Genomic DNA, 53330 nt, shown 5'->3' with positions numbered 1-53330 from the left:
TTTAGAAAAGAGAAGTAATGATAGATTGAATATTAGTTTCAAGAGAAGTAATGATAGATTGAATATTAGTTTCATAGGAAATTGAAAAGATTTTGAAAGAGGAAAAGTGGAAATATCATTAAATATTAGTTTCAATACATTCATTGAGGAAATTGAAAAGATTTTGAAAGAGGAAAAGTGGAAAGGCTTTGCAAAGAGGAAAAGTGGAAAGGCTTTACAAAATGGTGTAGTATATTTTTAAACTTATAAATGTTACTTATTTTTTAGTTTCACATAAAAATGGTATTTGATTTATATCGCTTTGGTACCTAAAAATCACATTTTCAATTGATGTTAATTTTTACTCCAAAATATCCCCTATAAATCACATTTTAATATTTTTGCCATGAAAGACATTTTTAAGCCTACACAAAAAGAGGACCTAAAATGAATTTACTTTTATACCCTCATATGTTCCCACTATGGAAGGTTTATTTCACTTCTGCAATATCGAGCCTTTTAGTCCACAGATTAGAGCATCCACAATGGCGGCGAGCGGACCGGCTAGCCGATCCCTGGCGCTCGCCGAACCATTGCAGCAGGCGAGCGTCAAATCGGCGAGAAAAACGGCGTGCGCACGCCGATTCCCGAGCGCTGGCCGATGCGCTCGCCGATCGACTGGCCGCCATTGCAGGCTCCCGATCGGCGAGCGATCGACCATCGAATTTTTTTTATTTATTTAATTTTCGAAACACTATACATACGCGATTTGCACGTCATTTTCATTTGCACCACTTGTTTTAACGAGTATTCTCTCTATCTTAATTTTTATACAAGAGCAACAACGCGAAATGGAGCACAACAACGAGCCTACTCCAGGGACGAGAGGGTCTCAAACTCCCACGGTACTCGTGGGAGGTGGATGGGGTCCGATGGCCGAATACTACAACATGTACCCTTGGCAGCAGATGATGCCCGGGATGGCATCCGAGGGTGGTATGCTGGGATGCCGGGGGGCCGGCGATGCCGGGCGGGCAGGGGGTACCGGGGATGCAGATGATGCCGGGGTGGGCACCCGGGATGCAGATGATGTCGGGGTACCCGGGAATGCAGGGGACGCCCGGGGGGGGACAACGTCTATCGCCCCAGTTTTGATTTTGTGACTGCTTCTTCGCACACATCAACCCCATTGGAGACGCAATTCACTGGGTGTAATACTTTCTCCTTAGAGGAGTTAGGGATAGATCTCGGGGATGCGGACACCCCCGTTCAAACGGGGGGAGTAGACGGGGTCGGGGCTCGCCAAAGAAGAAGAAGGGGAAGGGCAAGAGGGTGGTCGGCGAGTCGTCGCAGCTGGCTGATGACGACAGCCAGGCACAGAGGAAGTGGGCGGACGCGGAGACGTCGCGCTGTCCAAGGTGTGGGTGAGTGTTTGCGATGATCCCCTCGCCTCGAACAATCAAAGGATCGTCAACTTGTGGGCTAAAATAGCAGTAGCCTACAAGGCATTTTGCCCGGAGGGGAGGCTACGCAGCGAGGAGGAGTGCCGGAAGGGGTGGGACCGAATCAGGGCTGGGGTCTCCCGATTTTCGGGCTTGTACACCAACGCCTTCCGCATGCAGACCAGTGGCCAAACTGAGGACGACTGCAGGAGGATAGCGGAGAAAGCCTTCCCCGTGCCCGGGCTTTATAAGGAGTTCACCGACTGGAACTGCTATGAGGTGCTGATGGACTCCGAGAAGTTTCGGGCAGGTGTCGATGCTGGCTGGCTGAAGAAGCAGCGCCTGAACTATACCACCAGCAGCAGCAGCGGCGGTTCCCACGAACTCCCCGAGGATGTACAGGAGTTCTCGTCCCCTCCCGCGTTTGCTCGCCGCACTCGCCCGGTTGGTCAAAGGCGGGCGCAACGGGCTCGCCAGGCCTCCCAGGAGGTCCAGTCGGCATCCCCCTGTTGGCGGGTCGACAGCCGAGCTCCTCTTCTTCGCTCGTCAACAAACTCGAGCGCAGATGTACAAGATCTTAGCTGAATGGAGGGCGGCAACTGACCCCGAGGAGAAGAGTTTTCTTCACGCAATGCTCGTGAGTATGCAGGCCGATTTGAATCCCGCCGCGGCACAGGTGGAGGGCTCAGACGCAGGCTCAGATGCCTCAGATTTGGGGGGTCCCGGATAGCGGCGGCGACGGCGACGGCGACGGCGACGACGGCGAGGAGTGAGGCGGAGGCGGGGGGCTCGTGTGTGGCGGAGAAGTTTTTTTTTAGATTAATGTAATTTTTTTAATTAATGTACTTTTTTAATTTCAATATTATTATTGAGTTTTCCCGTATCTGTGTCGTAAATTTAATTCCGTATTTTGTGTGATTGTTAATTATTTGTTTTTAGAGCATCTCCAATAGCGGCGAGCGCACCGGCTAGCCGGTTCTTGGCGTTCGCCGGTCCGCTCGCCGAACCATTGCAGACGGCGAGCGCCAAATCGGTGAGAAAAACGACGTGTGCACGCCGATTCCCGAGCGCTCGGCGATCTCCTGGCCGCCATTGCAGGCTCCAGATCAGCGAGCGATCGGCGAGCTGGATTTTTTTTATTATTATTTAATTTTCAAAACACTATATATACGCGATCTGCATGTCATTTTCATTTGCACCACTTGTTTTAACGAGTTTTCCTCTATCTTAATTTTTGTACAAGATCAACAACGCGAAATGAGTAACGCGGGTGGTAGTAGTGGTGGTAGTGGTGGTAGTGGTGGTAGTGGTGAGGATGCTGAGGAGTTCGAACGACGTTTGAACGAACAGTTGGAGGCCTATACGTCCCGAGAGATCGACCAGCTGATACAACGGGCCTTGTAGCCACAGTACCTCGACCTCGACCCGTTGTCCACCGCCGAGCAGTGATTGATCGGGATCACGTAGCTGCACATCAGCGGCTATTTGACGACTACTTAGCACCGGAGTCGCGGTTTAACGCCAACATTTTCAGGCGGCGTTTTAGGATGAGCATGGCCCTGTTTATGCGTATTATTGACGCTTTGGAGCGTCGATATCTGTGTTTCCACTTCAGGCACGATGCGGCTGGCAGACCCGGCCACACACCTATTCAAAAGTGCACTGCGGCAATCAGGCAGTTGGCCTACGGAGGCGCGGCAAACATGTGGGACGAGTACCTCCACATCGGCCAGTCGACTGCCCTTGAATGTATGAAGTATTTCTGTCAGGGCGTGGTTGAAATATTAGGTGATCAGTACCTTCGAAGCCCTACCCCCGAAGGCTGCCAGGAGCTGATGCAGATGCACGGGGCGAAGCATGGGTTCCCGGGTATGTTAGGCAGCATAGATTGCATGCATTGGAAGTGGAAGAACTGCCCCGCTGCCTGGAAAGGGTTCTACACGACCGGCTACAAGGGAATTAATCCCACGATGATCCTCGAGGCCGTAGCTGATTACCGGCTGTGGATTTAGCATGCATATTTTGGGGTAGCCAGGTCGAACAACGACCTCAACGTCCTCAACTCGTCGCCCCTTTTCAACGAGCAGTGCCAGGGCGTCGGTCCGACCATCAGTTTTGTCGCCAACGGGAACCAGCATGATATGGGCTACTACTTGGCGAATGAGATATATCTTAGTTGGCCTGTCTTTGTGAATACGATCAGATGCGCATCAAATGAGAGGAAGGCCTACTTTGCGGAACGGCATGAGTCGGTGCGCAAGGACGTGGAGCGCGCATTTGGTGTGCTCAGTCTCGATGGGAGGCAATTAGGGGTCCAACGCGTTTGTGGCATGTCGACTGCATTGCTGATATAATATACGCCTGTATTATCATGCACAACATGATTGTCGAAGATGAAGGTGTACAACTGACTAGTTGGGCCAACGACGATAATGAAGCCGGTCCAAGCCACGGCGTGGCCACCCCCAGCGTACGAAGTGGGGTACCCCACGATAAAGTCGGCCGCCTCCAAGCACATGCTGACATGCGCCAAGTGGAAGCTCATATTCGACTCCAAAAGGATTTAATTGACGAGTTGTGGGCGCGGATGACTGCACGGCGTTAGTTTTTTTTTGTAATTTTGTAATTTTGTAATTTTTTAATGTACCTTTTTTTAATTTAAATGAAATTATTGGATTTTCCCGTATCTGTGTCGTAAGTTGAATCTCGTATTTTGTGTAATTGTTATTTTTATAATTTTGTTTATTATGACTGGCTATGGCTGGGCTATTGCTTGTCCAGTAGCTTGTCCTGATGATGTGTCAGGAGGAGTTTTAGTGGTGATGATGTGGCGGCAGGAGTTTGTGGCTGGGCTATGGCTGGGCTATTGCTATTGGAGATGCTCTTATAATTTTGTTGATTGTGGCTAGGCTATGGCTGACCTATTGCTTGTCCAGTTGCTTGTCCTGATGATGTGGCAAGAGAGTTTTTAGTCTGCTGACGTGGCAGGAGGAGTTTGTGGCTAGGCTATGGCTGAGCTATTTCTATTGGAGATGCTCTTACCAACAAAGAATTTGGAACCATAGTGGCTGCAAATCGAGCACAGTTGGTCGACGCCTGCGGAGATTGGTGCTTGCGTTTCGAATTTGGTTCAAGGTTCGTTCTTTGTACACAACAACCGAATGGATCTTGAAATATGTTATTACTTGCTGTCTTCGTAGTAATTCGCATTTTTTGGGCTTAATTTGTATGTGAAATTTATTGTGGTTGCCTACTGTTATGGGGTGTGGGAAATTGATACGAAATTGCAATTCTGAAACACCTTAACACTTAAATCGAATTTATTCACCCCAGTCGCTGCAAATCTAGCACATGGGGTGAAATTCATTACTTACTGATTTATTGCAATTCTGAAATTCATTACTTACTGATTTCGTTGTCTTCGTCATCCTTTGCATTTTTTGGGCTTAATTTGTATGTGAAATTCATTGTGGTTGTCCACTGTTATGTAGTGTGGGTAATTCATACGAAAAAAAAGAACACTTGGAATTGAATTTTGTGTAATGCATTCGTCTTTTGTTTATGTACTAGACTATGTTTTGCAGAGACACTTTCGTTTCTGTGTTATGTTGATTTGGCTGCAGTGACAGTTTCGTTTCCGTGTTGTGTTGTGTTGATTTGGGTGTGTGCGCTATTGGAAATGTAATTTTGGGAGGATAAGTTTATTATTCCAATTTATTACATTCTCAACACACATCCAAAACATTCAAGCTTCAACCATAATAACATGTCACATATTGTACAACCCATACAAATGACATAACATCAACAAGTTCACTAAGACTGTCTTTTTGAAATTCAAAATACCTTCCAAAGAAACGACAACAAAGAATACTCGCAATCTCATCACTAACTAGTGGTTAATTGACACCCGTAGAGTGGTCTCTTGTACATGAATCAACTCGAACTTGCATAAATCACCCACCCCAAGATTTTTTGATATGGCGGACCTCTTCCATCCCCTGCACACTGATGAAGCGGCGAATTTTCGATGGTAATTAATGCACGTAAAAATAAATTACGACACAGAGGTTTTACGTGGTTCGATTTACTGAGGTAAATCTACGTCCACGGGGAGAAATGGGGGCAGGTTTGTATTGCTTGATCTGCGAATTACAGCTTACAACACTGGCCTGCTTTATGATATTCTCTCTAGAGAGCTTTTTTAGAGTTTAAAAGAAGAAGCAGAAGACCTTATCTATCTGACCTAGGTTCTATTTATACAGTGAACTAAGATCGTGGCATGCAGCATTTATTAGGTAGTGGATGTCGTGGAGATCGTGGCGACCTTGCATGGGTCCACTATCCTGCATGAGTTAATGACTGCTTGACACCACTAAATAGATCGTCGGTGTAGTGGAGGTGGAAATCTTGTATGAGTCCACTATCTCCTAGTTCGGTCGAATACTGAGACCGAACTGCTGAATTATTGCCGAGCAGCTTTTGCCGATCTGAGAGTAGAGCTTGATGCCGACCTGAGAGCAGAGCTTGATGAGTTGGCTTTCACCGAGCTGTAGGCTGGGGCCGAACTCTTTGGTTGTACCGAACTGAACTCTTTAGTCACGCCGGACTGATACTCTTTAGTCATGCCGAACTGATACTCTGTCTTGGGCTTTACTGCTGTTGGGCTTGTTTAGTACGTACTCCATCACTACCCCCCCCCCGAAAAGCGAAGTGAATCACTTCGGCATTCTGGAAAAAAGTATGGGGTAAGTTGATGTTTGTCCACGGTCTCATGAAGTGAACTCTTTTTTGACCGGACTTGGTTTGTGTCCTAATTTGGCGAGTTTTATCGCTCGGATCGGACTTTCCGTTGTCCTAATTTGGGGATCGGACTTTCCCTTGTCCTAATTTGGGGATCGGACTTTCCCTTGTCCTAATTCGGCGAGTTTTATCGCGTGGATCGGACTTTCCCTAGTCGGCGTGATGTCGTCCGAGAATGGAGTCTTTAATGCTCCGTACATGGCGAACCCGACATCTCTTCGGTACGGAGGAGATGGAGTTCTCCTGTGGTTCCGGTACCGAGGAGGAACATGTCGGGGTTGAGGATTCTTTCTCCTGGAAGACACGTCACTACTGCGGTAGTGACTTTCATGTCTGGATGAGGAGGGAGAATCCGCCGTTGTCTTCTCCGACTGTTGGCTCTTCTGCAGGAAGGTTAAGAACTCCTCCTGCTTCTCGGCCAAGAACAGCTTGACAGCCTCGTTCAAATCAGGCTGCTGGGAAGACTCGGTGTGTGGACCTTTTGAGCGGCTTGCTCCTTCTCCGTGAGAACTGGAAGTAGATTTTTCACGAGGCTGCTTTCCAGGCCTATGGGCTGCTGGATTAGCTTCCTCATGGTTATCACGGACGGAGGCACGGGTGTTATGTGATCTGGTATGCATTTTTTTTTTTTTTTTTTTGGTAGAAGAGGATCAAAAACTCGCTTTATCACAAATTTGGTTCTCTGTTTCCCACAGACGGCGCCAGTGATGAAGCGGCGAATTTTCGATGGTAATTAATGCACGTAAAAATAAATTACGACACAGAGGTTTTACGTGGTTCGATTTACTGAGGTAAATCTACGTCCACGGGGAGAAATGGGGGCAGGTTTGTATTGCTTGATCTGCGAATTACAGCTTACAACACTGGCCTGCTTTATGATATTCTCTCTAGAGAGCTTTTTTAGAGTTTAAAAGAAGAAGCAGAAGACCTTATCTATCTGACCTAGGTTCTATTTATACAGTGAACTAAGATCGTGGCATGCAGCATTTATTAGGTAGTGGATGTCGTGGAGATCGTGGCGACCTTGCATGGGTCCACTATCCTGCATGAGTTAATGACTGCTTGACACCACTAAATAGATCGTCGGTGTAGTGGAGGTGGAAATCTTGTATGAGTCCACTATCTCCTAGTTCGGTCGAATACTGAGACCGAACTGCTGAATTATTGCCGAGCAGCTTTTGCCGATCTGAGAGTAGAGCTTGATGCCGACCTGAGAGCAGAGCTTGATGAGTTGGCTTTCACCGAGCTGTAGGCTGGGGCCGAACTCTTTGGTTGTACCGAACTGAACTCTTTAGTCACGCCGGACTGATACTCTTTAGTCATGCCGAACTGATACTCTGTCTTGGGCTTTACTGCTGTTGGGCTTGTTTAGTACGTACTCCATCACACACCTTCAGCCATTACGTACACATAAGTAGGGTCGGAGCCGGTGGAAATTAGTTTGACAGGTTGAATGAGATTCTCATCACGGAAGTTTGTTTTCCACCATATGACAGATAGCATCTACAAATTTTTTTGCTAAGCAAATGATGAATCGATGCAATTCTAAAAAAAAAATTACCAAGCAACTTTTTAATTATGCAATTCTTAAAAACGGAATAAGATTGTACTATGGTCCACACTCAAGGTCGGAGGCAATTAGAACAATAGTAAATGATGGTAGAGCTGAGATAGGCCTATCGTTATCGTTCGAGTAATCGAAGTCACTGTCATCACTTTGAGAGTCGGGGTCCGATAAGCTGGCTCGGCGAACTCTACTTCGACTACAGCCCCAACAAATTAGTTCCTTATGTGAATGATGGTTCTAATTATATGAAATATTCAAATAAAATATTTGAAAGTTTGGATATACGATGTATATCAGTCATGGGCATCAAGCCGTTCGTCTCAAAACGCACCACCTTGAATTTGCCTCTTCCGTGATAAGTGAAGACCACGGTATCGCTTCTCTCTACCCATATTCGTTTGAAGTAGCATATTCTTCCGACTATAGTCACTCCGATCTTCCACGAGGTTCCGTGTGGCATTTCCAGCTCGCACTCGAGAGGCAAGTCCGCTGCATGTAGCATAATCCATTCATTTGGTATCAGCTGCATAGGTGATCATGGAAAAATTGTTTAATAGTTTTTTAAAAATCTGGATGAAGAGATTAGGTTGTTCATAAGCATTGGAGAGGAAAACTAAACAAAAAATAAGTAGCTAAGATGGAAAGTACCCAACGTTCGAAAAAATCATCGGGCTTCAGAGATAGGCAAAATGCGGGGATTACATCGCTACCATTGTTTAACCCGCATTAGTACTGGGCAATTTTGCTACATAAATAAAAGTGAACTGGCAATGCCGAAATGGACTTACGAAGGGATGTTCATGAAAGGATATGGGCTAGATTAGATTAATATGGATTAAATAATTATAGTTGGGCTACAATTATAATTAGTCCATAAGCCTAACAATCATGAAACCCTAATGACTCTTTGTCTATATAATGGTTATTTATTCTCCATTGTGGGAGAAGAGAAATAGCGTAACATTAGAGAGAAAATACGTAAAGCTCTGTAGAGAGAATTCCTAGCTTTCTTCTACGGAGCAATTGTACAGGGATAGTTCCTGCGTCGGATTGGAATACACGTGGACCTCGATAGCAGTGGATTCAACTTGCAGGATTCAATCGTAGAAGAAAACAACACAACAAGTAAGATTTAGTTCCGTTGTGTATTACGTGCTCAACTTGCAATATGATTATGAATCTAGATCTGTTATTCTTGTATGCAATTTCCGCTGCGCTCATTAGATGAATACAAGAATGCCTAACAGTGGTATCAGAGCCCAGGGCTCGATTCTTAATTAACTTTGTAATCTAATTACTTGTGGAATAATTTTAGAAATCAGAATTATGTGATTGATCTGATTCGAAATTTGATTTCTAAATTTTCATGAAATTGGTTTCATAATTGCTTAGAAGCTGAAAAATTAGATTTCGATTCCTTTAACAAAATTTTGTAAAAAGTACCGCAAATTGCAAACCGTTTTGGAATTTGACTTCAAATTTACGTTTTGAAAAGGTTAACAAATCATGGTTTGAAAGGATTTATCATTGAAATCTATTTATGGAAATTAGATTTCAAAATTCTTTCATTATCTTCACCGGGAAACAACCGTAGTCTTCGGACAGCGGCAGTTTGCTTTCCGGGCAGCCAAGGTAGAGAGCGAAGGGCTGGACAGCAGCTCCTTCTCAACGTGCTCCAGCAGGCGGCAGCTCCGGCGTTAGGCAACGAACAGCAGCTGCGTCGTCCTCAGGCGGCAGCGGAACTGTCCTCGTCGGACAGCAGCTGTGTTGTCGCCGGGCAGCAGCTGCACAGCAGCCACTGGACAGCAGCGGCGATCAGCTACAGATCTTGGCAGCTGCGACGTTGGCACCACGTCTGACAGCCGTTCTTGCCTCCGGCTTGTGGACAGCGGCAGCTCTGACTTCGGTTGGGGCAGTGGCCACCGCGTGAAGGCAACGCTATGGAGGGGGCGACTGTTCTTTTCGCAGAACCCTAGCTGGTTTTGAAGATCTGGGTCGGATCCGAATCGTGATTTTGATTACTGTAAATCACATTATTAATTTAGATTTAATAATATTAATCAAGCCAATAAATTATTTATTATCATTATTTTGAATAATAATAGTAAGTGTGTTATAATATTGTTTTAGAATTAATATTAAATATCTGTTTATATTAGTTTGGAATTAATATAGATTAGATGATAAATTTATTAATTGGATTAAAGGATTAATGAGCAAGAATTTGTTAATATTATTATTTTGGAATAATAAATAATATATGTGTGCTTGATGATGATTTGGAATTATTACTTGATTTACAAATTTATTAATTTAGAATTAATATAAATTGGATTAATTTCGTTAATTAGATTAACAAACTGGGACATAATTATCATCTGGAAATGATAATATATGCTCCACAGCACAATATTAATTTGGAATTAGTATTAAATATGCATAATTATATTAATTTAGAATTAATATAATGAAATCCACATTTAACTAGTGAATAAAATTTGATTTTATTTGTTGAGCATTATTTGATATCCTATGTGATAAGCATGCTATTTGATTTATGCTTATTTATTTAACTATAGTTGTTAGAGACCATGTTATATTATGTCTGGGTAGGCGGCGCCCAGTATGTGTAGTCCGTGTTATACTATGTCTGGGTAGGCGGCGCCCAGTATTTGTAGTCCGTGTTATACTATGTCTGGGTAGGCGACGCTCAGTAATTGTTTAAGATTTTAATATTAGATATTAAATTGACAATTAGTATCACAAAATTATTCCCCATAAAATATAAGTCTCGTTTTGAAACAAACGCGTCGTCCATCACAATTGTTTGATGCTCCTAGCCTTTTCGACCACGAATTTTACGCCCTCGCGTTTACTCTAAATCTACAAGGTTTAGGCTCATTCATAGATGCATGGTTGGCATCGTGTGACGGGGTTGACTTGCTTAAATTATTTTGAGTAGCCCTCGCAACCAGAATAATTTATGGACGTATATTAATTAGATTAATAAACCAAGAATTGTAAAATTGTTGTTACAATCGGCTTGGAGGCCTACCTGGTGATTTATTGTAGTCATCAGCCCTCGCAGAGGCTGCAATAATATAGACTTGGATCTTGGACCACTAAAATTTATATTAGATATAAATTCGTATTTTATGTTTGGGGGACATAATATATGTTTAAATTAGTGGGAGCTAATCAACACAATAAACCCTTGTTTGATTAGTAATGCGATTGTGATCTTTGTATGCTTTTCTAATTTGCTTTTCGTTTTATTTTCTGTTCAGATAATATGTCAAACTTATGTTATGAGTGTATGATGGAAACAAACAAATTGACTAGGTCAAATTTCACGGAGTGGCGGAGAGACTGCCCAAAACTCAAGGCACAAGGTGCAATGAGTGGGAGCTCAGCTATGTTTGTCATTGAGATAAATATGTCTATGAATAACTCACAATCCTGGGTATTGGATACCGCTTGTGGTTCACACATTTGTAATAATGTGCAAGGTTTAATTGACAGCAGGAAAGTGAGGCCTGGGGAAGTAGACCTACGTGTTGGAAATGGAGCAAAAGTTGCTGCCGAACGCGTGGGAACTTATAGATTAGATCTTCCCTCAGGACATAGACTAGATTTACATAATTGTTATTTCGTTCTAGTTATTTCAAAGAATATTATTTCCATTCCGATGTTGGACATCGAAGGTTTTTCCTTCCATTTTGCAAACAGCAGGTGCTCGTTTTCTAATAATGGATTGTTTTATGGAAATGCCTCTTTAGAGAATTGATTATATATGCTTGAATGCAAACGGGATATTCTCAATGTGCAAATTAAAATACTTAAGCTATGTAATACGGATAATGCTACTTATCTTTGGCATTGTAGACTTGGTCATATCAATGAGAAAATGATAGCGAGATTGTGAAAGTTAGACTATCTAAATTCATTTGATTTTGAATCATATGATGCTTGTGAATTCTGTCTCAAAGGAAAGATGACTAATAAGCCACTTTCTGGGAAAGGGGTGCGTGCTAATGATGTGCTAGAGTTGATCCACACAGATATGTGCGGACCGTTTCCAACTCAAGCAAAAAGTGGTTATTCGTACTTCATTACTTTCACTGATGATTTGACAAGGTATGAATATGTGTATCTTATGAAACACAAATCTGAGGCTTTTGAGAAATTTATAGAGTTTAAGTGTGAAGTTGAGAAACAACTTGGGAAAAGTATAAAAACTCTTCGATCAGATCGAGGAGGGGAATACTTGAGCCGAGAATTTCTTGATTACTTGAAATCGCATGGAATTCAGTCGGACTGGACACCTCCTGGTACACCACAAATGAATAGAGTATCTGAAAGGAGAAACCGAACATTATTAGATATGGTTCGATCCATGATGAGTTTAGCTAGTCTTCCTTTATTTCTCTGGGGTCATGCTTTATTGACTGCTATTTACATTCTGAATAGAGTTCCATCTAAATCAGTTGAGAAAACACCATATGAGTTATGGTATGGCAAAAAGCCTTGTCTTAACTATATGTGGACATGAGGTTGTCCAGTTTTTGTTAAGAAACAAATGTCTGATAAGTTGAAATCTAAAAGTGAGAAGTGTTACTTTGTGGGATATCCTAAACAAACTAGGGGATACGATTTCTACTGTCCTGAAAATCACAAGGTGATAACATCAAGGAATGTGACGTTCCTTGAAGACAGTTATGTCTGCAAGGAACAAGGTCAAAATACAGTAGATCTTGAAGAAATTCAAGAACCACAAGTTAACAATGAGGATGATGTATTGTCAAATGGTTTGAACAATAACTCGGTGGGAGTTTTTGATGATCTATTGGGAGGGGAAAATACTATTAGAGGAGACCTTAGAGGGACTCTCGAAGAACCTCCTCAAGACAATGAGATGCATCAAATACAAGATGATACAATAGTTGCATCACCTCTACCTCAAGAAGATCATAGTGATATTCCTGGGCCTACTCACAATCAGAATTAACAGCCCGAGCCAGAAGAAAACCAACTCAATAGGCCTAGAAGGATTCGTCGTGCACCTGAGAGACTGAATCTAATGGTTGAGAACCAAGATGATGAAGTTGATTTAGATGATGATGAGCCTAAGACCTATACCGTGGCGGTGTCGGACGCCGATCGAGAGAAGTGGCTTGAAGCCTTGATATCTGAAATTGACTCGATGTACTTCAACTTAGTCTGGGAAATAGTTGACTTGCCAGATGGGGTTTACCCCATAGGTTGCAAATGGATCTTCAAAAAGAAGAGAGATGCAGATGGCAAAGTACAAACCTACAAGGCTAGGTTAGTGGCAAAGGGTTATAGTCAGCGCGAAGGCATTGACTATGACGAAACCTTTTCGCCAATTGCTAATATCAAGTCCATTAGGATATTACTTGCAATTGCTGCATACTACAATTTCGACATTTGGCAAATGGATGTCAAAACCGCATTTCTCAATGGAGAATTAGAAGGCGATGTCTATATGACACAGCCAGAAGGTTTTGTATCGAAAGAAAGGCCGAATGCAGTGTGCAAGCTAAAGAAGTCCATCTATGGACTTAAGCAAGCTTCGAGGAGTTGGAATATTTGTTTTGACAGAACAATCAAATCGTTTGGTTTTGTCAGAAGCAAAGAGGACCCATGTGTTTATAGTAAACGCGAGAATGGAAACGTTGTCTTCCTCATCATATATGTTGATGACATCTTGATTATGGGAAGCGATCGTTCCATGATGCAATCCGTGATAGGATGTTGGGATTATCACAATCCACTTACATAGACAAGTTGCTAAGGCGCTTCTCAATGGAGAATTCTAAGAAAGGTTTTCTTCCTATGGGACATGGCATTGTATTGTCAAAGAAGGATTGTCCTTCTAATGACAAAGAAAGAGACAACATGAAAAGGATCCCGTATGCTTCGGCGATAGGATCTATTATGTATGCCATGATTTCTACTAGGCCAGATGTGGCCTATGCGCTTAGCATGACAGGCAGATTTCAGTAAAATCCCGGTGAGGAACATTGAAAAACTGTTAAGACTATTCTTAAGTACCTTAGAAGGACTAAAGAATATTTCTTAGTATATGGTGGACAACCAGAGTTATCAGTTACTGGGTACACTGATGCTAGTTTCCAAACAGACCATGACGACTATAAGTCTCAGTCTGGATATGTTTTTGTCCTCAATGGTGGAGCAGTGAGTTGGAATAGTTCCAAACAAGGTACAACTGCCGATTCCACCACCGAAGCCGAGTATATTGCTGCATCTGAAGCTGCCAAAGAAGCTGTTGCTTTGTTAGAGTTCGTTAAAGAACTGGGTGTCATTCCGAGTGCCAATAGTGCAATACATTTGTATTGTGACAACACTGGTGCTGTTGCGCAAGCAAAAGAACCCAGAGCTACGAACAGGAACAAGCATGTTCCCAGAAGATATCATCTGATTAGAGAAATAATTGAAAGAGGCGACATAAAATTAGAAAGAGTACCCACTGATGATAACTTGGCTGATCCTTTCACCAAACCGTTATGTATAGCAAAACACAACAAGCACTTTGAGAGCTTAGGTGTTAAGCATGTTGGTAGATGGCTTTGAATCAGTGGAAGTTACAGTTTTATATGTCTTAGAAACTTTTTGTGTTGAGACAATATTACTTGATCACATTATATAAAAAATTTATTTTCTATGAGTTTTGTGCACTTATTGGAATAATTGTTTAAAATGTTTGCATTTATTCTAAATATTTGTTCCCTTGAATTATGACTGTCATTAATGGAGTGAGACATTAATGATATAGTATAATTCTAAAATAGCCCTAACCAATGATCATCAAGAATGGGATATTGATGATATGTTATATGTTAGCATGGGGTTTGCATCACATTCTTCGAGAATGTAGTTGTTCTCACAACTATGAGATATTAGATACTCGTGATGGACACATGGTATACTTTGGAGAGTATTGGTATACCCTACTATTAAACTGTTTTGTTGAGTGTCTACAGTTTATTAGTACATGAAGTATGTAATAGTCCTTGGATCTGAGGTCATTACACATTTTGTTTGTTGAGTGGTGTGCTTTGACCTTGTACAACGCTTTGCCTCCCCTCGGAGGATTGAGACACGGACTTGTGTTGGGTACAACATAAGATAAATGGAAATGGTAGTTGGGCCAAGAATGAGATTCATTCCTTGATAAGAATTTCGAGAGAACACTCAAATTCTCTATATTACTTGACCATTAAGTCATTGGTCAATGCAAAGATATATTCAATTAAAGTAATTGAATATGATCGAATGGGTCATTTAATAAAGATGAGATAAAGTGATTGAGCTATTTGGATGACACATGACAAATCTTAGGCTCAATCGGGTGGTTCGTGAATGAAAGAATGTTACTATAAACTTTGTGTAAAGGCTTGTTTACCGAATTCACGTAAACGTCCTTCATATATCGAGCTACGCTGCCAACGCAGTCTAGGAGTTTTGTGCAGACTTCGATTAGATCGTCGTCGATAATGAGGGCCTAAAGGGTCACACTATAAGTGTATTTTGATCCGCTCAAGGGTACAAAGTTGGAACTGCGTATTATATCTAATGCTAGTCCAAGTGGGAGATTGAAAGGATATGGGCTAGATTAGATTAATATGGATTAAATAATTATAGTTGGGCTACAATTATAATTAGTCCATAAGCCCAACAATCATGAAACCCTAATGACTCTTTGTCTATATAATGGTTATTTATTCTCCATTGTGGGAGAAGAGAAATAGCGTAACATTAGAGAGAAAATACGTAAAGCTCTGTAGAGAGAATTCCTAGCTTTCTTCTACGGAGCAATTGTACCGGGATAGTTCCTGCATCGGATTGGAATACACGTGGACCTCGATAGCAGTGGATTCAACTTGCAGGATTCAATCGTAGAAGAAAACAATACAACAAGTAAGATTTAGTTTCGTTGTGTATTACGTGCTCAACTTGCAATATGATTATGAATCTAGATCTGTTATTCTTGTATGCAATTTCCGCTGCGCTCATTAGATGAATACAAGAATGCCTAACAGCTCACGGGTGGGATGAAAGCCATGGAATAGTAACAATCTATGTGAGTGTTGTAGCAGATGTGGGTGCTCAAACCTTGAGTAAATGGTGAGAATATAGAGACAATGGATCACAATATCATGCTTATTCCTATCCAATGTATAAGGATAATTCATCCCCTGAATCGAATTGATTGAGCTATTCGTTCATGTTCTCCTTCAATATTTGTTTCCAATTTTTGTAGCTGTCACATATAGACAATATCTTTGCTTCAAAAAGATGAATTGTTCACTCAAAAAAATCAACATTGTCATATACACAACTAATATGCAAAAGGAGTACAAACTAAACTGCACACCATTGTGGAAATTTCTATCATAGAAATGGTGTGCAAATATGCTACTCCTACAATAAAAAGTTGTAATATTATTATTTTCACAATAAAAAGTAATCAGACGATCTTTAACTGTTGTTGCATTGAGAGGCTTATTTATTTCCATATGTCAAGGAATTATTGGTGAGGTACACCAAGTAGCAGCAGATCAACTTAGTATGGAAGGAGCATGGATTAGTTACTCATGCTAAAGAGGAGTTGTTGTTAAATGAATTAAATCAACAAGCCAATTTAGACAAAAGTTATGCAAAAGAGTAGTGAAAACAATATAATCAACATGCCCGTATAGACATAAGCTATGCAAAAGATGAGTTGTTAAATCAATTAAATCAACATGCCCGCATAGACAAAAGCTATGCAAAAGTTGTGTTAACACAATTAAATTGACATGCATATGTAGACCTAAACAATGCAAAAGATGAGTTGTTCACTCAATTAAATCATTATGCACCTCAAAGTGGTATAAAGTGACGGGCATAGTGCCACATTTGCTTGCCAACAAACCCTAAAACTTAGGTCTTCAATCTAATATTTCATGTACATTGTATTGTACCACAAAGGCAAGGCAATTCACTCTTGTTGCTTTCACGTGAACTGTATGATGATGAAAATCGACGCAATCCAGCTGCCCCTATGGCCATTGTACAATGAAAAAACTAGATGCACTATTGTGTGATATAGGTTTTCATCAATAAATCCTTCCTCCACAATTCCATTCAAAACCAACAAAAATGAGTAGCAACATACCATCTCAAGAAAGTTTTGTTGTACAAAGGAAAATGGACATGAGAGGTGGACTCCACCTGATCTAAGATGAAGGAAAGATGGAGTGGAACCGTCATACCGATACCCATTCTTGAGGAGGCAGTGACTGCTATAGCCTCAGACACCGGTTTGGTGTTCACATGGCGTGAGTTGTATGAACGTTTTCAATTTTTTGAGGTTCGTTTTCGAACATTCAAGCTAGTGGTTGATACTCGTCGGGTTCATTGGAATGCGAATACCAACTTGGTCCATGCGCATGAACAAATTTGGAAGGACATTTACAAGGTAAGTCTACTAATTTGTTTTTGGTGTTACAGAGCCGAAGAAAGAGCCATAAATTCCAACATCGTCGTCATATCCGACACAACGGTGCCAATTATTGATCAAGAGTATCCACCGAGTCCTAGGGGTGGGGAGTATGAGCCATCCGGAGCGGCAAGTGAATCCGTGTGCTCCCCGATTCTTCACAATGTAGTACCCACAAGACGCAAATTGTTTAATTTGGATACTCAGTCCGGCAATGAAAGTGATCATGTTTTTGTTGCTCCTCGAAATGAGGGTGGTTTGAAGAGAAAGCCGTCGTCCTCTTGCCGTTCGAAGTCGCCTTCAATACCACCTTTCAACCCAGTGGCTTCTTCTCGCGACAGCTCTTGTTTGATCCAATAGCCCAAACCAATAGAGGAGACACAACTTCAAGTAGATTGGCTGCATTTATTCTGTAGCTTATGAAGAACCACCATCCTTAGTAGGTTAATTAGATTAAATTATGTCTGTTTTATCATTATGTTTGTTCTGTGTTGTAGCGTCTAAGTATAGTCGACTATTGCTAATGTATGCTTTCGTTCAACACACCTGTCTTTGATTTGTATTTTGTTGCTTATATATGTATGTTTCTAGTTTTACGTGCTATAAATTTTTATTGAACAATATGACTATCTTTCACTCATGAAATTATTCACAGAAATATGGAAGAAACAAAAAATGAAGTTGTTCAATATTTCAAAATAAAGCGCCTTTTATTAATTAATATATAAACCCAATATGTTATTTATTTTGGGATGCTCTCTTCTTGTAAAATAAATTTTCTTTGTCATTCCTGGTATTTGTACTTTGAACTTTCTGTAGAGCACGATTAAAGTTAATTTGAACTTAATCAGTGGCTTTATATTTTTAAATGGAAGAAAAAAAATGAATTTGATGATGCCAATTAAAGATGGCATGTATGAATGCAAAACACACAAATAGAGCAAGGTGAGTTGAACATAAATCCATGTCTACAAACGTAGGTTGTTCAATAATACAAAATAAACCACCTTGTAGAATATTAGTTCAATAATAACCAACATTCCATTAAATAGAGTACAATAATGAATATTTGATGATGCTAGTAAAAACATGGCATGTATGAATGCAAAACAAATAAATAGAGCAAGGTGAGTTGAACATAAACTCAATGTCTACGAACAGAAGTTGTTCAATAGTTTACAAAATAAAGCACCTTCTAGAGGATTAGTTCAATAACTACCAACAATCCACCTAAATTAAACATATCCCATGACTGGTCATACCCAATAACAAATCATAACTACTACTTCAAGTTTGTTTAGACAACAACCTGGTACAGAATAAAACATCGCATAACAGTGTTCAAATAGGTTAAATGACAAAAGGAGGGTAAAAAGCACCCTCCGACGCATGGGATCACTTGCAATTTACCTATCCATACTTTGCAAGTATGCGGATCGCGTAAGCAAACCTGTCCTCCTCCGACATCCCAAGGAAGAAGTAATGCGTTGAACCTTCTCAAGGATGATTTCACAAACATCGAACTTCTGATCTCGAGTCAGAGGAAGACGGCCAAGGACCTCATACACCTCCTTGCGCGCCTTGCTCAAATCAAAGTCATAGCCAATCCAAAGAGAGAGGCAATCGAGCCTAGCATTTGTATCTTCTTGCATCTTGGCAAGCATCCCTACCAAACTGCCAATGTTATCATCGGTCTTACGTTTCTTCCAGTTCCATTCGAAGAACTTGTTCATTGAGTACTAGTGCTAACCGCCACACCTTCATGAGGCACAGACCCAGTGGGAGTCACAATGGGATTCTCATCCTCCAGTCCCATCGAGGAGCCAAATTCCCTGGATGGTGAGGAGCGCACAGTGTTACGACTGGAGAGAGCATTGGCCGCGTCCATCAGCTCCTCAGAAAACATACCATCAGCACGGTCTTTGCTGAAAATTACTTGCCAATACTCGAAATACGGCCAACTCTTTTCCCTCATGAAACGTGCATGAGGATCGGCCTATACATAAACAAACTACACGTCAACGTACATATAGACTTCATCATGTAATATACAACGTTATCAATGAAATATAATCATATCTTAACAATCTGCTCCTACTAGTTGTCATCACAATCTATCTTGTAGTCGTTATTATTGTTGAAGCCCACTCCACTGCAACCTAGAATTTGAACCAACGAAGACTATAACCTCTTCCAAGCGATTATTTTGGAGTTGATGTGCGGAGTACCCTTTATGTTCGTGTTCGGAAACTGCTGCTTCATTGCAATTTCAAGTTGCATGAGATAACCTGCCCGAAATCCAGTCAGATTTCCACCGGGTGACAGAGAGCTCCTTCAACCAGACAACTAGCGTTTCCTCCTCCAGGTCAGTCCAGCTCCGGCGAGTGCAGTCACCTTTGGGTTTGCATTCACCACTGATTCGAGACATACAAAGCATATTACAAACGATAATGCAGTCAACGGATGTTGAGGAAATTTAAGAAACCAAACAACATTGTCTAACAAAGTAGGGTAATGTACAATCCTAACTTTGAGTACCCTGACTGTGGTCGCCCAAAGCTACAGACCGTTGTAAACCAGACATCTTCCTTACACAATGAAGACCGAATATAATCAGATGTATTTGGACAAGAAAATTTCAATGAAGTGCCTACATTTTGCATATACGAAAAGCTAAATTCTTTAATAACTACAAACGACAACAACGACACCATGGAAAATTTTCAATTGGTAGACCTAGAACAAACTTATGAATATTGATCTTGTTATTATAACACATTGATCTACGTACATTTCAAATTGGCTACTGGCAAGGATCAGTATTTCAATGACAGAGAAGCTCCAAACAGAGATCGAATATAATTAAATTTACTTGGACAAATTAATTTCAATGGATTACCTACACTTTGCATATACAAAAAGCTAAATTCTTTAATAACTACAAAAGACAATAACAACACTAGGGAAAATTTTCAATTGGTAGAACGAGAACAAACTGATGAATATGGATCTTGTCATTTTAACACAGCTACATACATTTCAACTCGGCGACTGAAAATAATCGGTATTTCAATGAAAGGGAAGTTACAAACAGAGATATTGGAGATTGTATATGGAACTCACCTAGTAAACGGTTGTGAAGGTGGTGTGTGCAGCGCAGAAAACCCAGTGAAATAAGGGTGCAGTGCAATTCCAAACTGAAATGAATCTGAGTATATCTCCAAATAAGAATTAGGGCAAACGGGGGTATTTATGTCAATATCAGAAATTTGAATGGGTAATTAAGTCATGTTATTAATTTCGCACTGGCAAACCAAACATAAACTTGGCAGCAGCATGAAATGCAGAGTTAGGTGGTTGAAACAGAACACAATTAAAGATTGCAGTCTCTTTATTGTCTATTGAGGCCTTCGCTTTGTCCAAATTCGACTCCTCTTCACCGCGGTATTCTCGCCCGTGAAAGTGCAAATAGCTTCTTCTCATGCTCGATTTTTGTTACTTCACAAGCCAAAAATTGTTACATCTTCACGAGCACTTCATTTTTAGTAGTATTAGTTTTATAATGGAATGTGAGTGTAAAAATTAGTAGAATATGAGGTCCACATATTAAAACATATTAAAAGTGTAAAAAAGTAGATGGTTCTTTAAATCGTAGACAACTAAAAATGGAAAAATGACTCTATATATGGCGGACAAAGGAAATATCATTTTCCTAAAATGACTGCGAAAAAGAAGTGTCAAGTAACATAGGACGGAGAAAGTATATAATATTAAACAATTCCTAAAGATGTATTTAAATCTTAATTCTAAACATAGCAAAGAGAGGCATTGCATTCTTGAATCGGAGTTTTGTAGAGATATGTCCCAACATAAAGCATGTATTTTTGTCAGAGTGATGTTGGTTAATTGCCTTTGTAGATGTAGTGGTCTTCATTTATGCCCTTTGATTTAGAAATCATTAATCATATATACACAAGCACACAACATTGTTTTCAATGCCAAATACAAACGGTTTCTCTTCCCTCCCTTGATTCAGAGTTGGTGTTGTATTTTATTTCAATTTATAGCTTAGAGGGCAATAATTGTACATTTTCCCATTAATAAGTACATCATGCTGTGAGTGATCATATCAAATCAGATTGTAGAAAAATTTCAAGGAGGGGAGCATTACTGTCTAGAGTTGATAGAATTAATATGGCCTCTTATTCTATAGATTCTATACAAGATGAAAGCTTTAAAATAGTTATACAATTGCAGACTCCTAAAGCTTTATCACCCTTAACAGATTCAATATTCTAAAATCCACCGTAGAGAGAAAAGAGGGATCATAGTATATATACAGTACACACATATACAAGCAAATAAAATATTAGGGACTTGACCCAAAAATGAATGAGATGATGACTAAGAAAAAACACACACAAATGCTTGAGTCTGGAGCCGTTGTTAAGGTCTCTGATACACATATTTCGTTCTTGGATCCACAATTACGCCCTTCCCTCCGTTTACCTCTAAGTCGTGCCTGCATTCGCGATTCGTTGATACTTATATTTCTCTATTTTCTTTTAGACAAAATATGAAATAAACACGAGATTTATAATAATATAAACATTTAAAACTTTAAACAATCATGGGAACTGAGATTAAGTGTTCATAACAACATGGATTTGATTATATGAGGTCAATAGGTCATTGGAAAGGATGGAAACTCACTGGAATACGAAGTCTGGAATAGTCAGCTGTTCGCGGGGGACATATTTGAATAGCTGCAGAAGACGATCAACATAGACCACCTTCTTCCAGACCTGAAGACCGGATTAGAATTTCTGATGAGTTTCAGAAAATGAGAAATGGTATCTGAAAATTGGGACCCGTTCTTGTTATGTAACAACGGAGATCACACATACCTCATTATCCACAAGCATCCGTAATCCGAATATTACACTCTTCAGACCAAAGGTTGGATGGAGAACATATATAGCCTACATTATAAAAGCCAACAATGGTGAGAAGAGCTTGTGAAGAGAAAATGTCAGTCAGCTTCATATAGGAACTTTTGAAGAAAATTTCATACGTGGAGATTGCGTCGGTGTTTCCGACCAAGTATTTGCTCTAATCTTTTCATCCACCCCAGATCTGGTTGTCTGTTGATTAGGAATTATGAATTAGATACTGCAGTTTTTCTCATTTTATAATGAAGTTTCCAAGCAAACAATGAAAATGGCAATAAAGAGAAAAATGAGAGGAGAAAATACACACATCTGCAATGATGCAGCCGAGTGGAAATAGACTATCGTGTAAGGCTTCTGTATCAAGGGCTCAAACTCCTGAAAACAAAATAAGAGTATAGTCAGATGCCATTAAATATCATATTTAGGGGCCATGAAGCAGATGGCCCAATTGAATAACTTAAATGTAGTCATTTGCCTTCACTATGTAAAGCACAAAACGCTCCAGATCAAGACATCTTAGGAGAAAGTGTGCTCCAACCACCACCATCACCGGACGACCTTCACTATCAACCCCACCCCGATAACTAAAATTAAGACAAGAGGCTATGTATTAATAAGTATGCACAAAGAGTTAACATCCTACTTCTATACACGAGTGGGATGAAAACAAAGAGATGGCAACAAATTTCTTGATCTGAATACAGTTCACTGATCAATTCGAGTCAAGCTAAACATAAATCATTTGTAGGGCGGAGTCCATCTTATATGCTGAGAAGATCTGCACATGCATAACATAAATTAATATGGAAAATTCAGTGCCTTACACAATTTTCATTTCAGCAATGTCAGAGAGATTAAGTGAATTTGCTCTAGCAAGGTATCTAGAATGGAGTGAGTATTCTTCAGCAGCCGATAAAGGAGGACTCCCAATATCTCCATATCCAAGCATTTTAGCAAAGTTCCAACCCTTTCGTGCCTGAGCGGATTTTTCCCATTGTTCTCTGCGTCTCTGATCTGGATCTTTGATCAAGGACATGAATGCAGGATCCAGATAAGACTCCAAGTACGATGAGTCACTGTTTGAAAAAAAGAAGAAGAAATGTCTTGATAACTTTCGATGCTACAAAGCAGTTCCCAAATCATATGAGCTTTGATCTCATTAAACAGAAAAGCAAACTATATTAACCAGCAATAAAGATGAATATGATCATAGGCAAGTATCAGTTGGAAGATGGTAACAATTACAAGAAAAATGTCTAGTGTTACATATGTATGTTAGCGAAAAACAAGTTTGAACAAGTTTAGAACTAGAATGAAACAACAAACACATGTACAGCTAACCACATAAGAGATCAAACCTTAGCTTTTTCATGACAACATAAAAAGGGATAGGAAAAGTATTAAGAGCCACCAACCGTCTAGCTAATGCTATGTTGCTGACTGCCAGATCGGTAGAGGTCTGGGGAGGTCTTGAAGCAGTCGTTTTCAAATTAGGTAAAGGTTGTATCCTTATTTTGCGTTCATCTATGACCGTCTCACCATTTTCATCTCCAACATCAGCAGGAAGCTTGGAAACAGCTATCTCCTCTTCAATTTTATCACGTGGAAAGTAAAGCGGGAGCAATCTGCAGCAAGAAGTAGCAAAAGGATGAGAAACTAAGTCATGTTTCATATGCACCACTAGATCTAGTATTGGGTGGTTTGGTTTCAGTGAACAAACCTTTTATATATCTCTGTATCAGATGATGTTGTGGTACAGAAAACGACAGCATGTATTTTATGCTTTTGTTTCTCAAGAAACCGCCTCACAGTTCCTAAAGAAAGATATAAGTTGGATTTTAACACAAAATATTCAGAGGGATGAAACAAAATTGTAAAAGCTTTCGTGTATACAAAACGGAGTGGACATGGGTTTCAATTCAGGCATATTGAAATAAATTATAGATAAAATCATAAGGGAACTACTTACTTATGGCCACATGTGCAGCTGGTTCTCGTGGGTAATTTTTGGCTTCTGTGTATATACAGCTCATAGCAATGCTGCAATTGATTTTCAAAAAGAGCTCAGTCCAACTATTTCACATATTAGAGCAATGGCACAATGAAGAATTAAAAGAAAGTAAAGACATCAGGTTACTGAACCCACCTGTGAAGTCCATTATCAATGAGCAGTTCAAGGCAAGATCGATAACAACGACTGAGTGCATTCTCTGCAGCGGTATGATATTTTACAGCATATTTGGGACCAGCAGTATGTATGACCCTCCTGAAAAGTACAAGAAACCCCATTTTTTGCATAAATATTAGGAGAACATAGAGATTCAAAAGTTTGAGCATCTTAATTTTCACTGCTCATTTACAGACTCTGAAGACCAATATTTTAACTGAAGAGCAAATGAATAAGTAAGCAAATTTTAACAAACTGGTCTACCAACTCTGAACATTAGTAAGTTTGGACATATCTTCTGCACAAGCCAAGTGATTAGATGAAAAGGAACAAAACGGAAATGCATAAAATGTAGGGGTTTCCGATTACAACAAATGAACTAAACAACTGCAGAGTAACTATAAGCATATTTTGGAATAACCACCTTGCTGGAAGATCATAAGCATTAGTAACTTTTGCCATTCCTGTTCGACAGCCACCCTACAAAATGATAAGAACACAAATCACTACATTATTACAAGTTTATACATAATCTTAAAAGGCCATTAATACATATTTCTACATAATGATTTTATTCTTACTTAGGACTATCCTATTTAGAATTTGCTAAGGTCAAATTTGTGAAAATTTTCAAGAGCCATAACGTAGCTTAGAAGTTATTACAGTGTGAAATGTCCTATCAAATGTCAATTCATGCAAATCCATCTTCACTTCACTATCCTCACCAAGTTAAGTCCAGCATCTAGTGTTAACACATTGCAACAAAAATGGTAGATCACGGCCTCCCTAGCTATATTTTCTCTATTACCAATCTAGAAGGAATCTTGAATTTGATAAAATTAAGTCCGCAGTACAGATTTGGTCATATATTCAACATCCACAATGACTCACTAATAAAGTGCAAACAAAATTCTCTACGATATTGCACTCTTTAATTTAATAAAATGCTGTTGCAATATACGTGAAGAATATCAAAGACCCAGTTTCAATTTGAATAAAGTTATAGCTCACCAGGGCTGAACATTCTTCTGCAAGGTTCGGTCCTGCTGCAGCATGCAAACCAGGGCTACTATGACCTTCATCCATGTTCTGGCAAACAACCAAAACACATGAGATTCAGAACATGAAGTGATATCAAGGAAACAAGATTGAAATAACAAGGTGCAGGATCCAAAAAAAGCTACGCGAAAAGAATATAAGGGGCCAACTTAAGCTCTAAAGTTGGCTCAACTGGATCAGCTAGAGCTAGTGGAGTTTCTCAAGGCTCTACTTAGTTATGGGTGATTACTGATAAGGCAAAAAAGATATTTTTGTAATTGTATTACAATAGTAAAATCCTGAGACATTTGTGACAGGACACCACAAAAAGGTGTGTAAATACACATGCATTTAAGAACATATACACGAATACACAAAAATGTTACAAGGATATACAGCTCTGGAGCAATTAGAAATTACAGGAATTTAAGAGCTGGGGGATTTGGAATCTCTTATAAGTATAGCAAAGAAAAGTGTGTGATAAGGAAATACGCTTCTTTAGTATTCTCACGCCTAATTCTAGACGAACAAATATGGATAATACAGACAGGCAGTAGAGAGTTGAAACTTGAAAGGTCAGATTAAGCCAGAGCTGTAATAAAAATACATTTCGAGCTAGATGATAAAATTAGCATAACAATGAATGACCTACTGACCTCATTTGTTGAGTTAACTACAGCATCCACCTCAAGATTCCATGGGTTTCCCCTCCAAAGATATATCTTGGAGTTAACTTCGCGATCCACGGGAAATTTAGATACCATTCCATTTCCACTATTCTCCCCTTGAGATGCTGCAGTCAACGGGTCTGGAAAATGCAGATTCTGGAGCACTGAATCTTCATTCGCATACGAGTACCTGAAGTCCGAATCGCTCCAACAAGGGATTTGATCTAGGGTCACAACAGAGTCCCCACTATCAGTTGGAAGCCCACCCCGGTTAGTCGTTGCGGCCCCAGACCGATACATAATTTACTGTCCAAGATCAAATCTTCCCCTCCTCTTCCCTCCCACTGCAACTGGACACATATTCTTCAGTTATTACCAACAGCAGAGGAAATTCTAGTAACATCTCAATCATCAAAATTCAAACCACTTAATTGCATCATTATCAAACTAAGAGCAAGTAAAAATCATCACGAATTAAAAATTCACAGCTACGAAGTAATGGAGCCAAACCGCATTAATAACAAATAAACCCTAGAACGCAAAGGCACTCCATAACTTGCAAGGATGAGCAAAGCTAAGCAAAATTCAGCAGCATTTTCACAGATAAGCAAACTCTATAAACAAGCAAATTAACAAATTACCTCAAATTGCGTGTAATTTGAGCTGGTGTGCGATTTAAGAATAAAAGGAGAAAGCAGCCGATCATGCACTGGTTCCGATTTCCGAATCCGCGGTGGATTTTCTTCTTTTTCTATAATAATACTCTGATTTCACCAAAATTAATTCTATTCACTATTTTTTAAATTAAATATTACTAACATAATATGCTATTAAATCATTCTACTTATATTTTATTACCGTAAAATAATACTCACTCTATCTAAAAAAAATCTATTTTTTTTATCGATTTCTCTTGTCTCATAGTCTATAATTATTTTTAAAAACTTTTCACAACTAAATACTATAACTTGACTCACTATTTACTTCAACCATTTTTATCCTTCTTTCATTTACTTTACAAATTTCGCTTTAAAGCTTGTGCCATCACCAAAATCTGTATTGACAGAGAATAGAGGAAGTATATAAAACTAGGACACATTCTACTGATCTTTATATTTATAAAAGCTCAATGTCGAATGAAAGTGGAATTTTTTTTGATAGAATGATGGAATATATAATAATTATTTCTCATTTTATTTAAATAATATGTTGTCCTTCGTCTTTATTTTATATACTTCATCTATCTACAATGAATAGTCTTAATTTTATTTTAGTCAATCCTATAAAATTAATTTATTTTTATATTTTTTAAAATTTTCACATTACATTATTAATAAATTGAATTTCACTATCCATAAACATTAATACTTCAATTACTCATCTCTTTCTCTCTTATATTTTATCAAATTTCACATTTAAATCCGAAAAATCCCTATTTTAAGGGGATAAAGGGAGGACTACTATCACATTTTACCCATCTGCCTCAAAAAGTCATCAACCTTTTCTATTGCTATTTCTTTGGCGAAAAAAATATTTGTTTACCACAACCTTTCTTTTTCACTTTAAAAGTTTTATTTATTTGTTAGTAGTTTATAACTTTTTTATTATATACTTCAATACAGATAATAAATGGACGATTTACACGAGAATAAGACTATATAAAGAAACACAAAATATGTGTAATTTGGTTGTGACAAGTTGAAGTTATTAGCTTTTTACTCAAATTATTAGTAGGCAGTATAATCAGATCTTAGCTAATGACAACTTGGCATTAACTATACGATTGTTGGAATATCCAAATGCTGGATACCAAACGCTATAAGCGAATATGCGATAGCATAATCATTATTGAATTGAGTGGGTATAACATGAACCAAAATAAACACATTCACTAGCACTATTTTATATACCAAAAACAATGCAATAAGCTCAAAGGCATTCATAGCTTTGGGTAAAACTCGTGACTTTGTCTCCGACCGTAATGGAGTATTCGAAATTAATTTCCAGAACCAGCCAACAGTCAAACTCAAAGCTTCGAAAAAGCACTAAAATAATAGCAAGACATCAAAATGAAAATGCAAGTCCCTAAGGAGTATCATTATGTTGTCACTCTTCGAGCATAGCTTGAGCAGCATCGACTAAACTTGAGCATATATCAGTCGATGCCCGAGCAAGAACGGTGTACCCTTCTTTGTCTTTGGCATCCACGTCAGCCCCATGTCTTATAAGAAGGAGAGCAACCTGCAAATCAGAAGTTATTTAGGGAACATGTGGTAGTTATCCGCCAATAAGATTAGTCATCGAGTTTGTCATTTAAATGGCCTATGAAGTTATCCAGAGAGAGTGTATGTAGAAAATTACATCTTTGTTATCGCATACTACTGCAGTCATGAGTGGAGTTTGCCCTGCTCTATCACTTTCATCAACCTCTGCTCCTTCCTCAATCAAGAATTCACACAACAGTATGTTACCGGTGCTTGCTGCACGATGCAATGGAGTGCATCCGAACTGCATAAAGTTACTATATATCATTGGTCAATGGAATTAGAGGGATATCAATGCTATGAAGTAATAAAGAATAGAATTTTAAGATTCCAAAGAGGCAAAATGAAATAGCTTGTTTTCAAAGAAGTTAGAAACCTTATCCTTGACATTGAGTTTTGAACCATGAGAAACCAAAGTTTGAGCTATTTTCAGAAGACCTTTGCTGGCAGCATAATGGAGAGCTATTCGACCACCGTCATTTTTCATATTCACATCAGCACCTGTTAATTCAAATTTGCTCTGCTCAATCGAAAATTGTTCATACACTCCTCAGCGGCAGCATGAGGTTATATTGGACTCGGAAAACAATAAAAACTTCTAGTTATCTTGACAAACAAACAAAATGCTCAAGTGAAGGTCTAGATACCGACTAAATAATTCTGTTGGGATGATAAGAAAACATTATAAACAATAGATGAATAATATAAACTAGATATGAAAGTTCTGGAAAAATTCAGTAATGACTGGCTTCAGTTTAATTCATCAGTCTAATTCTAGTTTTTGTATTTAACTTGCTTCTCTTCTTTCTCTCTCTCCAAGCAGAGGTGAACAATGTAATCATCCAATCAAATTATGCTACGCAGAATCAAGGAAACCAGATTCATAAAACACCAATATCTGGAAATAAGAAGTCCTAGCACACATTCTATCATAAATATCAAAACAATTACTCAGCCTAAGTTCTCTGAAACTCTCCAATCCATTCAGCTATATGTTCTATAAGAAACTTGTTATCTTCTAATAGAACATAAACACGAGATGTACTGTAATCTTTTACACTAGCTGATGATTATAAAGTCCAACGACGGGTATAAACCACTCAGCAAAATCAGTTTTAAACACTCACCGGCGGTGAGTAGATTTTCCACAATCTTAAGATTGCCACTGCTTGCAGCAGAGTGCAGAGGTGCCCAGCCTTCTTCGTCACAGCTATTTACAATTGAAGGAATTGCAGATGCTAGGACTTCAACCACCTAATTCATCCATAAAAATATTCATAAAAACAACGAAGATGGATCGTATTATGATCGAATACAAGCTATTCGTATGAGTCCGTAGCATATAACTGAAATCAGTGATCTAAGAATCATAGCAATTGCCTTATACCTCAATATTAATAAACAATTTCACGCAAATTCGGTTACGAAATTAAAATAAAATAGCAATTGATGATTTATGCATCTCTTCATTAGGTTTTCAGGGACAACCTAACTACTAAAAATCCTACCTAAATAGCTACTAAAGCAGTAACACATTTTAATTTGGTTGCCGCTTTCATAGCTAAAATCGTCATCTCCAATAAAAATTGAAAGCGAGAATGAACAGCACCTCGGTCTTCGACGAAGAAACGGCTACGTGGAGGATAGAACGACCGTCTTCATTGCGGAGACGGCTGGCTTGGACTAGCTGCTCTTCAGAGAGCGATTTAAAAACCGAGAAATCGCCGGATTCGGCCGCCTTAAATAGGTCGTCCTTCATCTCTTCAGCTGATTTGTGCTCGATTTCCATGTCTACGGCTTGCTTACCAGCTTCGAATCACTGCGTGTGTTTATATGGGTTTTGGCTTTTTGGGGAAGCAATCTAAGTACTTCATATTTCTTGGTATTTTTTTATTTTAGTAAAATATCAGTTCAATAGTAATGCCGATATTCGATATTTTACAATAATAATCTCTTTATTCCTACATAGGCTTGCTTAAAAACCATAATAAATACATAAAGTTAAAAAATAATAAAGTAAGAGAAAATAACACTCATCAATTATCAAAATCGATTAATATCAAATAAGATTCTTTTATTTCTTTTTTCCGAAAATTTTCATTTAATGTTAATAGCACAAAATGAGTTTTTTAATCGACTCACGAACTTGCGACCAATTATATCTTGTTTTTCAATTTGATCATGTGTGACAGATCCAATTTGCAATATTGATTTCCAATAATTTTTTAAGAATACAAATATATTTTGAAATGCTAATTAATCTTCGTGCAAATGATGTGATAATAAAATAAAGTACTTTGGTAAATGATTACACAAAAGCATTCGATCTATATTCTCGGTAAGGTATGTGATGGAGTGTGATAGCTCAAGACATTAACCAAGGCAACTCTAATATGGAGCAGGAAATTCAATAAATGAAGAAGAGTTCGGCTGCAGGCAACACCTCGTTTCAACAGCCGTTGGATGATAAGTAGTTAGATGGATCTTTTCTTGGCCGTTAGATTAGTGTAGACTTTAGTCTTTTGTTTAAAATAGCAGCTGATTAGTTTTTGGGACTTCAATTGTATTTTTACACTTTCTCTTTCAACTTGAGTTCCAGTAGTGAATAAAGAGATTCGACTTCCATCTCATTCCATTCTTCGATTAATTGTTGTTCTTCTTTCAATTCGTTCCTCAATTGCTAACAAATTGGCGCCGTCTGTGGGAAAGAAAAGGTGCGATTGTTTTTTCTGATTCGTTTGGTGGTGAGATTGGAAAGCGTCATGGCTTCTAGGTTTGAGGCCGAGAAATTCACGGGTAGGAATGATTTCGGCTTATGGCGGATGAAGATGCGGGCTATGTTGATTCATCAAGGCCTTGCTTCAGCATTGAAGGCAGAAGGCAAGGAGGATAAGTCGAAAGAAGAGGATAAGGAGAAAGGGGATCTTGATGAGAAAGAGATCTTGAAGCGAGCTGAGATCGAGGCGAAGGCTCATAGCGCGGTTGTGTTGGGTCTTGGGGATAAGCTTATTCGAGAAGTCGCGAAGGAGACAACGGCAGCCGGGGTATTCGCGAAGCTGGAAAGCCTGTACATGGCTAAGTCATTGGCCAATCGGCTGTTCATGAAGCAGCGATTATACTCCTATCGTTTATTGGATGAAAAAGGGTATTGGAGCAGCTGGAAGACTTCAATAAGGCAATCGATGATCTTGAGAACATCGACGTCTCGATAGGGGATGAAGACAAGGCGATATTGCTTCTGAATGCTCTGCCAAAGTCATTCGATCAGCTCCGGGATGCAATTTTGTATAGCCGAGAGGGTACTATTACACTTCTTGAAGTTCAGTCAGCTATAAGAGCCAAGGAACTTCACAAAGTAGGCTCAAGAAATCCAGAAATTGTTGCTGAAAGCCTGAACATTAAGAAGTTTAAGGGGAACAAGAAATTTCAGAAGGGGAACCAAGAAGGTCAGAAAGCTTCATCTAATGATCAAAGGAAAACACGCTCGTGTCACTAGTGTAAAAAGACGGGTCAACTCAAAAAGGACTGCTATGCTTGGAAGAAAAAACAGGTAAATAGTGGTGGAAATCAGGTCCCTTCGACTGATTGTGTTGAAGTAAAAGATACTCCATAAATTCTCAATGTGATGGAGGGTCATTTGGGAGGATCTTGGATTATGGACTCAGGATGTAGTCCTCATATGAGTCCAAATATAAATTGGTTTGAGGAGATCCAAGAACTGACCGGATTAGTGATACTTGGCAACAATCAAGTTTGCACTATTCAAGGGATATGCAAGATCAAACTAAAGATGAATGATGGATCTGTAAAGATCATAAGTGATGTGAGATATATACCAAAAAAAAAGTGATGTGAGATATATACCAGAAATTAAGAGGAATCTCATCTCACTTGGCCTTCTTGAACGCAAAGGATACACATTCAGCTCTACGGGGGGGAAAATGGTGGTCACTAAGGATCAGAGAATCGTAATGGAGGCAGAAAGAAGGGGCAACCTACACTATTTGTTGGCTAGTGTTGAAGTCCCTAATGCGCAGGCCAATTTAGTAAGAGCTGATGATTTCAGAATATGGCACAGAAGGCTTGCTCATGTAGCTGAAGGCAGTATAAAGGAGCTAGCCAAGAAAGGAATCATCCAGAGCAGTGAGCAGACAGATAATGATTCGTGTGAGGAATGCATCCTGGGTAAATCCAAGAAACAGCCTTATCCTAAAGGTAAACACACTTCTACATATGTTCTTGACTATGCCTGATACAGTCAGAGCTTGGAAGGTATACCACCGAGGAAAATGGAGAAGCAGGTGAAACAGAAGCAGATGAGTAGTTCGAAAGGAAGTCTCGGCAGTTCCTATTTTAATGCCTATTTTCTTGTAATTCAATTATTCTACAGTCTATAAATATAGGGACGCTAGGGAGAATATGGTATCTCTGGAGGTGATCACTTATTTGGACGACTGTTGTCGTAGGCCACCGTAGTGAGGATTATTATTCTGTTCTCTCCATTCAAGTAATAAAGTGTGTTCCTTCCTCTGATATTTATAGTTGAGTGTGTGTGAGTGTGGGTTTATATATCTAAGAGAGTACATCTCGTGCTCCACCAAACCATTCAGCCTTTACTCTTTAACAATGCCCATAGTGAATTATGGGGTCCTGCTTCTGTGCTTTCTGTGGGGGGGTGGAAAATATTATATGAGTGTAATTGATGATTACTCCCGGAAAATGTGGATATACATTTTGAAAGAAAAATCAGAGGCCTTTAGCAAGTTCAAACAGTGGTGTCTTGAAGTTGAAAATGAGAAGTCTTGTGTTCTTAAATGCTTAAGAACAGATAATGGCCTAGAGTATCTTTCTAAGGATTTTGATAATTTCTGTAAGGAGAGGGGCATAAAGAGGCACAGAACTGTGCCGCTAAACCCACAACAAAATGGCATTGCAGAGAGGGCAAATAGAACAATGTTGGAGAGGGTTAGATGTATGCTTCTGTCATCTGGGCTTGAAAAGAAATTTTGGGCTGAGGCTGCATCTACTGCTATGAAACTCATCAACAAGTGTCCCTCATCAAGTATAGAAGGTGATACACCTGATTTTAGGTGGTATGGGAGTCATGGTGATTATACCAACCTGAAAGTATTTGGCTGCAAGGCATATGCTCATCACATGCAAGGGAAACTAGATGCTCGGGCACTTAGATGTGTGATGTTGGGATATCAACCTGAGGTGAAGGGATATCGCCTATGGTGTATTGAACCAGGAAATCACAAGATAATAATTAGTAGAGATGTTGTGTTCACTGAGACAGAAATGCCATTCTTGAATAAGGAAAAGATGATTCTGGAAAAATCTGCTCCTTTGAGTGAAGCTGATTTTGAGGTGGAGCATGAGAACTCTGAAAAGTTTGTTGAACCTAAGGATACTCAAGGTGAAACACAAGGGCATGACCAAGATTATTTACAAAATTACCAGTTAGCAAGGGACAGAGTCAGAAGAACATCTAAGTTGCCATCCAAGTTTAGTGATTCTGAAATGCTATTTTATGTCTTATGTGTGGCTGGGGATGTTGAGTATGCAGAGCCATCTTCCTATAAAGAGGCTATGCAGAGCAAGGAATGGAAAATATGGATGAAAGCAATGATAGTTGAGATAGAATCCTTGCTGAAAAATGGCACCTGGATCTTGGTTGAAAAACCTGGTGGTAGGAAGGTAGTCAACTGCAAGTGGATTTTCAAAAAGAAATTGGAAGAAGCTGAGGGTGATTAGATCAAATTTAAAGCTCGTTAGGTGGCTAGAGGTTTCACCCAAGAGCAAGGAGTTGATTTTAATGAGGTCTTCTCACCTGTTGTAAACCATACTTCCATTAGAATGTTGTTGGCCTTGGTAGCCAAGAGGGATCTAGAGCTGGAACAACTTGATGTAAAGACAGCTTTCCTACATGGTGGGTTAGAGGAGACAATCTACATGGCCCAGTCAGTAAATGGAAATAAGGTTTTTCTCCTTAAAATGAGCATATATGGATTAAAGCAGGCTAGCAGGCAGTGGAACAAAATATTTGATGACTATATGCTTAAAATTGGATTTCATAGGTCCAATTATGATTCATGTGTATACATCAGGAAGAGAGGCATACATCCTACATTTCTTCTACTCTACGTAGATGATATGCTTGTTGCTGGAGTAAGTAAGGAAGTGGTTCAGGAAGTGAAGAGGGAACTCAGTGCAGCTTTTGAAATGAAAGACCTCGAGGCTGCAAGGAGAGTTCTAGGTATGAATATTACAGAGACAGGGCTAAGAGACAGTTATGGCTTACACAATCTGATTATGTTTCAAAATTGTTAAGAAGATTTAAGGTGGAGAACATGAAGGTTGTTGCTACTCCATTAGCAATGCACTTCAAACTTACTGCTGATCAGAGGCCCAAGAGTGAGGCTGAAGCTAGGGAAATGCAAAAGATACCTTATGCTAACATAGTAGGCAGCATTATGTATGCTATGATTAGTACAAGAGCAGATATTGCCCAAGCTGTCAGTGTAATTAGCAGATTTATGGCAAATCATGGAAGGGAGCATTGGGCTGCTCTCAAATGGTTGTTGAGGTATTTGAAGGGTGCATGGGATGTAGGCATTCTGTTTGGAGCAAACGATGTGGATGGGGTTGATGCTATTGTGGGATTTTGTGACTCGGACTTCGCTGGAAATCTGGACAACAGGAAGTCTCAATCAACATATATCTTTACAATGTATGGGTATGCAATTAGCTGGAAGTCAAGTCTCCAAAGTGTGGTGGCACTTTCTACAACAAAGGCAGAGGTTATCTCACTCACTGCTGCTATAAATGAGAGTTTTTAGTTGAAGGGGATGCTGTCTGATGTATTGAGCAAGCAGCTGTAGCAGTCGGTTGTGATAATAACTGTGCTATATACCTAGCCAAGCACCAAGTTCATCACGATAGATCTAAGCACATTGATGTGCGCTATCACTTCATCAGATAGGGGATTGAAAAGGACAGTGTGCGGGTATTCAAAGTTCACACATCAGAGAACCCTGCTGATATGTTAACAAAGCCATTGCCAAAGGAAAAGTTCCTGCTATGTGTGAAGTTAGTAGGGTATTCAAAGTTCACACATCAGAGATTCAGTTAGTGATTGAGCAATCAAGGTGGAGTTTGTGATGGAGTGTGATAGCTCAGACACTAACCAAGGCAGCTCTAATATGGAGCAGGAAATTTAATAAATGAAGAAGAGTTTGGCTGCAGGTAACACCTCGTTTCAGCAGCCGTTAGATGATAAGTAGTTAGATGGATCTTTTCTTGGCCGTTAGATTAGTGTAGACTTTAGTCTTTTGTTTAAAATAGCGGCTGATTAGTTTTTGGGACTTCAATTGTATTTTTACACTTTCTCTCTTAGCTTGAGTTCCAGTAGTGAATAAAGAGATTCGACTTCCATCTCATTCCATTCTTCGATTAATTGTTGTTCTTCTTTCAATTCGTTCCCCAATTGCTAACAAGGTAGTTATGAAAAATATTGATAAATATCAAACGAAGGTGTCATGATACTAATATGCATAAAAAGAATTATTTTTATTTACTACGTATTTGATGTACACATATGCCAAGGAGAGTGCGTCTGTGTGTGAAAGAGACTGATGCAAAACATTAATTCAATTGAATAAAATAAAAGGGATGATTTAGCAATTCAAAATAATTTCATGTCATTCATTGTATAATACTACTAAGTTATGAAGTACAAGAATGAAATCAATCATAATGATCATACCTTCAAATTTTGAAATGCATAACGCTAAATATAAATAAAATATGCAAATAAGCAATTCAAAATACAAAAATTCAGAAAAAATATAATTATATAATTGCAAATAAGAACAAACGAATTCTAAAGGGGTGACCTGAGAACACAACTGAATTACTTGTTAATCACATTTATTTGGATGTATTAATCCAATTGTGTTCTCAGCATCACTCATCTAGGGATTTGCCATTGTATTTTTCTTTTTCTAATTTGAGTAATGCAATGCAATTCCCTTTGTCAATTTATACTAGTTGTCCATCAACAAAGTAGTGCCACCATGTTATCATCCTGCCCTTATTGTATACCCATGCTTGTCTTTGACAACAAATAGTGTCACCATTCTTACTCTTCTTAAATCTTAACCTCAATATATAAATGCTAGACTATTAGTACTATTTATTGTTTTAGTGCTGATATAGGATTCTAATATTATTTGGTCTAACTGTTAAATTGGTATAATTCAAGATACATGAATATCACATTTTCAAATAGATTTGGAAAAATAATAATTACTACATACCATCAAATCACAAAATATTTTCATCTTTTTAAATCTGAAACAGTGCAATTGACCCATTCATAACCAAAAAAACTAACTTTGTGAATCCACTATTTCCCTCCCATTTTCACACAAAATCAGCTACACCAATCAAATTCCTTTTTCACATCCATTATCATTCCACTTCTTCCATTCCATTTTCTTCTTTCTTTCAAAAATGAATTTCCTATCAAATTTAACCAAGAATGATGATGCCGCACAACTACACAAAGTTCCCGGTGCCGGCGACGACCAAGCCGGCGAGGCCCAAGCCGGCGAGGCCAGCCAGAAGCCCACCACGAGCGATCTAATACACAGTGCCCAGGTGGTGGCGGGTGCAGCGCAGGCCCACTTCGGCAGCGAGCCGGAGAAGTTCGACAAGGGAGAGGTCGCCGGCGCCTCTGCTGACCTCATCGGCGCCGCCTCTGACTACGCCAAGCTCGACGACAAGCAGGGTATCGGGATGTACGTCGACAAGGCCGAGGACTACCTCCGCCACTACAAGGGCGCCGACGCCCCCGCTGCCAAGCCAGAGGCCGCGGGCGGCGAAGGCGCGGATAAGAAGGCCGACGACGGCGGTCTCATGAAGATGGCCGGAGATTTCTTGAAAAAATAGGCTAATTATTTGCTTATGTTTCATTTTAAGTATTTTTTTCTTTTAATTTTTTTTCTATTTGTCTATTATTATTATTACTGTTGGAAATATTGCAGACTTTACACGGACAACCCCTGCTATTACAAAAGAACAAACTGGAAGGTAAATTACAACGAACGTAAAGAGATGCAAACTATAGTATTCTTCAAGTCGAGTCGAGGTGACCCTCTCTCCGCAAGACGAAATACGTCCCGGCTAGTGCTCACAGATAGGCGTAATGTCCCCAAAGATGAAACGACTTTCCTCCTATCGAGTTGAAGTACCTCAAACTCGTAGGCTCCGGTGAACTTGAATTGGAAGCGAGAACCAAGTAATGCAATGCTCCTAAGATGCACACTAGAATGTAGAGACTAGAGAAAGTAGAGAGAATATTTGTTGTTGGTGTTCTCATCTCCCAAAACTCCATCTATTTATAGGATAGGTGTGCCTACATGAAGAGTCATGGCATTAAGGCATCCCATAATGCATTTGGAGGTTACACAAGATGTAAAGCCAAAGGTTTGGCCACATCAAAAGTTTCCCTCATTTTACACGTTTTTTCAACTATCCCCCACATTGGTTAGAGCACTGCAAGCTCAAACCAACACAAGACGTGTATGCATGCATGCATGCAGACTCTTTTGCTCAGTTCTCAAGAAATGATACTGCATTTAGAGAGGTTACTTGTGATTTTGAACCTTCCATAGTCAACACTATCGGGCATACCGGCGAGCTAGTGGACGCGATGCCTTGAACTATTCCTCTTTAGTGTATGCCTAGTCAATAGCATCAACACAATACTGTCTCAACTCCACCAGTTCTCACGTTTGTGTCCATTTTGGCCTTGGAACACCTTTTTGGAATTCATAAGTGACACACACACGAAGCGGCCCCACTTCTCACTTATATAGGTGATTTTTTCATGAGTATCCTGTCATACTGCATCTCCTTGAGATTTCAAGAATCAATAAATGTCAAAGACTTAACCTCTTACCACATACATGTTATAACACTCAGTGTTTTCTAAAGAATGGGCGAAGATTAAAATCTTCCAAGTGTTATAGCTAGATTTATATAGCTTCGTTTTCCCATTGAACCAAGCCCATGGAATCTCCAATCGTATGGTTGGGTTACCACTATAATCATCTTTTTAAGATGTGGTTTTCAGTCCCATTCCTTTTAGCAATTTATGCATTGATCACGATTTAAACCTTTCGTTAACGGATCCGCTAAGTTATCCACTGACTTTACATAGTCAACTGAGATAATGCCACTTGTGATCAACTACCTTACGGTATTATGTCGCCGACAAATATGTCGAGACTTACCATTATAAAAGCCTCTTTGTGCTCTACCTATAGCTTCTTTGCTATCACAGTGTATCAATACTGCAGGCACTGGCTTCTTCCAACATGGAATACATTCTAGAAAATTTCTGAGCCACTCGGCTTCTTTCCTTGCTTTATCCAATGCGATAAACTCAGATTCCATGGTGGAACGATCAATACACGTCTGTTTCATTGATTTTCACGAGACAGCACCACCCCCCACACTGAACACATACCCACTTGTCGAAAATGAGTCTTTTGAATCAGAGATCCAATTTGCATCACAGTACCCTTCAAGTACTTGGGGATATCTTGTGTAATGCAACCCAAAGTTAATAGTATACTTCAAGTATCTCAAAACTCTACACAGAGCTTTCCAATGTTCCTTGCTTGGGTTGCTCGTATATCGGCTCAACTTGTTTATAGGACAAGCAAGATCAAGTCGAGTACAGTTTGTGATAAACATCAAACTTCCTATGACCTTTGCATACTCTTCTTGAGCAACAGAATCACCCATATTCTTGCTCAGATGGACATTGAGCTCCAAGGAGTCTTTTATGGCTTACAATCAAACGAGTTGAATTTCTTAAGCATTTTCTCAACATAATGAGATTGTGTTAAGACAATTTCCTCAGGATTCCTTTCAATCTTGATTGCGAGAATCACATCAGCTAGACCCATGTCTTTCATGTCAAAGTTCCTTTTCAACATTGATTTTGTCTCATTGATAATTCTGCTATTGCTGCCCATAATCAACATATCGTTTACATAAAGACACACAATAACAAATCCATTATCAGTGTTCTTAATGTAAACACACTTCTCACACTCATTGATAGTGAATCCATTCGCCAACATCACGTTGTCAAATTTCAAATGCCATTGTAACGGTGCTTGCTTCAACTCATATAATGATTTTACCAGTTTACATAGTTTATGCTCTTGCCCAGGCACAACAAACCCTTCGGGTTGTTCCATATATATTTCTTCTTCCAGATCACCTTTCAGAAATGCAGTTTTCACATCCATTTGGTGAATCTCAAGGTTGTGCAAAGCAGCAATCGCAAGAAGCACCCGAATGGAAGTGATTCTCGTAACAGGTGAATAGGTATCAAAAAAGTCATACCCTTCTTTCTGCTTAAAGCCTTGGACAACTATGAGAGCTTTGTACTTATCTATAGTACCATCGGGCTTATATTTCTTTTTCAGAATCCACTTGCACCCTAAAGCCTTACAGCCTTCAGGCAAGTCTACTAATACCCAAGTGTTATTTCTCATGATGGATTCAATTTCACTGTTGATAGCTTCTTGCTACCACGGTGCGTCTGGGCCAGACAAAGCTTCCGCCAATGACTTTGGTTCACCATCCAACATGAAAGTTATGAAGTCTGGACCAAAAGTCTTAGCAACTCTAACTCTTTTACCACGTCTTGGTTCTTCATTCTCAGGACTTGACCTCGTTTCTTTTGAAGAATTAGAACTAGTGGCTTCTTGCAAGGAAATACATTCTCAAAGAATACAACATTCCTAGATTCAATTATCATTCCTTCAGCTACATCAGGTATAGCTAACTTATGAACTAAAAACGACAGGCGTTGCTGTTAAGTGCATATCCAACAAAGATACAATCCACTGTTTTAGGACCAATTGTAACTAGTTTTGGAGGCGGCACTTGTACCTTCGCTAAACACCCCCACACTTTAAGGTATGTATATGAAAGTTTCTTTCCTTTCCACAACTCATAAGGAGTCACATCCCTTTCTTTGAGTGGAATTTTGTTCAGGATATGATTCGCTGTTAACACAGCCTCCCCCCACATGTTTTGGGATAAACCTGAATTAATCAACAGAGCATTCATCATCTCTTTAAGTGTTCGATTTTTTCGTTCAGCAACTCCATTTGACTGGGGAGAATATGCAGCCGTTGTTTGGTGAATTATACCACTTGCATGACATAATTCTGCAAACGGGGCTACATACTTACCACCTCTATCACTTCGAACACACTTAATTCGTCAATTAAGTTGATTTTCGGCTTTATTTTTGAAGTCTGTAAACGCTTTAATTGTCTCATCTTTACTTCTTAATAAGTAAAGGTAACAATACCTTGTGCAATCATCTATAAATGTGATGAAGTACTTTTTACCACCTTTAGTTTGCTCAAATTTTAAATCACATACGTCTGTATGGATTAACTCTAGAGGTTTTATGCTCCGTTCTACCGAGCGAAACGGTAGCTTGGTCATTTTTGCTTTTACACAGACTTCACATTTTTTTGTGAGTTAAACTCGTGAACTTTTAGTAAATCAAGATTCACTAATCTCTTTATTTAGATTTACATGTCCTAATCTAAAATGCCATAAGTCGGAGCACTCAAGCAAGTAAGAAGAAGAAGCATTCTTATTATCATTCACTTGATTCAATACACGACCCTTGGCCATTACATTGAGTTTGAACAAACCATTGGAAAGATAACCTTTTCCAAGGAAAGTACCAAACTTAGATAAAACAAACTTGTTAGAATCAAACACTAGCTTAAAGCCATGACTAACAAGCAAACTACCAGAAACAAGATTTTTACGGATGTCTGGGACATGCAGCACATCCTTCAAATTTAGCTCACGACCAGATGTCATTAGAAGCTTCACTTCTTCCCTTCGACTTGCTTGTAGGTCGAAAATTGGCTACGATAAGAGCACACATGCACAGTAGCTCCGGTGTCAAAAAACCAAGCCTTCGGATTGTCAATGTGGTTCACTTCAGAAACCACAACAGCCAGATCATCATCGTTGAAATCTCTCTCGACCATTTGAGCACTCTTCTTGAATTTCATCTTCTTAGGCTTTCGGTAGTCCTTCGCCATGTGGCCCAGCTTATCACAGTTGAAGCAGTTGCCTTCAGCGTGGACATCGTGGACTATGATTTGCAACTCTTCAGCTTACACCACCACTGAACGAGAGTCCATCATCTCGTAGTCCAAAAACTTTGCGACTACATATTTTATTGTATCGGCATCCTCGACGCGATACTTCTTGTCAAGAGCCTCCCACAATACTTTGGAGGTTTTAGCCCCGGCAAAGATAGAATATAGACTATCCTCTAAGCCGTTCAAGATATAGTTCTTGCACAAGAAATCTCCTTGATGCCAAACATCATAGGCAGCTCGAACATTAAAGTCCGTCTCTTCCTCAGGTATAGTTGGAGCATCCTCCTTGAGAAAGTTGGCAACACCCAACGTAGTTAGGTAGAACAACATCTTTTGTTGCCAACGTTTGAATTATGAGCCCTTAAATTTTTCAGGCTTCCCAGCTTGAGCCATGACCCTTGAGGTCGAAACAGGTGCCAACATTGAGGTGTTAGCGGCAGCAGAAGATGACCCAGTAGTGTTTTCGTTCCCTCCAGCTTCGGTCGACATGATTTCAGCAAGAGTACAATATTTCGTCTTGCGATTGTTGGAAATATTGCAGCCTTTACACGGACAACTCTTGCTATTACAAAAGAACAAAACTGGAAGGCAAATGTAACAATGTAAATTACAACGAACGTAAAGAGATGCAAACTATAGTATTCTTCAAGTCGAGTAGAGGCGACCCTCTCTCCGCAAGACGAAATACGCCCCAGCTAATGCTCACGGATTGGCGTAATGTCCCCAAAGATGAAACGACTTTCCTCCTATCGAGTTGAAGCACCTCAAACTCGTAGGCTCCGGCGAACTTGAATTGGAAGCGAGAACCGAGCAATCCAATGCTCCTAAGAAGCACACTAGAATGTATAGACTAGAGAGAATATTTGTTGTTGGTGTTCTCATCTCCCAAAACTCCATCTATTTATAGGATGGGTGTGCCTACATTAAGAGTCATGGCATTAAGGCATCCCATAATTCATTTGGAGGTTAGACAAGATGAAAAGCCAAAGGTTTGGCCACATCAAAAGTTTCCCTCATTTTACATGTTTTATTATTATGTACAGTAATAGTCCCTACATCCAATTAAATATGAAATGTTTGCTTTTATGCACAAATTTTATGTAGTGTTGTGAGTAGAGATGTCAATCTAGTCCGAAACATGCGGGCTGACTCGAATAACCCGGTAAAATTATAGGGTTAGGGCCTGAAAATCAGAACCCAAATGTAGAATAGGGCTACATGGGCTAGCCCGCTCGGGTTAGCGGGTTATGCGGGCTGGCCTGGGTGAATTGCGGGTTAGCCCACTGGTTGAGCATTTAAAATAAAAATATAATTAAAATTTTGGGTTATATATCTATATGAAGTATAAATGGTAATATCAATACTGATATGGAATATATATGTTAATTATGTTTTCTCTATCAAATTGAAAGTTATGGCTATATGGAATATGGTTGATATGAAGTACTATTTTTTAACATACTACTATCTATACTATTTTTTAACTGCTTAAAATTTATTTTTCGGGTATATAATTAAGAATGTCATTCAATTCCATTGAAATGCATGATAAGAGTATTCGTTTAATTGTAGTCAGATTCAAGTGTGCTACTAAATAAGCGATATGTTTATGTATTTTGTTTCTATTTTCAATTGTTATTATATTCTTTCTCTTGATGACTTTCGTAATACTTTATTGCGACAATATGTTATAAGTTAGAATAATGGATTGGATAGAAAGTAACAAGTAAGATCACTTTTGGCCCGAATAGCCCATGGATTAGCTCGAAACCTGAAGATTTAGGGTTTAGGGTCGAAAATTTATAACCCGAAAAATTTACAATCCGAAAACCAGAGTGGATTAGCCCAAACCCGGGCGGGTTAGCCCAATTGACATCCCTAGTTGTGAGTTAATGAAGAGAGAATAAAGTAAAGATGATTATATTTGCATTTGGGGATATGTTTCATAACTTAGGAAAACATTTCATTTTTAATTGGACAAATGGAGTATCGGTTAAAAACTTAAAATTCACTCATAAATCCACAATAATTGCACTTGATAAATGGTGTGATCTTAAGCCATTTTATTTTTAATTAAAATCATGACAATGTTGTTTACAATGTTTTTTTTGTCTAACAGAGATAATTTATGCAAAATCATCATAATAACCGAGATACTTTATGGACATGAAAGAAGTTTATCAAGTGCAAAATGAAAGCCTGTTGGTACAGTGACTAGAATTACAGGAGATAAACAAAAACCGGGCGTAATACAACCCAAGAAAGAATAACAGAAACTGAAAATACAACGAAACGATACTAGAAAATAAACTTAGCCGAGTCGAGGAGGCCTCCTTCCGCAAGACGAGATACGCCCCGGTAGTGCTCTCGGTTTGGCGTGTCATCCCCAAAGATAAAATGGCTACGTCTCTAGTGAAGTAACACCGCAATCAACAGAGCTACGGCGAACTGGATGGAGGAGAGGGCAGAGCTTCGACAGAAAGATAATGCAGAGAGGGAGAGAGCTTATGATGCAAATGCTTGTGAATGTTGTGTAAAATGCAATGGAATGGCTAGCCTATTTATAGGCCAAGCCACCATGCAGGGTCAACCAAGCCATGAAGGCTCATCATGGCTCATTCGTAACCGTCGGCGGTTACAAGCTTGTGGCAGGAGTGTGCCTTCCGCGTGTGGAGCATGTGGATTTCTCACGTGACAGCCGTGTAGGCTTTGACTGTGCCACGCTTGACGATGTGTCAAGCCACTTGGATTGCTGACTCAGCGGTGGTCTAAAAAGATTACGACGGGTCCAGACCCGAGTCCAAAGACCACCCAAAGACCAATTGCCAAGATCCAAGTCCGAGTCCGAGTCCAAGATCGAGACCGAGACCGAGACCGAGATCGAGGCCTGCGACCACGAGCACGAGCACGGGCTCGGGCGGGCGGCGGCGCGCGCGTGTGGGCTCTTTCACCCATCTTGGTCCACTATAATTATTAAATAACATAAAGTCACTTAATTTAAGCACATTAAAAGATGTGTCACTTCTCCAAAGTGGGATAACTAACACTAGTTAATTATTCCCTAAGCTCAAACTTTAAGCTTTAATTAAAAGCTAATCATGCCCAAATTTAATCCACTATTTCTCACTCACCGAAAATCGGATTTGAGAAAGTGAATATACTACATTTATCGGCGTAAAATGTAGATTGACGCTATATCATTTAATTTCACAAAATTAGATGTCTCGTCACATTTATTATTTGGTCAAAATCCATTGACCGGACATATTTTATTCCATGATTTCTACAATCCCCCACATAAGTGGAAATAGCCAAATGCATATACATGCAGACACAAGCTCAACCCTCGAGAGGTATATACGCATAAGGATAGGTAGTTGTTGGCTTTGAACCCTCCATAGTCGACACCATCGGATACACAGGCGGCGTAGTAGCGCGATGCTTTGAACTAATCCCCCACGGCGTGCATCGGGACAATGGTGTTAACACTTAAACACCTCAACCTCATCCGTTCTCACGTTTTGTGTCCTTAGCGGTCTTGGACACCACTTTGGATTCATAAGTGTGTTATTTGAAGCGGCCACACTTCACACTTATATAGGTGATTCCTAATCGATTATCTTGCCCTACTCGGTCTCCTTGAGAACTCAATCTCCTCGAGATCCTTAGGAGTCATTAAAAGTCATAGACTTAGCCTCACCACTAGGCAAGTTTTCCAACATTCTATTGCTCTCGAGGGAATAGATATAGTTGAGTGTTTCTCATGAACTCTCATAGCTTAGTTGTCCCTTTGAACCAAGTTCTTGGGATCTCCAATCATCATGGTTAGGTTACCACTATGACAATTCTTTAGTTTGTGGATTTCAAACTCATTCCCTCTAGCAACTTATTCATTTGATGACGGTTTAACCCTTTGGTTAGTGGATCCGCTAGATTATCTATTGACTTCACATAGTCAATTGTAATCACCCATGTTGTGATCAAATATCTCACGGTGTTATGTCGTCGACGTATGTGTCGAGACTTACCATTATAGAAGCCATTGTTTGCCCTTCCAACCAACATGGAATATCTTCAAGGAAGTTCTTAAGCCACTCGGCTTCCTCACCAGCCTTATCTAAGGCAATGAACTCCGATTCCATTGTTGATCGGGCTATACATGTCTGTTTTGTGGATTTCCATGATACAGCACCACCCTCAATAGTAAAGACGTATCCCACTTGTTGAAAGTGAGTCTCTATTGTCGGATATCCAATTTGCATCACAGTACCCTTCAAGTACCGGGAGTATCTCGAGAAGTGTAGCCCATGATTTTGAGTATATTTTAAATATCTCAAAACCCTCACAAGAGCTCTCCAATGCTCTTTGCTTGGATTGCTCGTATAACGACTCAACTTGTTCACGGCACAAGCAATGTCAGGTCGAGTGCAATTAGTCAAGTACATAATGCATCCGATGACTCGTGCATACTCTTCTTGTGCAACGGGCTCGCCTTTATTTTTGCTCAAGTGAACGTCGAGTTCAATTGGAGTCTTAACCGGCGCGCCATCATAGGCTTTGAATTTATTCAATATCTTCTCAATATAATGTGATTGTGTTAAGATGATTCCATCAGACGTTCTTAGTATCTTCATTCCAAGAATTACATCGGCTAGACCCATGTCTTTCATGTCAAAGTTTCTCTTTAACATGGCCTTTGTATCGTTAATTACTTGAGTGTTGCTACCCAAGATTAACATATCATCAACGTATAGACACACTATAACATGGCCGTTATTAGTGCTCTTGATGTAGACGCATTTGTCGCACTCGTTGATTTTGAATCCATTTGATAACATCACATTGTCAAACTTCAAGTGTCATTGCAATGGAACTTGTTTCAATCCATATAGAGACTTTACGAGCTTGCATACCTTTTTCTCTTGTCCAGGTACTACAAACCCTTCGGGTTGTTCCATATAGATTTCATCTTCTAGTTCATTTAGAAACGCGGTCTTTACATCCATTTGATGAATCTCAAGATTATGCAATGCAGCAATAGCGAGAAGCACTCGGATAGATGTAATCCTAGTTACAGGTGAATATGTATCGAATAAGTCATGCCCTTCCTTTTGTTTAAAACTCTTTACTACTAATTGGGCTTTATACTTATCCACTGTTCCATCGGCCTTAAATTTCCTTTTAAGTACCCAATTTCCAACCTAGAGGTTTTGCACCTTCAGGTAGATCTACCAACACCCATGTGTGGTTTAGCAAAATTGAATCAATTTCGCTTTGAACAGCTTCTCTCCAATGTAGCCCGTCTGGGCCATCGAAGGTTACTTTTACAGATGTTGGTTCTTCATCTAACATAAAAGCAATGTAGTCAGGACCAAATGTTTTTGGTGTTCTGACCCTACTACCACATCTTAGTATTGTATCCTTTGGATCGGGCCTTGCACGCTTGCGCGATTCAGGTTCCTCATCTGCTGATTCAGAACTAGTGGCTTCTTCTTCCACTGGTTTAGAACTGGTGGCTTCTTCTTCAATTCTTGTATCAGAATTGGTTGAGACTTTTTCCTTGTCTTCGCAAGGAAATGTATTTTCGAGAAATACAGCATTCCTTGACTCAATTGTTGTTCCTACAGTAATAGTCGATATTTCAGACTTGTGAACAACAAATCGATATGCACTACTATTAAGTGCATATCCAATGAAGATGCAATCAACCGTTTTAGGTCCGATTGTAACTTCTTTGGGCGGAGGAACCATCACCTTTGCCAAACACCCCCACACTTTGAGGTATTTGTAGGATGGCTTCCTTCCCTTCCACAACTCATAAGGAGTAACATCTTTTCCTTTGAGGGAGATTTTATTCAAGATATAGTTGGCTGTCAAAACAGCTTCCCCCCATATGTTATGTGGTAATCCTGAAGTCAGAAGCAGTGCATTCATTATCTCTTTTAGAGTTCGATTTTTGCGTTTTGCAACACCATTAGATTGTGGTGAATATGGAGCAGTTGTTTGATGAATTATACCACTTGCGTTGTATAACTCCTCAAACGGGGCTACATATTCGCCTCCTCTATCGCTTCGAATCGTTTTGATTTTACAACCAAGTTGATTCTCAACTTCGTTCTTATAATTTTTGAACGCTTCTATTGTTTCATCTTTACTTCTTAAAAGATAAATGTAGTAATACCTTGTGCAATCATCTATGAAAGTGATAAAGTACTTTTTACCACCTCTAGTTTGCACCATCTTTAAATCACATACATCAGTGTGAATTCATTCAAAGGGTTTTGTGCTTCGTTCAACCGAGTGAAATGGCAACTTAGTCATTTTTGCTTCAAGACAAATTTCACATTTATCTTGGGTATCCACTTCATTGGCCTTTAGTAATTCTAAATTCACTAATCTTTTAATTGCTTTTGAATTTACATGTCCCAATCTACAATTCCACAAATTTGAACACTCAGTCAAGTAAGAGGAAGTAGATGCTTTATTATTAGCCAACGGCTTTGCAACACTGCGAGTTGCCACACTGAGCTTGAAAAGTCCATCGGTTACATAACCTTTTCCGAGTGACTTTCCAAACTTGTACAATGCAAACCTATCACACTCAAATACAAGTTTAAACCCCTTATTAACTAGTATTGATCCTGACACTAGGTTCTTGCGGATGTCCGGGACATGCAGCACATCCTTCAAAGTGATAGTGACGCCAGACGTCATCATGAGAATCACGTTGCCAAAGCTGAGGACTTCGGACGATGCTTGATTCCCCATGTTGATCTTCCTTCCTTCAACAACAGTGTAGGAGGCAAACCTGCTCCTATCTGAGCAGACATGAGCAGTAGCGACAGTGTCGATGTACCAGCCACCCTTGTTATCAACAAGGTTAACTTCTTCAGTGACCACAGCAATGAGGTCGTTTTCGTCCCAGTCTTTGAACTCCTTCTCAACGACGTGGGCTGCCGGCTTCTTCTTCTTGCTGCGGCAGTCCTTGGCAAAGTGGCCAGTTTTGCCACACTTGAAGCATTCACCTTCAAATTTCTTTGCAGGCTGTTTTCCCTTCCCTTTATCCTTTTGACTTGGGCGAGGGCGTTTGTTGGAGGGACCGCGCCGCTCCAACAGATTGGCTTTGGCTTCAAGTGGGCTAAAGCCCTTAGCCTTTTGGTCACTTTTGCGCACATCAGCCTCAATGTGCAATTTCACTATCAAGTCTTCAAGGGTCATCTGCTTTCGCTTGTGTTTGAGATAGCTCTTGAAGTCCTTCTAACTAGGAGGAAGTTTGTCGATGATCGTGCACCTTAAGAATTTGTCGGGCAAGGTCATCCCTTCAGTCACTAGTGCGTGGATGATCATTTGGAGCTCTTGAACTTGCTCCATGATGGGTCGAGAGTCGACAATCTTGTAGTCCATAAATTTGGATGCTACAACTTGTTAAGTACCTGCAGCATTATCTATGCTATACTTCTTTTCTAGGCTTTCCCACATTTGTTTAGATGTGGTTACATTAGAGTATACATTGTAGAGGCTATCATCTAATGCACTTAAAATGAAATTTTTAAATAGATATCCCCTTTTCTCCAAGCTTCATAGTCCGCCATGACTTCGAGCCTAGACTCTTGATCGCTTAGCGCGGGCGGCTCGTTATCCGTGAGGAAGTTGGCGACGCCCAATGTTGTCAAGTAGAACAACATCTTTTGGTACCACCTTTTGAAGTCAGATTCTCCAAACTTTGGTGGCTTCTCGGCAGGTGGCATCATTCTTGGTGCCAAAGGTGTCGTACTTGGTCCATGGAAGGAACCAATTCTGTTGCCCCCGAAGGAGCCAACAACGTGATTGGGCATAGAGCCCCCACCATTCATGTTGGGCATAGAGCCTGCCATGGTCGTACCGGCCCCGAAGGGACTAGCACCCGCGTGAGACCCGATGGCCCCAGCTCTCGATCCATTAAAGGATCCGAAGGAACCACTAAAAGTGGAACCAACCGATCCACTCGAGGTGGATCCACCAGTGGGCCCATGAAGGTTAACAAACTCCCAAGGGGTTGTTGATGAAGATGGATAGAACCCGGGGGTTGGCATCATCGAGGGAATCGACGAAGTGTTGACAGGTCCAGTGATTGCCATGGTGGAGGAAATGGCGGCGGGGGGAGGGGGGTGGCAGCAGCGGTGTTGGATTCAGTCGACATCTCCAGCAAATGTGTTAAATGTTTCGAAAGTGTTAAGTTCAGTTTATAGTCCAAATTCCTTCAAAGGCAAGGTATCTCGTCTTGCGATTGTTGGTTTCTGGATTACAAGAGATACAATAAAAACCGGGCGTAATACAACCCAAGAAAGAAGAACAGAAACTGAAAATACAACGAAACGATACTAGAAAATAAACTTAGCCGAGTCGAGGAGGCCTCTTTCCGCAAGACGAGATACGCCCCGGTAGTGCTCTCGGTTTGGCGTGTCGTCCCCAAAGATAAAACGGCTACGTCTCAAGTGAAGCAGCACCGCAATCAACAGAGCTCCGGCGAACTGGATGGAGGAGAGGGCAGAGCTTCGACATAAAGACAATGCAGAGAGGGAGAGAGCTTATGATGCAAATGCTTGTGAATGTTATGTAAAATGCAATGGAATGGCTAGTCTATTTATAGGCCAAGCCACCATGCAGGGTCAACCAAGCCATGAAGGCTCATCATGGCTCATTCGTAACCGTCGGCGGTTACAAGCTTGTGGCAGGAGTGTGCCTTCCGCGTGTGGATTTCTCACGTGGCAGCCGTGTAGGCTTTGACTGTGCCACGCTTGACGATGTGTCAAGCCACTTGGATTGCTGACTCAGCGGTGGTCTAAAAAGATTACTACGGGTCCAGACCTGAGCCCTAAGACCAAGATCCAAGATCCAAGACCGAGACCGGGCCCGAGGACCGCGAGCGCGAGCACGGGGCGGGCAGCGGCGCGCTCGCGTGTGGGCTCTTTCACCATCTTATTCCACTATAATTATTAAGTAACATAAAGTCACTTAATTTAAGCACATTATAAGATGTGTCACTTCTCCAATGTGGGATAATTAACACTAGTTAATTATTCCCTAAACTCAAACTTCAAGCTTTAATTAAAAGCTAATCATGCCCAACTTTTATCCACTATTTATCACTCACCGGAAATCGGATTTGAGAAAGTGAATATACTACATTTATCTGCGTAAAATGTAGATCGACGTTGTATCATTTAATTTCACAAAATTAGATGTCTCGTCACATTTATTATTTGGTCAAAATCCATTGACCGGGCATATTTTATTCTATTATTTCTACAAAGCCTAGCTAAAATTAAAAACTGTTGTTTCTAATGAAACCATAACTACATATGCAACATTTTTGTTTAACCTTTTAAATTCTATTTGAACAACACAAAAAAAGGTTAAGTTTTGTTAACCATTTTCTTCCATAAGTTAGGAAAGAAGCCAAATTAAGACGCAAATAAAATGTGAGACACAAGAGATCGATTTTCTAGTTGAGAATTTAAGGTAGGTTGAGCTGTGATGGTGATTGTGATGGATCATATTTGTTCAAATTCATCTCTAGGCATCACTATAATTTAAGGGACCTAACACTAAAGTAAAGACAGCTACTTTTATAAATTTAAAAACTTTTTGTCGGAAATAAATAATCCACCGACTCTTCGTCTAATCTGCAAGTTTAATCATAAAGAGGAGTAACAAATAGTAAAAACAGAGCTTTTAAAAATGCAAATTTGATATTCCCATCACCCACATATATATATGAAAAAGCTGAACTTGGAAGAGAAAAAGAGCCTGCCTCTCTTATATGTATTGATCATATTCTAGATAACAAAGAACAACAAATATTGTCATTTTTAGACATAATAATGCAAATGGAATACAAAAATAAACCTCTAGTTTGCATGAGGTTTTCTTCCTTGTTTTTTTTTTAAATTTTGCTTTTTTTGGTATGAGGAGGCTAGCAAGAAAGGAGCACAATGTGGTGTGCCTTCCACCAATTTCAATGTATGTGTTCGAGTTTCTCAAGCGTCCGGCCCTACCAAGGCGAGTACTGGTCGTCCCCATCATCCTCATCGTCCTGAGGGGCGGGCAGATTGAGGTCGAGCAAGTCCAGCTTGGCGACCGGGCTAGGGTGCGTGTTCACCTCATGGCCACCGATGAAATGTGACCTCTTGTGGCCGCCCAACGCCTGCCCGTTCTTGAAAACCCTGTTGCAGAAAGGGCAGACATGGCCTTTGCTCTTCTTAGCCTTCGTCTTCTTGTCACACGAGCTGCCCGGCTTCCTACTGCTAGTGGACTCAACCGTCTTCCCTCTAGCCACATACTCATCATCCACGCTATTCTCTCCAGTCTCGTATCTTGGCTCATACAACGCGTTGATCTTCTTGTGGCATGGCCTGTGGCCCCCTAGAGCCTGGTACGACTTGAACGCCTTCTTGCAGTTGAAGCACTCGTATTTCTGCCTCTTCTCCGCACTAGGGAGTTCGCCCCGTTTGATCCTATTATCATCATAGTCATTATACATTTCAGAATTCTCAATGGCATATCTCCTCTTTCTTGATTGCTCAATCCTAGCTGCTATACTATTAGCATTGCCATGATCATACTCATTCTCCTTCGCTAATACCTTCTTCACCTCAGCTCTATAGCTCCGGCTTCGGTTCAAGCTCTGCCTAAACTCCTCATACTCATCCACACCAATGCTCCTACGCAACCCATCCATGGACACATCGGACTCCTCCCCCTTGGCGCATTCGTCCAAGAAATAATCCGAGTCTGAATTCTCCCCCTTAACAACATCTCCAATTTTCTTCTCATTCTTGACAAGATCACACTTTTTTCTCATATTCTTTATATCAATGGAGGAGGACTTAGTCTCCAAGATCACAGAGTTGTTATCAGAACTCTCGCCTTTACTCCCAGTATCCCTAGACAGCATCATCAAACACATGGCCACCTCCTCCTGCTCCTCCCCATCAATCTCAGAGACGGACAAAGAGCCATTGGGGAAAGGGGAGTTCACTACAATCTTCCTAAACCTCTTGCTCTTGGAGGACCTAGTCCTGATTGCCCGGTCCTCACCCTCCGTGTCGGAATGGCTGTCCATCACCAGCTTCTGGCTCTCACTGGTCCAAGAATGATCATCTTTCATGCCCCTATCCTTGTCAGAGTGGCAAGCCATGTGCCCACACAAAGCCTTCATTGACTGAAACCCTTTGCCACATTGCTTGCAAAACTTCTCTTGTGGCAAAGGGGAGGTTGAATCCACAGCCCTCCAACTCTTCCTAGGATTCTCTCTTAGGCCATAGCTAGACTGCCCATTTCCTAAATCACCAATTCTTGAATCACTCATTGGGCTTTCCATCCCACCACCAACAACAATAAATGATGGGAATTTCTTAAAGTTGGGATCAATCAGTTTGTCATCAGATTCAGCTGCATTTGCAACTACACATGACCTCATGTGGCCTCCAAGAGACTTCCCACAAGGGTATTTCTTGAAGCACAACTTACAAACAAACCTCAATTCTTGATTCTCATCCATCCTACTTCAAACACCTCCAATCCAACTACTAAATCAAGAAACACATACAAACAATCAAGATTTAGCTGAACTCAGATTTCTACAACATTTCCCTGATCTAGCAACATCAAAGTGCAAAAACAAACTCCCAAAAATGGAAAATGGAAAAATCCTCAA

General features: G+C 40.0%; 4 protein-coding genes and 2 long non-coding RNA genes across 6 annotated transcripts in view; 2 read left to right on the top strand and 4 right to left on the bottom strand.

Annotated features, from left to right (window-relative positions):
- The first annotated feature begins 16922 nt into the window (after positions 1 to 16922).
- Positions 16923 to 17879, top strand: LOC121754946. The gene is made up of 2 exons (XR_006040591.1): positions 16923 to 17188; positions 17329 to 17879. It is a non-coding gene; the product is annotated as an uncharacterized LOC121754946 (long non-coding RNA).
- A 556-nt stretch (positions 17880 to 18435) lies between these two features.
- On the bottom strand, positions 18436 to 20625 carry LOC121756230. The gene is made up of 2 exons (XR_006040903.1): positions 20441 to 20625; positions 18436 to 19731 (listed from the first exon to the last, which is right to left on the bottom strand). It is a non-coding gene; the product is annotated as an uncharacterized LOC121756230 (long non-coding RNA).
- Positions 20626 to 21497: 872 nt separating this feature from the next.
- Positions 21498 to 26896, bottom strand: LOC121756049 (protein GDAP2 homolog). The gene is made up of 15 exons (XM_042151507.1): positions 26784 to 26896; positions 26131 to 26492; positions 25448 to 25525; positions 24861 to 24916; positions 24416 to 24535; positions 24239 to 24309; positions 23990 to 24083; positions 23685 to 23894; positions 23094 to 23345; positions 22745 to 22853; positions 22577 to 22644; positions 22392 to 22461; positions 22225 to 22299; positions 22031 to 22122; positions 21498 to 21839 (listed from the first exon to the last, which is right to left on the bottom strand). Exons 2-15 carry the CDS (start codon positions 26440 to 26442, stop codon positions 21764 to 21766), a joined length of 1683 nt encoding a protein of 560 aa, XP_042007441.1. The 5' UTR covers positions 26443 to 26492; positions 26784 to 26896; the 3' UTR covers positions 21498 to 21763.
- Positions 26897 to 28061: 1165 nt separating this feature from the next.
- LOC121753670 (26S proteasome non-ATPase regulatory subunit 10-like) lies at positions 28062 to 30299 on the bottom strand. Its single transcript, XM_042148908.1, has 5 exons — positions 30016 to 30299; positions 29534 to 29660; positions 28783 to 28907; positions 28504 to 28650; positions 28062 to 28383 (listed from the first exon to the last, which is right to left on the bottom strand). Exons 1-5 carry the CDS (start codon positions 30193 to 30195, stop codon positions 28249 to 28251), a joined length of 714 nt encoding a protein of 237 aa, XP_042004842.1. The 5' UTR covers positions 30196 to 30299; the 3' UTR covers positions 28062 to 28248.
- Positions 30300 to 36923: 6624 nt separating this feature from the next.
- On the top strand, positions 36924 to 37361 carry LOC121754409 (nodulin-related protein 1-like). Its single transcript, XM_042149773.1, has one exon. The coding sequence runs from the start codon at positions 36924 to 36926 to the stop codon at positions 37359 to 37361; it is 438 nt and encodes a 145-aa protein (XP_042005707.1).
- Positions 37362 to 51417: 14056 nt separating this feature from the next.
- Positions 51418 to 53330, bottom strand: part of LOC121755047 (zinc finger protein ZAT9-like) — a 2163-nt gene continuing 250 nt past the window's right edge. Inside the window, exon 1 of the mRNA XM_042150335.1 lies at positions 51418 to 53330. This exon is cut by the window's right edge and continues 250 nt beyond it. Within this exon, the coding sequence (XP_042006269.1) occupies positions 51666 to 53174 (1509 nt within the window). The 5' untranslated portion in view covers positions 53175 to 53330 and the 3' untranslated portion in view covers positions 51418 to 51665.

This window comes from Salvia splendens, chromosome 11, assembly GCF_004379255.2.
Source record: "Salvia splendens isolate huo1 chromosome 11, SspV2, whole genome shotgun sequence".
NCBI lineage: Eukaryota > Viridiplantae > Streptophyta > Magnoliopsida > Lamiales > Lamiaceae > Salvia > Salvia splendens.
The sequence above is the reverse complement of the archived record's forward strand: the minus strand, read 5'-3'. Positions and strand labels throughout refer to the sequence as shown.

Excerpts from the sequence above, each read along its gene's own strand:
- LOC121753670 (XM_042148908.1), bottom strand. The coding sequence starts at position 30,195 with ATGGAAATCGAGCACAAATCAGCTGAAGAGATGAAGGACGACCTATTT. Across the intron at positions 28,908-29,533 it reads GGAAAATCTACTCACCGCCG|GTGCTGATGTGAATATGAAA; the intron begins GTGAGTGTTTAA and ends TTGAATTAACAG. Across the intron at positions 28,384-28,503 it reads TAGTATGCGATAACAAAGAT|GTTGCTCTCCTTCTTATAAG; the intron begins GTAATTTTCTAC and ends TCTGATTTGCAG.
- LOC121754409 (XM_042149773.1), top strand. The coding sequence starts at position 36,924 with ATGAATTTCCTATCAAATTTAACCAAGAATGATGATGCCGCACAACTA.
- LOC121756049 (XM_042151507.1), bottom strand. The coding sequence starts at position 26,442 with ATGTATCGGTCTGGGGCCGCAACGACTAACCGGGGTGGGCTTCCAACT. Across the intron at positions 24,536-24,860 it reads GCTTATGATCTTCCAGCAAG|GAGGGTCATACATACTGCTG; the intron begins GTGGTTATTCCA and ends TGTACTTTTCAG. Across the intron at positions 24,084-24,238 it reads AGCTGCACATGTGGCCATAA|GAACTGTGAGGCGGTTTCTT; the intron begins GTAAGTAGTTCC and ends ATCTTTCTTTAG.